The sequence below is a fragment of the Parus major genome, chromosome 2 (assembly GCF_001522545.3).
Source record: "Parus major isolate Abel chromosome 2, Parus_major1.1, whole genome shotgun sequence".
Lineage (NCBI taxonomy): Eukaryota > Metazoa > Chordata > Aves > Passeriformes > Paridae > Parus > Parus major.
In genome coordinates, this window is record NC_031769.1 from 12,247,262 (window position 1) to 12,319,350 (window position 72,089).

Genomic DNA, 72,089 nt, shown 5'->3' on the forward strand with positions numbered 1-72,089 from the left:
GAGGCGATGTGAGGGATGTTAGGGATTAGGAATCCTGATTCTTTTTCAATTAGAGACAACCCTGTCATTGTCTGCACAAGCCCAAACCCCTGCCAGCATCTTTGTCTTTATCCGTCTTTCTCTGGTACTGCCAAGAACATTTCCAATTGTCCCCTAGCTTCTCACAGTGGCTTAAGAAAAGTAATTGGTCTCACACATACATTTGGATGTGGATGTGCTCCCAACAGGATTGCCAGAGCTAGGCAACTGCTCTTCCACGGTATGAACAAGACACATGCCACAACTGAGAGCTCTAGCAGGGAGGAAGGTTTACAGCCTCTTTTACTGGACCTCCTCCTATTTTATCTTTTATTCTGCTCTGAGGTGCTTCACATGAGCTCAGATAGGAAGCTGAGACAAGAAGAGTGGCTAACAGCTGCCACAGAACACTTCACTCAGCTGTTTGGTTTAGCAAGACTCAATGCACAATTTTGCATTTAATTTATATATGGTTGCCATTCCTATGCACAAGTGAGACTATAAATAGCAAAGGCAGGATACAAGGAATGCAGCTTAAATAATCTGAAACTGTTTTAAAGAAGACATCTGGAAGCTATCTGTGAACGATCCATCAGGGTAAGACTTTTTAAAAAGTGTCAGGGAACAGCCTTCCCACTGAAGCAGAAGTTAGGAACCCTAACTGCGTCAGATAAGGACTCAAGTCAACTATCACATTCATGAACTGAAAGTCTAAGTTTCCAGATCAAAGATAAAAACAAAGACTGCCAAACACATAGATTTTAATTAAAATTGATGTGGTACAAGAACTACAAAGAACAAGTGTGTAAAATCTGTGAGACAAGAACCAAAATGGCTCAAAGACAGTAGGAAAAAATGTGAAGACAGAAAATAGAGAGCGTACAGTTTTAAAATGTTAGGTAAAAAGGAGAAAGGACAAGTTTAAAAAGACAAGACTGTGTTCATCATGATCTCATCCAAGGAAGAAAGTACCTCTGCTGACAGCAAATGAGAAGTTCCTCCTAGAGGCATGAGCTGGACAACATGATACCACTGTCATTTAAACAATTTCTTTGAAATTTTCAGGTTTTGGTAGAAATCTGAAAAGAAGAAAATTTACTCTGGATTCTGGTATCAAGCCATAACATCACTTAATACCCAAGGATGGATATTTTCTAATCTTGATGATTTTATGATAATGATTCTTGAAGTGGCCCACTATTATGACATTTACATACAGAGATGTAGAATTTTCTGCCAGCAGAATAGGAAGAAGATCTAGCTGTCTGCAAAATATAGAATCATAAATTTGTTTAGTTTGGAAAACACCTTTTCCAAGGGTGAAGTTGAAATCGTCAAGTCCAACTCTTAACCCAGAATTGCAAAGTCCACCACTAAACCATGTCCCTAAGTGCCACATCTTTTAAATACCTTCAGGGATAGTAACTCAAGCACTTCTCTGGGAAGCCTGTTCCAATGCTTACCAGCCACTCAGGGAAGGTTCTTTTTCCTAATATCCAACCTAAACGTCCCCTTGCACAACATGAGGCCATTTCACCTTGTTCTATCACTTCACAGCTGGAGGAAGAGACAGACCCCACCAGGGTACAGCCTCCTTCCAGGTGGTGCTGGGGGGCAATTGGTGTCCCCTGAGCCTCCTTTCCTGCAGGCTCAGCAGCCCCAGCTCCCTCAGCTGCTCCTCAGAAGACTTGTGCTCCAGACCCTTTCCCAGCTTCATTATCCTTCTCTGGACATGCTCCAGCACCTCAATGTCCTTCTTGTAGTGAGGGGTCCAAAACTGAACATGGACTTTGAAATGTGACCTCAGAAATTATCATAATCCCCTATTTATTTTGTTTAAACACATTATTCTGTGGTTTTAGCAGTCTCTTGAAGATGCTAAAGACCTGAGTAAAAAATAACTATTTACTTTAGGTTGTCTTAAACAGGGCTTTTTTTCATGTGAATATTATTTTTAACTTTCTTTCATGAAGGTATTTCATTGAAAAAATCTTAGAAAGACATTCAATTTCCAGTTAAGTCTCCTTGCATTAATAACTCAGTTTCTTAATAATGGTTTATACTTAGGGACTGATTAAAAATTTTTTGACAAAGCCTTGAAATCTACTAAAGAGTTTACTAATTATTTAAAGAGTAATTTGGCTTAGTTTAGACAAATACTTAGAAATTTTCAGATGATGTTTTTTTCTAGTTACTTATATGTGTCAATAAGAAAGGAAGGGGAAGACAGAAATTGCTGAAATAGGATAAGTAAATATTTTCTAGAGAGGGGGAAATGCAAGTAATTTTTAGCAATTTTATTAGCATACATAATCTCTTATATTTAATAGTTTTGTGCGTGAACTTCACACAAACTCTTGAAATTTAAGATATTAGGAAAGTAAATTAAAAATTTAAATTACAATTTTAAAGTGCAACTTTTAGTATTCACACAAATTGGGAAATGAACAATTTTTGAGACTATATTTAATAAAATATGATGATAAAATAGCAAACAGAATTATTACCATTTACTTATCTTTAATTCACTTTTCAACTGAACAATTTTAGAGACTGTATTTAATAAAATTTGATCACAAAATAGAAAACAGAATTATTACCATTTAGTTATCTTTAATTAGCTCTTCAGCCAGAGCAAGTGGATGATAAGATAGTTTATCTTAAATTCACTCCACAGATTCTGAAAGGGATTTATTTCTGTTTTACATTGTGAGGTTCTCTAGCATCAACCTGTGAGTTGGTCTGTCTGACCAACTTTGTTATTGAATTTATTCAACTGTATTCTGGGCCAGGGAGAAAATAACTTCTTGTTGGTTTATGAGGCAATCACTGACGTAAGAATGTTCTTGTTATTGCTGCATCATCTCAGTCACTGTCACAAATATAGCATTAAACTAAGTTGTGAGAGAAACTTACAGTGACAAATATATTATTAACCTGAGAGAGAGACTGAGGAAAAGCTGTTTTTGCTTTGTTCTCAGATTTAGGAAGATAAAAAACTTTCCTTATCGTATATATGTTTTCTCTATGCTTGTTTTCATTACACACATTTGTATAATTCCCTGCTGAAAGAAACATTCCAAACAGGGAGCTGAATTGTGTTTAACACAGTGGGAGGACACTAATTTGGCCCAGCTGACATTCTGGCACAATGCCATAAATGGTGCAGATGTGACCACCAGGCAAGCAAGTGCCAATAGCATCACACACAAACAATTGTGTTTTCTCCGACTGTGAGGAGCAATTCCTCACTTCGTGTAAATCTTCTCCTGTCCCACTAATCCAGCTGGGTGCTCACAAGGGCTGAATCAACTGTTTACTCATCATAAAGATTAATTTCAGCTGGTACTGCTTTGCTGTCTGCAAAGAAAAAATAAAAAACCAAAACAAAACAGAGTTTTTAAGTGAAAGTGAAGTTTCAACTCTCTTGTTCCATGCAGATGGTGCTGTTTACCAGTTATCTCTCAGAGCAGCAAGGAAACCAAAGCCTAGATGAATTACAGCTGGTTCAAACTAATCCAGGCAAAAGCTAAAGTTAATGAGGAGTAGAAAAGTAATTTGTTGAATTCTGTGATTACCATGATCTCACAGCTAGTCAGGATATAGTCCCACTAATAGTCTACTCAGTATGCAAAATTGACATCTTTGATACACAAATTATAGGGTTGCCAAGAACATTTTCTGCATGAAGTGATTATAGACCAACCTCACTCTAAATTCTGTTTGAAAAAAAAAGACCTCATCTGTCCCACTGAGACTGAGCCTCCCTTTTCTGTCTCTGTAGGACACGATGACTGGCTGGGCTGTTCCACTGCCTGGGTCAGAAGGGAAGGTCACTTAGGATCTGAAGCTAACCTGTGTTATGGACAGCAGCTGCTGAGACAGGGAGGAAACCACACTCCAGGTACTCCATAATTCATCCTAACACAGTGTTCTTCACCTCATCCAGACAGAACTACCCTCTGCTCTGTGCCACAAAGGCATCAGCAAGTGACACTTCTTGGTGCACCTGCAGATGAATGCAAGCAGGAGGTGACAAACATCACCTGCATCAGTCAGGAGGGGTCCAGATAGCTCTGTGTCATGCAAGGTACATGTTTCTTCATCCCATGGCAGCTTGAAGGAGGAATATGGCAATGCTCTGAACTAATCAAGTGTACCTTGCAGTGGATAAATGAATATCAAATGAAAAAGAAATAAAGGAGAAGGAGGAGCAAATGAAAGAAATAAAGGAGAAGGAGGAGCAATGAAAGAAATAAAGGAGAAGGAGGAGCAAATCAAAGAACTATCAGTTGCACACCTATCAGTGGTTTGCGAATGTAAAAGAGTTATTTCTTGAACTTCCATACGCACTTGTTGACTGCCAGCACAGATGTGCTGCAAACTGGAACCACTTCTGTGAAAAAAAGACCTGCTTTTCTAAAGCAGCTTTGCTAGAGATAGCAGACAAATCTCTACATTTTCTACCGTATAACTGAGCTGAGTGTGTATAAAATGGACTGTTATTCTTGGCAGAGTAAATTACTACTCTTTTCTTAGCCACTAAAATATAAATGCTGGTTTTGCATGAAAAAAGACATATGGATATTCATATTCTTATTTTGCTTCAGGTACTCTGTTGTTGTTTATTGATCCACTTGTTTGAATATCCTTTTCTACTATAGACAGAAGTTATAGAGTCCTTAGCATCCACAATATCATTTTAATTTTACTAATGAAGTGAGGATTCATTGTAGTTCCTAAACTTAAATGCCATCACTGGAAGAAGGTAAAAGCCCTATTCACGCTGAAGAAACACATGAAAAATCTCACAGTGATGCAAGGGAGCTTGAGCAAGAAACATAAGTAGTTACCTTCCAGGCAATTGCAAGAGTTAAGAACACACAAAGATTAAAAAAAAAATTCTGGTACCCCTTTCATGGAGACTAAGTTGGAGAAACATCTGTCAGGAATCATTGATCCTGCCTTCAGGCAAAGCAGTGGACAAGATGACCTCCAAAGGTTTATTTCCAGCCCCATTTTCCTGTGATACTGTGATGAGACCTAAATTCTCTTGGGACATCAGGTTGTAGAGCTGCAGCCATTCTGTGGAGTTATCCATCAAGGCTGGGAAGGTTATTTTCATAAATGCCAGTGTAAACAAGTTTTTATTAAGCAGAATTATTATTGCTTTGATTTTTATTTTTTTTTCCACTATGTCTTGTTGCAAGCCTATGCTGGAAACCTTCAGGCAACTCCTCAAGGTTAATATCAGAAATCTTACTGGATCAATGTATCCTTTTATAGAGCTCTCTTCTGCCTGCAGATGAGATCTTATTTTTTAACCCCAGTCATACTGAGTCTGAAGTACAACAACTTCATGAGTCTGAAAGTGATAGGAAGCAAGAATCCAATTTGTAGGGAGACCTGCTCTTTCTTGACTGCAGAGTATCCATATTTCAGTGCAGAATTGCCTGATTTTAATTTCCTATTTCAATAAAAAAACAAAGGATCCAAAGGCATACAGCTATTCATTTATCCAAAAGGATATTGTTGGAAAAAAACCAAACAACACACAGACATACACAATAATGTGAAAATGCATAGTTTCCTGAAAAATGTAATTTTACATCCTTGAGTTGTGTTCCTTCATAAAGAATTAAAACGTTGGCATTTCTTGATAGGCAGGGTGATTATTTGATAAGATTACACAGATAAAGTGACGCTCATCATTTTTCACACATATTTAAATACAACAAAAGTAATATTTTAAATAGATAAGCAAGCCCACAATGGGTAATTATGTGTATGGAGCTTTCTGTGTTACAGTGCAGAGTATTTAATTAGACCTTAAGGGACAGTGCAAATTTACTAATCGTATGTGCAAGTCACAGCCAACGTCTCATACCAAAGTTCCAGACTCCTGTCTACATCTGCATGTAATTTGCTTATTAGTTTAAATGCACAATTTCAACTCTTTAACATTCAGTTTTGATTGGTTTTGTTGTATTAATGGAATAATAACATCATTCATAATCAATGTTCTCCAAATGTAAATTATTTTAATTGTTCACACATAATAGTGTTCTCTATTAAAAACACATACTGATGCCTCGTTGAGAAAATTAATTTGCTGTGTTTGTTACTATAATGAAATAAAAGTTGTTCCAATTTAATGAATTCAGCAGTAGATTTCATAACTTCATTATGAACACAAACTCAATTTTCTGGGGGTAACTTACCATTAGTTCAAATGAAAAGATTCATTCTCTGGAAAATTCAGGAGTCACTGGTTCTATTTCTTGGGGTCATTCCAATTAATAAAATGAGAAATATTTAACAATGCCGTAGAATGAATATTCCAACATGCAATTGAAATAATTCTTCCTGCATCTTGAATTTCAGAGTTTCCCCAGCTGAATTGTTATTTTTAAAAAAGTTTCCCAAGGGAGGAGACAGAAAAAAATAGTGACAGCATCATTTAACTATTTTCATACTAAATCATTTAAGCTCCTTTTGTAGCTTCTCTCATGAACTTGAAATCTATGGCCCTGTTTTTGTTCATCAGGTCAAAAAAACTGCAAAGCTTATCACCATTCAGCTTGAAGAAAATGAATTACTGCATTGTAAAACCAAATACTTTTAATGCACAGATGTGGAAAACATTGAGGATTACTTAATGGATACCATACTTGGTTACTTCACCACTGCTGGGTGTAAAACTGTGGATATTCATACTGAGCCCTTGCTCAGTAGCATGAAAAAGATTATGGTAAACCAAGATAGACAGTAAATTTAATCTGATAACTGAAATCTGACATCTAGCTTTGGGGCCTTCTTTTGCTATGTCTTAAAACCAAGTTACTAATCTTTGGAGCTTAGAGAACAAAACCTTCGGGCTTTCAGGAAAGTAGTTAGAAGGCATGGGTAAATAAGAAATCTTTTCTTGGAATATTCATTCCATGGCATTGTTAAATATTTCTCATTTTATTAATTGGAATGACCCCAAGAAATAGAACCAGTGACTCCTGAATTTTCCAGAGAATGAATCAATGAATCTTTTAATTTGAACAAATGGTAAGTTTCCTCCAGAAAACTGAGTTTGTGTTCAAAATGAAGTTATGAAATCTAATGCTCCAGGTAGCCTTTAGGAATAATTTCTACAGGTTTTAAAATCTGTCCTGGAAAATAAGTTCCAGCGGAATAGAGAAAGTATATCTTAATTACAAAATTGCCCCTTATGTAGGATTTATGGTCTTAGCACTTCTGGTCACAGTCACCATTCCATGCCTTTCTGGGACATAAAATTTTCTTCAGTTTGCAATTCTAGGCACAGATATGAAACAGGTTTTGTAGCAGATCACAATTAATCATGTAATGCTGTCTTCAGGCCTTCACACAAGACTATGACTTTCACCACCACAATTAATTTGTATCTAACTATAAGCATATGGATCTTTCTTATTGAAACCAAGGAATACAAAATTCCATCTCACTAGAATTGCACTGCCACACTCCAAGTTAAAGTCAGTTTACCCTGCTGAGTTACTTCTGTGATTCAAGAAAGGTTTAAACTGTGTTAGATTTAATGAAGAACATTCAATACCAAATTTAGAGGGCTGAGCTATGTAAATGTGGAACAAATTGTTGGGTGCATCAAGGGACAAAAAATATGCCGTAGTTTTCAGCTTTGAATGTAATGTTCATAGATAGATAGATAGTTCACAAGGTACCTCCTTCTCATTCATCTTTCCAAAATCTGTGTCCAGTTTTTAAAAATCATTGACTTAGGATAATTTAAAAAGACATCTTTACATTTTAACATTAAGCCAGAATGAATGGAAGCTTCAGACTTTCTTTATAGTAATGCTTAAGAAAAATTACACACTCTTGGACACCCTCCAATTCTTGCATACTGTTATAGAATTTTTCTATTTATACAAAAATGATACCACTTCAGTAGACTACCATAAATGTATGTGGTATTTTCAGATTACTGCACATAGAAGTCATCTTCAAGTATCTGCCAGTTTTTCATAAAACTCCAGTTTTCCATAGAATCTGTTATTAGCACCAAAGCAATTTATTAGTTAGCTACACATGAATTTTATCACACAATGATCCAACTTAATAGCTACATAATTAAATGAAAATTGATCCTCTCCTGAGCAGAGTCCAAAGGAATAATATTTAGTTACACTTGAATCAAAGAATGGTCTGGGTTGGAAGGGACCTGAAAGATATCTGGTTCTAGTTCCCAGCCATGCACAAAGACACAGAGACCAGGTTGCACAGTGACTCCTCTGACCTGGTCTTGAACACTTCTAGGGATGGGATATCCAGTTCTCTGGGCAACCTGTTTCACTTCCATCACAATAAAGACTTTCTTCCTTATATCTAATCCAAGCCTACCCTCTTTCAGTTTAAATCCATTACCCGTTGTCTTGTCACTACACACCCATGACAAAATTCCCTCTTTGGCCTTCTAGTGAGCCTCCTTTAGAAACTGAAAGGTGTTGTAAATTGTCCCCAGAGCTTTCTCTTCTCCAGGCTGAACAGCCCCAGCTGTCTTATTGAAAGGGGTGCTTCACCCTTCTGAACATCCTTATGGCCTCCACTGGACTTGTTCCAACACATCCTTCTTATGTTGGGAGCCCCAGAGCTGGACATAGCACTGCAGGTGGCATCTCAAAAATCCAGAGTAGAGTGGGGGAATCACTTCTCTTGACCTGCTGGTTGTGCCCCTTAATGAAGCCCAGCACATGTCTGGCTTTCTGTGCTGCACACACTGCTGGGTCATGTTGAGCTTCTCATCAACCAACATTCCCAAGTCCTCTCCCCATTCCTCACCAAGCCTGTATTTTGTGTTTGGGATTTCCCCAGTTCAGGTTCAAGACCTTGCACTTGACCTTGTTGAACTTCATGAGGTTTACATGTGCCCACCTCTCCAGCCTGTCTAGTTCCCTCTGGATGGCATCCCTTGCCCCCAGAGTGTCACCCACACACAGCTTGGTGTCATCAGCAAACCTGCTGAGGGTGCACTGCATCCCACTGTCTGACAAAGCTGTTAAACACCAGTCCCAATACTAATGTCAATTGTCATCAATAACTACATCAAACTTGAATTGATAAGAGCATAAAATAAATCAGCAGACTTTGTGTGTTCCCATGTTCAGTTGAATTTTCTCTTATCTCTTTGCCCAAGGCATAAAGAGAATGTACTTCCACTTGTTATATTATCACCCTTTTCATCCCGCTCCAAATCTCCCCATGAATGGTCCTTTCTCTTTTTCATCACTGCAATTCCATAAACCTGCTTGCTTCTCTCCCTATCCTATAAGAAGAATCCAGAATATGAAAAAATATTGAAAAGAATGGGGTTTATTCATTTTAATTGGAGAATTGTCAGAAGGAAAAGGACCTGCTTAACCAGGCTGCTTGCGGTACAAATTGTATGCAAGTCTAAAAGATGATTTCTGTCAGGATTTTTGTTTTCTTCCCCACGAAACACCCAAAGTTCTAATTCTTAAAAATAGCAAATAGAGACTTGGTGATGACAAGAAAAAGAAAGCTGCTTCTAAAATTTTCCTGTTTGGGTTGCTTGTATACATTCAGCAGATAGGGGTGAGGGTAAGTAAGATCAAAAATGGTGATATAAATAAACAAATAATGAAATGTTAATTCCATAATGATAACTTTAATTAAATCACTGGAGCTTCAGATGAGAGTAGAAATGTATTTTCTTCCCTCTTACAGTAGGATTAGAAAGTAATCTTCTGCATAAGCAAAAGCCACTCTAACATGAGCCTTCCTTTGTAATGCTGCACATTCTGAGATTGATTTACAAACACAGGTAAAAGGAAATTTGTATTTTATGCTCTGTGCTTCTTTGCCTTTTGTCTTTTGGGGAGTGGGAATCATGCTCCAGGCTCCAGTGGATTTTCAGCTAAACTCTACAAAACTTTGTAGTACATTTTAAAAGTAAGTTTTGAGTAGGATCTATAATAAGGCATTTCAGGTCAATTCATTAACCAGTTCTCTTAGGAATGCTTTAATTACAGTACTCTGAAACCAGAGGGAAAAATGGTAAATACCGTAGAGCCAACAGACCAATATTGCTAATTAATATGGATTGCAGGAGAAAGTGTTGACTAAAAACCCTTGGATGAAATCTCAGAGGGATAATGAATTATGATCAAGGGGGATTTATTAAAAATAGACCTGCTAAAAATACTAAAATTTTATGCACTTTCTAACATCTTTAACTAACAAACTTTCTACAAACATTAATTAATTGTCCAAACATTTTACTGGTGTAAGTAACTACTATGATCCCAACTAAATAGTCTGACACTTTTTCAAATTCAGAAACTTGCCCAGAAGGCAACAATATCCATGGCAGACAGACTGGGGAACAGATATTGCCTGCTTTGTTGTGTTTTTCTTAGTCTTAATATGTCAGACCACTTTCCTTTAGGGTGTGATCCAAAACCTAACAAAATCAGCAGCAGCCATCCAGCTGACCTCATGGGGCTGTGAACTGCCCATGGAGAGACACATCAGACTTTTAATCAGGGCTACTGCCAGTAAAAATACGACACTGCAGTGGTAGAAAAGCCGTGGTGCTGTGGGTAAGGACTGATTGCTCCTTCTCCTACTTTAGGGTAGTATTTGGATGGCAAAAGGCAATCTCAGGGGGAAAGTCCATTTTGGCACTGGATCAGTGCCTCAGTGTGGTATGACAGCATGCCATACACTTTTTCATTATTTTTGCATGAAATGGATAAGTAAATTACTATTACTAAATGACAACTTTTGCAAAAGTATTGATGACAACTCCAACTATCCAGCTAAGTTCTAGCTATTTTGGATTTCTTTATAGTACCTCAAAATTTTCAAAATGTTATATTAAGTTATTAATTTTGTCATTCTTTTATGCATATGCCCATCTATATGTCACAAAGGGTTTGGTTTGCTGTTCTCTTTCTGCATACTGTTTAAAACAGGCAATGGTTCACTCCCAAATGTGGACACTGGTTCTAATGAGACCTCCAAACATGAGACACAGTAGGACAAGATTTTCACATATAAGAGAACAATTAACTTTTTCAACTTTTGATGCATAAAAAGCAGGTGATATTTAATGATCTTCTGGTATGGAAATTATCTTATTTATAACATAAATAATACATGACATAAAACATACTATTATTATGGCACAATCTTTGTACTTTGACAAAATTCCTTTTGTGTTAAGGGGTTATATTAGAAAGCTCACTTAATAATTCTTTCCCAAATTTACCTCATGTGATCAGTTCTACATGCTTTGATTACAAGATCAAAATAGAATTGGGTAACCTAGGACAACTCAGATGAAAAACTTTCACATTCATATGAATTTAGTGTACAGATAGACTGCTATCCTCCTTCTGTTTTGGGGTTTTTATCATATTTTAACAAACTATCTGTTTAACCCAAGCTATGACTAGAAAACTTATCAACAGTACTGGTACAGTCTTGATAACCAAAATGTTGCATCCACTCTTGCAAAATGGAGTTCTAAGTGGTCACCAGAGGGCACAAAATGCCTTTGAATCATAGAAGTGGAAGATGTACACCAACATTCTCATACTTGGCCCCTGAAGCTATGTTTAAATAGAAATGTATTGTGTTCAGAGCTAAATAGTACAAATTAATATCAGGTCGTAGCTCTCATTTGAAACTAGACAGCCATTTTTACCTTGGTGAATAATTCCAGGCTTACAAACATGTAAAATCTGGTTCTGTTCCTTTGTTTGGGAACGAATCCTCAAGTTAAAAAGGCATACCTGTAACTTTAAGGTATTCCTGGAAGAATTCACTATATCATTTCAGTCTGTGAAAGTCTATGAAGACTTCATTCACTTCGAAGGTTGTCTCTCTACTTCTAGGGCACAGACCAAAAAGGAATTACTCCTGTTGTTAGTTCCCTTCCTCTGAGGTGCAAAGATCCTTTGTCATGTGCTACTTCCAGAGCAAATCATAAGTGACCCTGGCACAGTCTCCAGCAGTGCTGATATTTCATATTGCTTTTTAGCTACCAAGAAGTTAAGACCAGCAGCATGATGGGCATGCAAGATGCACAGCTTTCCTTACAGCTCTTTGCTCTGGGACCCCTTTGGTCAGCAGTTCTATCCAAGCTCAAGTAAAACACTGGGCCCATAAGTGATAAAATATATTCCCTGACAAGGTCTATGATCAAGACACATGGTAAAATGTTTGAACTTTAGAATATTGCTTATCACCCTCCTTCTGCTACTGCAGCTGCAACTACCTAATCAGACAGAAATCCAGTATGGATGTTGTACAGATTTCCCCTTGTCCATCTAAAATGAACTGCAGTAAAATACAGTGTGGTCAGAGGGTAAGGATTTTAACTATTGTACTGACAGTGAGACCTGGGGGGGAAAAAATGTAGTGGTAGGTAAATAAGTGTATATAAATGCCTTGTTGTGGTCAGATGAAAGCCTGTCTAGGAAAATACCTGGTTAGAAAAATATCCTGAGCCCTTATTCATCAATAAACTCCAGTTTAAAATGCTATAAGCAGAATCATGTTGGTTAAGTGTGAGTGTACAGTACATTACTCCAGTGCTAGTGATTGTTTCACTGTCTGCTTTTGACATCAATGACATTAACAATTATTTCAAAAAGTTTCTCTTCAATATAGCTGAGGCTTTTGCTTGCAGTGCTGAAGATCCAAGGTTCAATCAGCCTATGGCTCTTGCAGAGACACTGCATTCCAACATTTGTACTAATATCAGTACTACTAGGTCAAAGAAAGGAGATCCTGATGAAATATTTTTTAGATTTCAGTATCTAATACTGCAATGTGATACAAGACAATTCCCTAAGGTGTCTAGGAAAGTCTTCCAAATTAAACATGCTGTTAAACTAGATTAAAATGACAAAAACCAGATAAATCAGATTAAAGTCTGATCCTACTCCAACCTTAATTCACACTGCTGTAAAATTACATCATTACAACATGCAGAACAGTGAATTAAATATCAAGTGCCAGCTTTAAATTTAATTTCCTCATATTTGCCAGTTTCAGATTATTTAGTGCGAACAGCATGACTGACACTTCACAGGCATGCCTGAAAATAAATTCCTCTAATCCAGGACCTCTCCTGCCAACATCTCAGTTGTCTCATGGGGTCTGCTGGGTGAGTAGATTGGGAACCTGGTAGAATAGAGGGATGCTGGAATATAACATTAAAACTGAGGATTATTAAGGTAAAAAGAGATTAAAGATGGGGAATTTGACAAACCCAGATTAGATAAGATGTCAGGAAAATGTCCTTTTGCTCCTACTTTAAGTACCACCTCAGGAAGGGCTGCTTGAAAGAAAAGCTGCCTGATTGGGCCAAAAATCTGGGGCTGTACTTGTGCAGCAGGCTCAAAACCATGGTAAGGTATTTCAGCAGACACGGGAAGATCTGTGACTTTCTCTTGCTGCAAACACAGTCACATTCACACACAGAAAAAGGAGAGGAAGCTCAGCTACCACCAAGTGCATGCATTTGAGGCACTGACTGTGTTTATTCCTCTGTGTTTATTACACTGATGTGCCATGATTCATTATTTTTCTTCCTAGACCTCCTATAATATTTCTGAGTCACTCCTTAGGTCAAGCAGGGCTAACTGGACTGCAGTTCCACATTCAGTCAGGCTACAGTGCATGGCTGGTGTGGAGGATGCTAGAAACTTAATTCAAGCTCTATGTTTAGCTGAACTTTTCATTGAAACCCTCAGTCTAAATGTTATAAAGCAGTGTTTTAGTTGTATGTGATGGCTGCTTGTGTATGATGCAAGAGATTTTTTAGCCTGTGGGAGAATTATATAAATTAAAAATACTGAGCAAATAAAGTAACCAGAAACCATGTAAGCTGTAAATCAAACCAAGTCTTGTAGTCTACAGGAGATTGCAGATCAGCTTGGGGATAGGTTTTTGAAAGAGCAATACTCATGGTCATCTTTCTATTCTAGTCATCACACCTCATACACATTCTTTACTCAGGATATTGCCCTTTTGTTATTACTTTAGACTGTCCTATCTCGGTTATTAGATTGGTAAAGTGAAAACAGAATTTTAGCCTGAACTACCCAAGGCTAAAATAATCAAAAAGAAAAGGCAACTATTCCTTCCAATGGAAAATGTTCTTTCCAAAAGAAGGAATATATTGAATTTGTCTAATCAGTAGACATCTGAACTTTTGCTATTAAATTTCTGAAACCAGGGTCAGATTGTTGGAAGGATTTATTCATTTTCTTCACTTTATTTGTATGAGCAATGTTCCCAATTCAAGATTTAGTCAATAGTGGAAGACTAAGAATATACACCTTTTAAAGCAGATGATTCTAGAAAAAAAGGTGCAATTTAATTTGCATGCTACTGGGGTGAGCACTTTATTTTCTTACTCTTAATAATCTTGTTATTTAGCCTAACCCATGTTACCCACAGAGTGAATGAAGATAATTAATGTCTAAGACAGTGGTAAAACCAGCCTGCTGAGCTACCTGAAGTAGCCAACAGGCTGAGGAGAAACGAGAGGCTGAGTGTCCTCAAGCAGATTAAGAACAAACTAAATCAGAGGGTGCACTTTGGGTGTAGCAGACCCAAAAGGATGTGCTTTAGGCCTCATTACCTTCTCAGGCTCTCCCTGTTGCAGCCAAACTGGGCTCCACAGAAATGAGATTGCTTAAAAGGCAAATAGCATTCAAATAACATAGAAAAAAAAACAACAAAATACACACATTTTCCAGCATTTCAGTATAAAATTCAAAGTGCTTTCAAGTTTTGTTCTTTGCTGTAGCTGCTTGAATGTAAACATACCAACTCTGATACAGAAAACAGAAACACATTCATTAGGAGAAACATTGGTAGAATCAAAACAAAAACTGGAAAGTGCCATTTCCCCACGTTTTTCTGGTGTTAAACTCCTTGCTTCTTTGAAAGATGGGCTTTTGATGGAAGTGAGTGGGGAAGGGGAGAGGATTTGAAAAGTCCCTGCAGCCGTGTGCGAGATCAGTTGCTACCTCCCTAGAACAATACGACCAGTGTCCTTATTTATCTTTTTCCTGAACAGAGAACAAGGAAAGCCAATAGTACTTAAGTAAAATTGTAATTGGACCCTACAGTAGTTCCAAAAACAATGGGAACTAGAAAGGAAACATAATGATTCATTTTGGCTACTCTGTCATATCATTTGTTCTTCCTTAGCCCTATAAACTGGTACATAACGACTTTTAGAAACACAGGAAAGTTAGAAACAGAAACCAGATGCTCAGAGCTCACAACACCTTTTCCTTATTTCCTCTGAGTTCAAAAAACAAAACCATCAGCATTTGTGAAAGTAACCTTTTAATATAAAAATGAAATCATGTGTTCTAGTAGCTGATTGTGACAGTAACACTTCATTTCCCCCTTTCTGCTCTCAAGTGGCAAATTGATGTGACACAATGCAGAAACATTTTCAAACACACACTGAAAAGCTTAAAGTGTATCTGTAACACATTAGTTTCTGAAAACTTAGATGTCTATATAGTGTGTCCATATCTGTAAATTTCTGCAAGAAAACTAATCCAAGCAGATTTGAGTTAACATCTGTCTACAATATCAGCTACTTAAGTTAATGTGTTGGTCAGGACTGTTTCTAGGGGACAAATTGAAATAGATGTGAAATCAAAATGAAAAACAGTTATAGTAATTCATATAGAAATTTTTTTGTTGTTCTTTAAAAGTCAAGTAAAATTTTTGCTTCTATTACTTCTTTCCGTTCCACATCTTTATTTCGTGATAAGTTATAACAAAAAGAAAGGATGAACAATTTTGTTTTGTAGAGATATAAAATATGTTAAATTATGTCTTTGTGAATAAATTGCACAAATACTGTTTAGACTAAAAATTTAACAATTTACTACCCAGGTTGGTGTTACAAAAAATGGAGAATTTTTATTTTTACTGGATTAGGGTAAAAATGCAACATAGATTTTTAGACACAGCAGGATGTGAGATTTTTAGACACAGCACCAGGATGTATCCTACCAGAAACTCATAAGAAACATCATTTCATACACCAAAAATAAATCTTAAAAAAATAAAAAAAATCCTTAATATAGATAAGTGAAGCTGATTTGGCTGCTGTACCATACAAATCAACCTGTCATGTTTGTCCAGGTGTTAATATGTTCCATTTCCACATAACTTATTCTACAAGTGGCTCAAACACAAACAAAATGTGCCAATGGCCCAAGGATGAAAAATAAAAAATCATTTACAGTTGGTAACATTTGGTGCTATGAACTGTAATGGCCTATGCTGGATATGTAATACCAAGCTCAGATATTCACAGTTTATGGAAATAGCCTTTATTTCAATTGCATTAAATTTATATGTATTACAAAACAAACAAAAAGACAGATACAATCCAGTTCTGACTAGAGCTTCTCTGCTTAGAGTGGCCCACACTAATTCATAGGTGCTACAGCATCTATAAACCCCAATGAGCACTGGTCACCACTTAATGGGTGAAACTACCCCAAAACATCTTTCTTTCCTACCTCCACCTGAAACTTCTCTTTTGTTTTTGGGACTTCACATGAGAAACAGAGCATCAATATCATGTCTTTAAAAAATTACCTACTGCTAGATGAACAATTTTAAGCTGACTTACTTCTTATCAAAATTATTTAATTCCTGAAAGTATTTTCATCTTTTCTTAAAAATGTGAAGGCATAAAGTAAAGGGGTTTTGGGGATGGGAAAATAATATTTAAGTGGAAGAAATAAATCTATTAATGGATTTCTGTTTGGAAATTTTCTAAACTTTCAAGTTCCTTACTCTCTAAAGAAAGATTATTTGCAATCAAATTTCACTTTAAATTCTTCCACTATCCCTCCTATGCTATTTCATGGGGTTTTTTTCCAAGTGTTTTATACTAGCTGAGGCCTACTTCTGATACTCAGAGAGGTGAGGTAAATATTAATCTGACACAAGAAGAGAGATGTCACTCTCATTCTCCTACTGGAAACTGATTTTCACAGAACAGATTTCAGTACTTATATTTGAAGGGGAACATCTGACTCTCCCTTGCCCAGAGAGGGAAAGGCATCTTCATGGAGAAGAAACTCTCCAAGTTTTTCAGTCACCTCTGAAAATCCCATGGGAGAACCTTCTCTATTCTGCATGCTCCTAAATGATCAGATGAAGAAGGATAATTGGGCTTGGGAACAAAGCCTGCATCCACTGGGAATTTCAACAGCATTTTTCATCATCTGACTTTATTTCTGGTTCACTCCAGTAACTCCCACTGCCACGCAAGCTCCTGTGACTTCAGGGGAAACTTTTATGAATGATAATAAATATTTATTAAACAGGAGACATTTGGATATTGATTATAAGGAAGAAGGAATGGAGAGGAAAAATAGAGAGAAATTTTAGATCAAATTAAGATAAATATAGTTTAGCAAGGATTACCTTATTTTGCAACTTTCAGAATTTTAAGTATTTAAAGAGATCAAGTTTCAGATCTATTAAAGATGAAACAGTATCACAAATTATTTTAAGCTGCCTTATAAAATAACCACTCTGGAGTCTGGCTTCACTATGTGTTTCTTGGAGTTTTCTGGTGTAGATGTGAAATGCTGCTGATATGCTGTGGTATGGTTTGAGTGCATTTTGGAATGTCACAGTGTTATTATGCAAGATTCAAAGTAAATCAGAAATAGAACATCTGAATAACAAAGACAGAACTTATATCCAAGAATAAGGTTATATGTATATCTTGAAGAATTATTTTGAATTCAGATGGTAATAAAATTATCAAATTATTGATATTTTTCCCTTTTTTTCCTTAAGAAAATAAAAGAATTTTCAGTAAGTGCAAGCAGACATTCTTGTCATGTTCAGTCTTCAGGCCCCTGAAGCAACAAGCTCTTTCAGTGTGTAATTCAGTAGCTATAAAACATGGACTATTGACACAGCAGACCACATTGTCTCTTGCAGAACCATTATGGTCTTCCTTGTCAGCGAGAGTTTGCTTATTTAAAAAATAATGTTCTGTGTGTGAGAGATATGATCCAATAGGTGAGCAAAATAAAAACAGATGGATTAACTGTGGTGTATTTCATTCCAAGGAAGACTTTGCAGTTAAAAAGTCATGTACTCTATATATTTAACAAGAATTTGCCAAGTTTTATGGAATATAAAATTGTCTACATGATATATAATGGATTGTAATGTCAGTGAATATAAATTTATCTCTCTATCAAATTCATGTTGATTCATATCACAAGGATTTTGGAAGAATTACATAAATGCACAAAGGACTCTTTCAATAAATTCAAGCCTCTATCCAAATATTGATGCTTCATTTTGAATTTGCTACTACTAAAAATACATAATTGAGCAGGTAAATAAATAACATTTCATTTATTTATGATATTGGCCCTATCTTTTGTGTTGTAATTAAAACAAGGAGAGACTCCCTGTTATCCTGGCCAAAAATAAAGTGATTATTTTCCTGCAGACCTAAAGAGAAGATAGGGTGTCCTGGGGTGACTAAGGCAGGACATATGTCAAGCTGTTCTCTTACAATGGGAGATCCTAAAGGTATCCTCCAAAATTCAAAGCACTGAAGAAAATTAATGGGAAGGGTTACTCTCTTCATACATTGCAGACAGTTTCAGTTAGTTTATTCTTACTGATAAATCTTATAGCTGTTAGAGGGGAAAGTTTGTTTTAAACAGCATTTAAGGCAATTTCTAAATATATGTTTCTTAAAAAGCCAAAAGCTGCTTAGGAACAGAGGCTTCTTCAGAAATTCTATTGGTGGACTGATGCTCTCTGAAAAATTATACAAGATTTTTCAGTAATGTCAGAATGTTCAGGAGAGGACAGAATGTGAGGCAAACATTTGTCTAGCTGATGTTTTATCAGAGTTCAGAGGTCTGACACACCATCTAGATTGTATATTCTATTAGGATATGAAACCTTACAGCAAGATTTGTATCAGTGGTACTTTTATGATAATTCAACACTGATAAATTTCTCTGTGAGTTAAGTATTTTTAAGTTTAAGAAATAACATTGAAGAAAATAGCACACGTGGAAATTATTACAGCATTGTTTCACCTACAGTGGAGTGTTGGTTCTACTTCAGCTCAGGCAACACTTAGAAACAGAAATTAACTACGCTATGATTAAATACAAAACCTATTGTCAGTACAGAAAAGAAAATCAGCATTCTTCAAATCCTCAATCCCATTTTACAGGTGGAACACTAGTGTTGTCCACATGGTATTTCCCAGACTTCCAAAAAACAAAGTATGAAAACTACATGAAAAGCAAATCATGTATCTATATTTAAGAGACAAATAGAATATATAGTATAAAAGACATAGGTAAAAGACATATATATAGTATAAAAGACATAGGTAAATTTATCTTCTAATTCACCTCAGTGAAAAATGCATCTGTGCTTTTGTATGGAAAGTATGAGTCCTACATTTTACTTTCTCTCACCAGTGCTGTCATTTATGCTTTGTCATCTTCATATATATGCACATATATTCATGCCAGTTAATCACAGCATTTTTACCAGAGGAAAAAAAAGATACTACATACTAAAAGAGAAAAAAAAATTAGATGTTCTCTCAGGAAAAATGATGCATCATGCCATTACTAGGCCATCAAACAGCAAATAGTAGTCAAAAAAAATATAACAAAATATATTATGATTCCCTTTATTTAAACAAGCTTCAGGGGAAAAAGTCCAACATGTATGGGAGGTTATTAATAATACACTCAATGCAAAATGAAATGTCATGTTAAGATATACAACCAATAGATCAACGTCACATTTTATTTTAAAAAATCTTTTAAGAATAAGTATCATGTTTAACAGTTTATTCATGAAGATTCGCTAATAATTTAAATTTAGCAGAAATGCTCAAATTTAATGGCTGCAATTCCTGAATGAGAAAAAATGAAATGAAAGCAAATTTGTAATTGCAGCTGGTGGAAAACAGCAGNATGAATAAAATGGCTGATACAAATAACCACATACTTATACACAAGCATTCAAAGGTGAAGACTGACATCGTTTTAAATGAGACTTTTACATAGTTGAGCAGTGTCATTTTTATTCTATCTGATCATTTGAAGCTAAAATTAGATAAGACAACATTTGTCTTTATGGCCAAATTACCATGAAAAGCCCAAACTGTGTTTTACCACCTTAAGCACATGACAACAGCGCCTCTTTCTCAAGTGCCAGTTTTATTTGATTGTCTAAATATGTCTGCAGTATAAAAAATTCTCTTGTCATTCAAGTGATAATATTTGTTTTGCTTGTCCTTTCCTACCTGGTATATGTGCAGCTATGAGAAAAACACTAACTCTTTTTCTTTCTTTTGCAAAATCCAGAACAGATATTCCTCTCTGTTCACGTTGATAAGACATCATGAATATCTTTAGAAGAAATATACAAATGAACAGCACTGTTAAATTCTAGATCCCTTGCATATAATCTTGTTGATGTTGTGTGTCCTTTCCATGCACTGTCATAGGAAACAGAGGGAAGATGCAGGAATTAAACATCCTGCTGGGTTTTCCAGTATTAGTTAAAGATTCGTTCCAGCCCAGCTAAGCAAAACTGTGTAGTTTGAAGGGAGACCTTAAAAAGGAACATAAAAATACCACTGCAGCCATCCAGTCTCTCAAAATATCATTGCTGTAATTGCCAGAATTATAGCTTGTGGTTACCTGCCACATTCTTTGGTGCTCAACTCATGGTTATTGTGCTACCACAGTTTAAAGCATTGGCTCAGAGCTGTTTTGCAATCCACATAATGCTATATCTACTACACACAGTGCAGTATCAAACAACACACAGGCCTTGAGACCAAGTGCGTTGAAACATGTCCACATAACAAATAACATTTTAGATGAGTAGAAAACACTGCATACTTGATGTTGTTCCAAAGGACGTGTCTTAGCTTTTGGTTCTCAACCAGAGTGCAGTGATCATATAAATAAACAATACTTCACATCTTTCAACTTCTGAGAGCATCAAAAAGACAAGAGAATGGCCCATTTCTCATGACTTTTTCCCCAGATCTTTTTGCCACAGATAATGAAGGCAACTTAATAAAAGTCATGATAGGGATCATATCATATTCATATATAGGGCAAATTTGTCATACTTTTAACCTCATTAAATGGCTTGGTTATGGCAAGATTATTAAATTTATTAAATGCTTCCTGGTAAGAAATTGAGTTCTGATCCATTTTGTAAATTTCCTTTTTTACTTACAAACGATCAAAGTGGGGGGAAACACAAATCACGATCCTGTAGGATTTTAAATTAAACTTTTGCTAGTATGCACAGAATTAAGTTAGACCACTCAGAAAACAGAAAATAGCTTTCTTCTACCTGTTTCAGAGCATATTTTGAAGAAACCTGCCCAAAGGAAGAGATTATTTTCCTTTACCAAATGCCTTCCAGAAGACAAGACTGATGTTTTAAAGCCCTAGGTTGATTAACTTGTTTGGAACTTTGATTATCTAAATTATGACCTTTTTTATGCTAATGCTAATGTCTTTCAACGTGGTGGTCTTCATTTGTCCAAGTCTGAGAGTTTCCCGAGGGAGGAGAAAGTGCTGTCACATTTTTCTGAGTCCCAAATTATTGTGTATTGACAGAGAAGAGTTATTTAATTTTAAAACATCATGCAAACTTTATGAATGACTTACCAGCAGACTCAGCTTGGAAATGTCAGAGAGGAGACTGTTACAGGTGTATGTAAAAATTTTGTCTCTTAATGCCTGTGCAGCCTCGTTGCTGTTAGCTGCTAAATGATTTGGTGAATCTCTGGGTCCCCAGACACCACAAGCACTATCTTCTCACCTAACCTCTAATCTTAGTCAGGTTCATAACTGTCATGAAGAATGTCCATCAGAGCATGAAAGAATGTGAAAATAATACATCCATTTCTATTTGCAGTCACGTGAATCTTGTCTGGTATCAGCCTGACTAATTAAAGTAAACGTTCTACATCTGCCATGATGTACACAACTGCCTTGGGTTTGCTTTTTGTTCAGGAGTGTGTTGATCTCATGGAAACAGAAGGAAAGCATTACTTCCCTAGTGGTTCACCTAATGTTTGAATCCCACTCACTCTTTTCGTAACACCGGTCTGCTTTTTATTGACTATTAGGTCATAAATGAATCTTAACTGATCTTAACTGAAGTTCCAAAATTATTTGAGTCATTAAAAGTTTTGATGATGATTTAGCCAAATCATAGATTGGTTCATTCTTTTCTGGAGACAGGAGTAGCTAAAAGAATAGAAGAGTTTATTTTCATGTTTCATGTAGAGTAGGAAACTGAAGTTGTACGCTACCAGTACAGCTGAAGGAATAATTATTTTATTTAGATGGTTTAGACGTTTACAGTAATATACAAAAATAAGAGGAAAACAAGAAATTCTGGGCATATCAAAGCAGCACCTACTGTCACAGAAGTTAATACAAGAAATACACCCTTCAGTTCCTTTTTTAAATATTGGACTTTTACTAAATTCTGTGGCATGACTTAGGATCAGTTCAACTCTTACATAATGGCGATTTCAAGATGGACCAAGCAGTGTGATGCTGCAAGGCCATTTATTGACAAAAGGCACAGATATTTATAATGGTTTTGCTTTTGCATAACAATTTGCAATTGTTCTGCTTACGTGTGATTTTGGTGCATAGCAGGCCATAATGCATATATATATATATTTTTTTTTTTAATTACTTATCACTACTTATTACTTATCACTACTCTCTTCTTTGGGAGAGGGACACAATTTTTGCAGTTCCTGCTGTGTGTATCTTTGTCAGCTTCTGCTGTTCTTCACAAATTTTTCTCACAGCTCTTGCTGTACAATTCAAGTGTACTGTTCATGTCATACAACTCATTCTGCTCTGCAACGCTTCTCCCTTTCTGTTTTATGTATAAGACGCATTGAACTTCATTATTAACCATTTTTTACATACATTGCAATAAGCAAGACACAATCATGAAAAGGCACAAAAATATTCTCAATTCAGACATTCTTAATTGCAATAACCTTTCAGTCCATCCAGAAATGTTCAAAATCTAGAACAACTGACCTAGCCCACTTTGTCATCCCACTGCAATTTCTTAACACCTTCTTCCAACTTCTGAATACTAGCATGTATAGATTGAGAGTGACCAGATAAATTCACACAACACATTCTTTCAAAATCTGGAAATCAAATCCATGACCATGGGTTAAGAGCAATCTAAAAATCAACAATTTTTATAATAACAGCAATCATCAAAAAAATCTATGGGAGCATGATTTTGCAAAGTAGCAGGGCATACAGAATCAACATCTGTCAAAAGAATAGAAAAGCAGGGAAAGTTGCAACAGTTTGTTGAGTTAGCCAAGCTTATAAAAGCCAAGCTTTTTTAAGGTATTAAAGAGTTTCAGCTGCTGCAACTCTTGGAGAAAAAATTTAAGCAACCCTAGCAAGTGGAAGATTCCAAAACTGTAAATTTGGGTCCCAGTCTTTGGTAAATTCACGAAGTGCATGCTTCTCTAAGTCCTGATCTGCCTTATGTGTACGATCTACACATACAGTATGATCTATAATCATGGTTAAATTAGGAGTTAACATTGTGAGGCAGCCAGTAGTGCAAGGTCTGCCAATCTCTCACAAAGACAAAGCAGGCCAGGCACCATCACCACAAATCAAAAATATCCCTCGAGGCAATTTTCATGGCAAGGAATCTGAGGGTGCATAACATACAGAGACTTTGAATGTTACGGTTTGATTGTACCACAAGGAACTCTTGTGGAAAAGTAACTGACTTGGGGCACCCTCCTGAGTCATCCTGTAGTCTGGGTCACTCTTTCTGTCATACTTTTCTAATTTGCTGTCATTTATATATATGCAGACATCTGTCTTAATCAATCCCAGAATTTCAGGTTCCTGTGGTTCTGATGAAGTAGGGGGTCAATGATATTCTCAAGTATCGAAATTATCTATGGATGATACCATGGAGGTATTGCAGAATATGCAAGGTAACATACCCCAGGCTTCTGTCACAATTGCCTGCAGGTACAATCCTCAGCAATTCAAACATACTGTTCATGCAGCTTAACTCATTCTGCTCTGCAACACTTACAGTGGCCACTAATGACTTTTCTTGACAACATTGTGGTCATTCTGTCACTTCACACTGCAATATTCCTATCCCAACACTTTAATTTGTACAAACAAGGTATGAGCATGTTTGTGCAAGGATACCTGAATTGATTTATAACTATTCAGGCTGGATGTCATCTTAGCCAAGACAACACAGAAATCCCACCAGGTAATGGTTGTGAAAGATTCTGTATTGTGTAATAAATGGACAAAAGTAAATAAATTATGACAGGTGGTGTGTTTTTAAGAGGCAGGCTTCATTTGGAGAATAATGAAGAAGGCTGGAAATTTCTTTACTGTAGAGAGAGGGCATTTCACAGCAAAGATGGTAAAGTGTAAGCATATTTATACTTACAGAACATCCATTTTGTTATTTAACCAGAGAAAAGAAAAGGAACTAAAACCTAGAGAAAGGCAGAAAAAATCTACTAATCCAAGAAAGACACATCTAAGACCATAGTGAAGGGTGACATTAAGCTATTTTGTGTGAATATTGATAAAAAAGCAATGTATTCCTCAAACAAGAGTGCCAAAGTACAGGATGTGACAGAACTGAAAGAAACACTATAAACTTATGCAAATCAGGACTAAAGTCGAATTTGAAAGACTTCCAAATATGTTAAGATTGAAAGACAGTCAAAACAACATAAGCTCTGCTGTTTTACAAGGTAATGACCCCATGAAATAACCATGAAACCATGAATGATGGATGTTAATGTTTGAAATCCCAGATTCAGTTGACCTATTTTTTTAATCCTGTTTGATTTTTTTCTTCCTTTTTTTTTTTCATTCAAAGTATTTTAACAAAGTAGAACCTTGAAACTCAGAAATTAATCTTATGTTCCACCATACAATTTGTATTGTTTATTTAGGCTTCAGCCATAATGACAGATATGTGTACTTTTAGATTTATATCAAATCCAGCCACTCTTGCATTTTTTCTGGGGATTTGTGTTTAAAGATAAAGGTTTGCTAAAATGAAATCTTGAGGAAAAATGTCGGCAAGAGGAATAACAGAAAAATCCTCCAGATACTAATGAGATTCATTAATTGTTCAAGTCTAGATGCTTAAAATATTAAAATACATTTGTTTCTTTTTACAATGCTAAAATTAGGAGAGTTTCAATTTTCTTTTGAGACAATGGTATCTCACTGTACCCTCTTAGCAGAAACACAAAGATAAGAACCGGCAATAACAGAGCTTTAATTAAAATCATTTGCACTAAGATTTTACTTCTTAAATTAAAACATGATTTGAAGGAGATTCCCCCCAAACACACACAACCCCTTCCAAATAGAAGTGTGATTTAAGAAGTTTGCACATGCAGGATTCCACAGAATCATAAAATCAAAGAATCTGCTGAGTTGAGGGGACGTGTTGGGATCACCAGGTCCAGCTCCTGGCCCTGTGCAGGGCAGCACAAGATTCGTGTGCCTGAGAGCACCATCCCATCTATGGAGGGTGGAATCATTTAATCAAAACTCTGCCTCTGCTGAAGCTCCACACACTGCTGGAAGTACTCAGGAGCCGATCCTGCCATCCCTCATCATACAAGTGACCCAGCTCCCCAGCACAGAAACTTCCAGCCTCCTTCATTGTTCAGCAGATGAAGCCTCCCTCCTGAAAACACAGACATCTCTCAAAATTTGTTCAGCTTTGCCCATTTATTACAAAGCATCCTTCGGAGATAAAATCTTCCCTGCTCCAGGTACAAGCTTACCTTATTGTATACATTCAGCACAATTTAGGAACACCATGAAACTGTTACAGAATATGTTGCTGAAAGAGTTATGGTTTTTCTTCTACATAAAGCAATATATCCCTGAATATTTAACAACATAGGTTTTCTAGTAAGGTTTAGAAGGTTCTAGAAATTTACAGTAAAAGACTATTTTCAAATAATACCTTAAGCCAAGTATACACATAGTCAAATGTATTTAGAATATATGTTACATCTCCAAATAATGGATGTCTTTCTGACAATAGAAAATTATTCTTTCCACCAAAAAGGAAGGCTTTGTCTTAACCAAGATACTGCAAAATTACATTTTTGTTCCATTATGAGAGGAAATCATGCACTCCTCTTGTACTTGGATAACTGGTTCTGATGAAGGATTAACAAAAATCACTGAATTAACTGCTGAGTCTGTCGTTTATCTCCATAAACCAACATCAGGATTTTCCCACCTAAGATGATATGAATACCTGGGATTTTGGAAACATTCAAATCTACCATCTGATAAGCAGCTGAATTAACCTTCTACCATTTATAAAGATTCATCCAACTGGAAGATGTAATCATTTATTAGAGAATTCCTGGGAGAATCCCAAAGAAATTTTGTCACATATAGAGATTCTGGTATCAGTGGTGAGTCATATGCTTTTCATATTTGTCTAAGCCACAGCTCCCAAAAACAAACAAACAAACAAACAACAATAACAAACTTTGGAGGCCAATATATACCAAAGAAAATTCTGCTAAATGTTATTGGAAAGCTTCTTTACACTCAGCAGCTAGCAACATTGACAGCAGGATAAACATAAACATAAAACAAGGACTACTTAATGAGATCAGGTCCTTCAGTTTTCTTGAAAAATGACTAGACAGATGACACCTAGACAAAATGACTGATGTTATGAGTGTGTGTAGAAGCACCAAATCTGCACTGGGAGCCTTTTGTGTACTTTGGAATGCCTCAGAGACAGAGAAACTAGACAGAAAACTGCAGGATTTATGTCCCCAAGCCTTGTTACACGTTGGCTTTGTGCTGATGCCTAGGGTATGCCAGCAGAAGAGTGCAGCTTTCCTATCATCCCACACACCTGAAGAAGAGAACATGATGAGTTCTTCAAGCTCCTCTAAAAATAAAGTCTCTCTCATATTTAAGTATGACAACAGTTTCTTTCAAAATTAATTGGTTGAAATAAAGGGTTTGAGTACACAAGGAAGAAGGATAGAAACTGTTTTGTTTACAACAGCAATAATAATCAGACAAAGTTGAACCACCTGTAAAAACTGAATGCAATGTATATTTTTATGACCATACTCTTAGTAAAAATAGTCTTAAAATCTTTAAAGAAAATATTTTCAAAGATATTTAAAGCTCTTTCTGTCTCCTGTTAATCTGTTCAGCTTCTTAGATTGAGGAGGTACTTGGCAAAATTGTTTTTTCTTGGAGTCCTCAAAAAAACCAATGCACAGGAAAAACCTATGGAAACTGCCCACAGGAAGCTTATATCAGATAAACATAGGAAGTAATTATTCAGCAGGAAAGTTTGGAGGAAATGGGTTGTTTTTCTGTCAGTTCTGGTGTTCCACAAATTTCAGGACATCAGCAGTAATGAAGGAAATAGATTAGCAATTGCAGGGCAGCTATTGTTTATACAGTGTTGACACTAAATGTCACTCTCTTAGAATTTACCTTGTGAAAATAATTTAATATTGGGGAAAAGCAAAGCAAAGAAGGATTTCTTTTATTCTACCAATATCACAGCAGTTAGTCTTTACATCTCTGCAATTAGAAGGTTTGAGGAGAAAATAATTCACCTGATAAAGTAGTAAAATAAAAGAAAAATACATTTGAAATATTCAAGTATTTATTATGAATTCTTTGTTTCTTGCTTTTGAAGATGATAAAACCTTATTTTGGAATAAATAAGTAGCATAGGAGCACCACACATTCAACCTAAGAAAATACAAGATTTTAAGCTGTTGCTTTAACTTAATTTAATTCTTCACTGGAATGAAAACACCCTCAGCTGAAGTAAGTCATGAAGTACTAGGAATTCTCACTCCTGAATCATCTGATTAATGTAAGACAAAGATATAAATAAAAATTCTCTTTCAATCAATCCAGCTGAACATCAAGTTCTATCAAACCACAACTGCTTTTTTTAAAAACTTCCTAACAAAACTTTCACTGAGATAAATATTCATCTCTATAAAAGCCTTGAGGTTTGACAAATCAATACCTTCCCTGTGAAAACATATCATGGGAAAAACATATGCAGTGTCCTGAAGTTAAAAATTCCCCCAAAGTGGAGAAAGGTGTGTGGAAGACAAATGCAGCTGTGAAAGGTGCTGTGCTTTGTGCAGGCAACAAAGAGATGAACAGAAGTAACCCACTTTATACCCTGGTGATGCACTTCTTAGCAAACTGGAGAGAAAAAAAGGACAGGACAAGAAACAGCACAAATCTTCAGAAGCAGCCAATCTAAATACCATATTTTCATTCTTCTATGCACAAATGTCTGCTCAGGACTGCAGGATTTCAGTGATGCTTCCCTCCCTTGGCCCCCACATCAGGATTACAGACTTTATCAGCAGATAATGTCTGTAATCAGACAGGGCTCCAGCAGAACCAAACCAGCTGCTCCTCAGTAGCTCTCCTGGTGCTACCAGAAAAGACAGAAACAGAGAAACTCCATATGGCTTCTTGGATGCACACTTGTTCCAGCTGTCATCAGTCCTGTACAGTTCTATGTTTTACTGGTTTACTGTGGTTTTAATTTGCTTGTACTTCTCTCCCTTCCATATGATTTAGTCAATGATTACAGTAACTATTTCATTTAATGCCTGAAAATACAATAAGGAATATTTCAGTTCAAATTACTTAGAATATTCTCACAAGATTTTAATGTCTTATCTTGTTTTAGCCATTCATGATCATAATACTGTATTGTAAAGAGCTTATCTGGACATGTAACTGGCTGCACTCTTAACAAAGTGTCATAAATAATCTTGAAAAATATTAAATATGTCTTCAAATTTTATCAGTTGATAAATTAGCTAGAGCTGACCCATTTTTGCAAAGAATATTAGCTGCAATAAAAGAGCATTTCTTACACATGAAAAATTGAAATAGCTATGCAAAATTGTTCAATAAATAATTCTTGACATGTTCTGATTAATTTTGTTTATGAAAATTGAAGTACCTACTTCAGGCAATAATATATTGTATCAGATATCCAAATAAATAGATTTTTTACTACTGATTTGAATTGTTTCCTATGTGTACTTATTTTCACAACTTAACTTTGACCAAAAAAAATACATTTTGGTACTTTCAATATTGCATATGCTCATCTGTCATCTAAATAACCTTTAGCTTCTGATCTTCAAATAGAGTTTCTTGAATAGATCAGTTTCCTGCATCAAAACATTGATAAGTTTGAACTTATAAGGACAGAAGGTTTCAAACTGACTCTAAAAAAAACAAGGCTAGAAAATTCAACCCTGCCATTATTACTCAGAAAATTTACTTCAGTAATTCAATAAAATTCAGTAAGTGACCTGAAAAAACTCCAGATAGAGTTAGAATGGCCTGGTAGATTAGTCCAAATCCAGAGTAAAAACTTTCCACTGGGAGAGCAGGCAAGGCTGAGACAGATCCCTGCTTGGAGCAGAACAGTGCCAGCTCTGAGCTCTGACAAAGGCAACAGGAAGATAGTTCAGATCTGAAGATTCTTGGGAAACGTTCACAAAGGCAAATGGGAAAGCAAGCTATAGGGCAGAGGTAGTTGCTGCAATTGTTTTGCCAGCTTTCCTCCAAATGCCTGTCTGTCTGTCCACCTTTTCCTGAGTATTTCTAGTGGGAGGGCTGAAGCACTGACCATTCATTTCATCAGGCATCACAAAAAGGTGTTAACCAGATGTTAAATCCTATCTTCCTTTTTCCTATGACTTTCTTAATGAGATTGTGACCCATTCAAACTCTCTAAATCCATGTTATAAAAATGACCAGTAAGGTATTTTGATCACAAATTAATTTCTTATTTTTGTAGAAGAAGCAGCAAATTCATGGTCTTCAAGGGACTTACCTTTGTCATATTATTCAGTTCACAAAAATCACAATCTGAACCAGACTTGTAAATGCACCATCATTTGAGGGAAAGACAGAAAAGACAGTGATGATCCAGCTCACTGGCACAAAAAAACCCCACATTTTTCCAATGTTTTGAAATTGGAGTCTCTGGAACAATCATATTACAAGGAATTAACACTAAGAACAAGACAGAATAAATTCAATTTGGGGATTTGTGGGGGAGGGTTCAGCCTCAGGTTTGGTGTTTTTTTGTGGAGTACATTTCTATCCCCTAAACATTTATTTGTCAGGCTAGAGATTTTGGTTATCAGATTCCAGAGCTTCAGTTCTTGCCTCCAGCTACCTTTTAAAGATTCTACAGACCTCTCGCCTCTGGGTGTTCTGTGTTTGTTTCTGACTTTCAGAAAGTTTTCTTTAAGAAGATCTGTTTGCTCTTATTGAAAATCAGAGTGATAGCTTATTAAGAAAGAGGGCTGAATAAGCAACTCAAATCTCCTTTTGAACTGGTAGGAGAAAGTAACTGAAAATAAACAATGTGACCCAAAATTACTTTTAGTCTTCAACATCTGATTTTCTCTCAAAAGGATTTTCATGTAACAAACAATATGGTTTAATCAGTTCTTTGATTTATCCTGTGATCCCTTGGAAAATTAATTATATTTGTAATCATGTGCTGAGAAATTACTGTAAGAAGCAACCTTTTCAGGGTAAAAAGCATTTGTTTCACTTCTTTTTGTTCAAAATTTAGGGCATAAAGTCCCCTGGTGCAGTTTCTTTTCAGGAAGCAGCTTCCATTTATAGCATTTATTGAAGTGGGAAGTATCACTGACAGTGTTAGAGACGAGGACAATGTGTGCATTGAATAAAAAGTAACCAGGACATTTAAGTTAAAATAAACAATACAGAATGATTTTATAATGATTCATTTATGAGAATCAGGGTTTTGCATCTCCACAGGCCCCCTGGAAAGCCTGGATTAAGTGTGTTTTCCAACTTTTTCCATTATACTGCTTCCTATAAATTACCTATAGTGATACATCTACCTATAGCTAACTGTTGTAAGTTCTGGGTCTCCTTACAGTCACTTCAGACTCTCTATAAAATTTGGTTTGGCTTTTGTTGACTGAGAAATGTAGGTGAAAAGAATCCATGAGCAAAAGAGGCAGATAGAATCAGCTGCACCTCTGCCACAAGCCATGAATGGCTGACATGGTCCTAAAGAATGACTGAGACCTGGTTTTACAGATTGATTACTCTTGGAACTCTGTAATTGTAGATTGTGGCTATCACTTCTATTAAGAAGGGGAAAGTTAGATCAGCACAGAGCTAATTCTGGTTTAAGCAAATCTGAGAATCTCTGATTAGAGAAATATAAATTTGTGTGACATAGCCACTGATCTGGAGTTTGTTTTAGCTTTCTTTATCACATCTTTCTTCTCTCAGAAACATGTTTTTTTTCATTATCCATTGGGCTAGTTGTCAGCCCCTATACATGTGACATGCTATTTAATATCAGAGGGAATAAATGGATCAGTGAGACCAAACCCAAGCAGTTTTATGGTAGTTTTCACCCAACCACATTTACATGGAGATGCTATGTGGACAAGCTGGACATAGCCATATCATGTAGAGGCATCACTCAGCTTTCAGTCACCCTAGATTATAGAAGCTTTTCTAATTTATATCTTCAAAACTGAAATTCATTTGCTGGTAAATTAAAACAGAAAGAAAGCTCTGATAATGCTTATTTTAAAAGAATTGATCCAAATTTAGAGACTTCTAGACTAAGCTGTTTAATTCTTTTGAAAATATTTCTTTTCTATACGGAATTTTAGAATTGAGATCCTAAGCTTTAAATTCTTCCTTTGCTTTTTGTAAGTACTATTTTTGACTCCTGAGTCAAAATCACTACCTACAGCTGTTCAGAAATATCTATCAGACTTCCTCTTGATATGCTAACACTGATTTTAAAAATATTGTTTGGACCTTAAATAAAGAGGTATGTCAAATGCCCTTATAGGCTCTCTTTTCCAATCTGGCTAGGATAATAATAACCCTTCTCAAATCTTGGTACTGTAAAGGAATCAAACACTTTCAATGCAGAACCATCACAATTTAGACTGATATTTCAGTAGTTCTATTTTAATATTTTGGACAATTCTGCTTGGGAGGAAACAGTTTCATGTAATGAAATAAATAAATGAGCATTAGTATTAATATTTTGCTCTTGTTTTGGGGGTTTTTTAAGAAAAAATACAAACTTCTGAAATATGGGGTTTTCTTTTATTTTGATGATTTAGAAATGTTGCTGGAGTGACAACATAAATTTCTCTTTATACTGTTGTAAGCATTTCAAATCTGCATAAGTTGCTGGCATTTGATTACCATCACAATCACCCCCTGAACACAATTCTGCTGAAAAAAATCACAGTTCTGTGACCTGTGCAGTAGTGAAACAAGCTAAAGTCATGAAGAGGAATCACATTCATATGTCATTGCCCATGTGAAAATGTCACATCTATTTCTAGCAATAACGAGCTGCCATTTCATTCACTGAAACAACAGATGCCCTCTTCCATCCACCACCAAAAGGGACAGATCATCAAAGGTTAAAAATATCAACCTCTTCACATAAAAAATAAGTCATTATTGAGGACAATGCAGGAATGCAAAGGAACAATCAAAGGGCAAAAGTGAAAAAGCAAGGAATCAAAGGGTTTCCTACTACTCAGGTAGGGCACAGCCAGCAGTGGACACACCAACAACACTGAAGGCTCCTTGAAGGTGCCTGGGAAACTGAAGGTGCTGGCCAGTTATGGAGGTGGGCTAGGACCAGGGAGCCAAAGGCATTCCCACAGTTCCCAGAATTCCCAACAATGTCCCAGATTTCTGTCCAACTTTTCCAGAGGTACTTCTGCCTTTCAACCCCAAACCACTAAGATCCACAGATGGAGTTTCCTATCCTCTCAGAGAAGGTTCAGTCCCCGTGTGTCAGGCATCAGTGTCAGCCTCATGTTCCTATAGGCACCACTTAACTGAATTTATTCCTGCTTTAAATCCCTCTTCTGCTGATCCGTATTGGAGACTGAAATAATTGTTGAAGTGAACTCTTAATTTGACCTAATGCAAGCATTGATTTATTCATATGAGTGAGAGTGCTGAACCACTCCAAGAAGGGATTTGTTATTCTCCACTGAAAGTCTGAGCAGATTGGATTTACATACCTATCCTTTCACTCATGTTAATCAGTCTTATGTCTTCTTGTCACATTGGCTTGTTATGCTGTCATTAGGCATGGGGAACTGTTGAGCAGGAGTTAAAGGACATGAGCAGCACCACTGATTTATTAAACCTTGAAGCTGATCGGGCAGCCTGAGCCGTGCCCAGGAAGATGAAACATCACATCCTGCTCATGCATCAGTGCAACCACAGCATGCTCAGCCCTTGAGGCAAGCACAGAAACATGTAACCAGCAAGCATTAGGGGGAACATCTTATCACAGCTCTGAAAAGTATAAATGTAAGTGCTTGAAACCAATAAATGTCTTTGCATTAACACTGCAGAGACCATGCCTTATTCTGCTGGCAGAAAACACTGAATGACTATGAAATATATATATATGACTTCTTTATGCATTTTAATTTTCTGAGTCCCTTGCTGTCTTATTTGATTAAAACAATGTGCTTTCATATTTACAGTCTCACTAATCAATAAATCTGTTTCCCAGGGTAGTATATTAATCAATATAAGCAGAAATCCATACTCCTGAATAATGATCTTTTTATTTACTTACTCTAATATGATTACATTATTTTCTTCTGTTTGCTACCAGAAAATATCAGCCTACTTGATTTCCTAGAACATATTCCTCAAGAAAGTAAGAGTACTCAAGTCAGAAAAGAAACTAAAAATTTAGCAATATCTACCTATATATAATATTCATTGATAAAGAAGACCAAGGGAGTTGAAAGGGTTTCAGTGGTTGCCTGAATTTTATAATGACTGAGTTTATCACCTGATCTTGAAGCCTCACAATTTACAAACATGTGCTGTGAGTCCTAAGGCCGTCATAATCAAGTTGAATATGTCAAGAGCATGCTCCCATTGCCAGTTCCATCAGCTTTGGTCAAGGGACTATACACATAAAAGTAATTCTGGTTTTTGGGCCTCTATTTTCTACTGTTTTACTTCTTTTTAATTCAGAGTTACTTTTTAAAAGGCACTGAGTTCAAGGTCTACCACAGCTGTAGAAAAATACCAGATTAAGACTTATGACTGCTCTGAAGGAATATTCCACATATTAAATGATGAGCTTCAGTGATTTGTTTCTTTCTTTGTTTCTAATTGAGCATGTGCAACCAGAGTAGAGCCAATGAATCAGATTAGACATGAAAACCAGTAACTGTCAAGATTTATTCAAATCAAAAATAATCCTGGTGATTCACGCAGCAGAATTTGATTCTTTTTAGCAGTGACAGGATTAGGCATCCTAAATTACAAACTGTGGTGCAAAAAGGCATAATTTCTCAAACCAGAGGTAATAATTGTGCAAACATGATGGAGCAGTGAGGAGGAGAAAAGTTGCCCCCCTAATGGAAGACATATCAGCAGTAAAAAAGACTGATAGAAGTTTTATTAATCCCAAGAATGATTACTGCCAGTCACCAGAAAACTTTAAAGGAAAGGAATGTTTAAAAAAAAAAGAAATAGCAGAAGCTCTCCTATGAACTCAAGTGTATGACTTGGCTCACTAGGAAGGAAAAACTGTCTTTTCATATTAATTTTTAAAATTTACCTGGAATGAATGTTCTTTTCCCAAAAATTCCAGGAAATGTGTTCAGTTAGAACCACATACTAACCTCAGCTCTGTATTACCTGTGCTGTCTGAATATCTGAGTAAGTGCTTTTGTCTTGGTTCCAGGCTTCTATTGTGGTTACAGATTTGGTGGTCCTTTGGTTGTTACTTGTCTGAAAAGTCTGCTTGGCTGCAAGTTTTGTATAGTATTGATGATATATTTTGCTGGTGCTCTTAGCATCTGAGAACTCAGAATTTCTAACTTGCTTTGTGACCTGTCACAGTTAATAACAGCAATAATAACTTAGTTTCGTGTGTGAAAATGACCATGAAATAAAATATATGTTGATATTAAATAACCTGATTTTATTAAACAATGCTGATGTGGAGCTCAGGTTCTCAGTCATTTGTGATACCTGCTGAAATACACCTAGTTCTGATGTAAAACAATTAGTTCTAGTTAATAGATTTCATCCTTGGAGCTCATAACAAGATGCACACAATACAATGTGCTGCCTAAACAGAAAAGATTTAAGACTGTATACAATTTTTAACAATGAGGAAGAAGGCATGGAACTCAAAATACGGTGATCAGCCAAGCTGGTTGTGTAGAAAAGAGCAAAGAAGAAACTGGTGTATTATTGGAAGCCTGGACAATGAACAAAACTCGACTGGATGTACACAAGCCCATGAGGAGTTGGACAATGCCATTGAGTAACCCCTCTCATTAATTTACAGGCAGAAATTCATGCCCAGGAAGTTCCATCAGGGTATGAGGAAGAACTTCTGTACTGTGTGATTGATTGCACTGGAACAGATTGCCCAGAGAGGGTGAGGAATCTCCCTCACTGGAGATATCCAAGGGCCCATTCTGTGCCACGTTCTCTAGGATGACCCTGCTTCAGCAGTGGGGTTGGACCACACAGCCCACTGGGGCTCCTTCAAATCTTACCCATTCCATAGTTCTGTGAATTACATCTGAAAGATCACAATGGTTTGGGGAGATTCCTGAGGACTGGAGGAAAGAAACGTAACTATTTACTGCAGGAAGGGAAAAAAAGAAGAATCTAGAGACCTGTGGGCTGATTAACTTCACCTCTGTCCAGGGGAAGGGATGGAACACATAGCTCTGAAAACTCTTTCCAAATTTATAAAGTACATGAGTGACACGGTGCCAGCTCCCAGCACCGAGCCAAGAGTGGGCTGCTCCTGGAAAGCCGGGCAGCTTAGGGCTGATGCTCTACGGCACTGGCTGTCCAGCATCGAGGGCAGCAACAAGGACGAGGGAGAGGTGTTCCATGTGGCTTCCAAAAGGGATTTATTCTCTTGAAAGCTCCAGGGAAAAAAGACAAAGGATACAGGGGGTATAACAGCTTGTGTATGGGGGAGGAGCAAGAGGAGTGTACAAATAATAACCCAATAGGGAAGACTTAGGGGAAGAGCACAAGGCGGGGTTACACAATACATAAACCAATGGGGAACACAAGGGGAGGAGAGGGGGGCACACGGTCCAATGGGGCTCGGAGGAATAGGGGAATTCCAAAGGGGGCGGTCCAGGCAGGGGTTGGCACAAGGGAGGATTGACAACATAATGGGAGGGGAACAAGGAACATTCGGGAACAAGGGGCAGGTATTACGGTGGATTGGCAACTGGGGTAGGAGGGCGCAGCTGGGACCAAGGTATTAACATGGGAGGGGTACAACTTTACAATAAAGAATGTAATTGAATCAAATATAATGAACAGCAATGCACTGCAACACATGAGTGTTATTTGAAACACTTAACGTGGATTTAGAAGCTGGAAGTCATGCCTGATCAATATCATAGCCTTTGGGGACAAAATTACTAACTTGGTAGATGCATGCAGAGCACTGGATGTCATTTGCCGTGACTTTGATAAGGGTTTCAGTTTTCAGCACTGTCTGGCACAACATTTTCATTGACAAGCTGATGAAGTGTGGGCTGGATATGAGGATGGTGGGGTGGGTTGAAAACTGGCTGGACTGCTGAGCTGAAAGGGTTGTGATCAGTGGCACAAAGACCAGCTGGAGGCCAATCAATAGTTCAGCAACCTGTCTGAAGCACAAGTTCTGCTGGAGGAACTTCAGTGACCAGTAGTGTTCAAAAGTTCATAGCAAAATTTAGTTTCTTGGTGGTTGGTATACACTGTCAACATTACAAATCTTTATTGGCATTGTTCCATTGAGCTTTCTAAAGTTCCTTTTTTAAGAGTTTGAATGTTCACATGCTCAGAGGTTAGAAGGTATACATTGTCACAGTATCTCTGTCAAAAGGGAGAAATGATCATGTTTTTGATTTAGGCTGTAGAGACTCATAGGACAGACAAAGAAAGAAATTAGAATAATAAACCAAGGAAATGAAAAGTGATAAAGCAATTAAGTACTTCCTAAAAAGCTATATTTTGGAAAAAAACTGTTTTTAGTAAAAAACTTTAGATGAAGATTCCTAAGATTCATGGACTCCTTGTTCCTTGTATATTTGTGTGCAAGCAAAATTTTAAAAAATGGTTTAAAGAAAAAAAGTTTGAGAGAAATGGTGGATGGGTCACTATTCCATTTCTTGATTTCTTAACTCTTCAGGCTACAAGACCAGAGTAGTTTGTATTACCCATGTTAGTCACACACCAAAGAAAGTGAGTCTAAATAAATTAGCCAATGTGCTACACAAGACTTGTTAGTTATTGCATTGTTTTGCATTTCCAGTGTATTAATTACTGTTACTGAGGCTAAAGTGTTTTTCTACACAGCTTTATTCTGCCTATTGCTAATTTATTGTGACACTAGAGCAAAGATTATAAAAGCAGAAAGAAAAGGTAAAAAAATCCAGAAGGTTTTTATTCTTAGGTCTCTATTTCTCTGTCCTGTGTGAAATATCTGATTCAGCAGTTACTGTCATAAACTGTGAAAAATCTAACATGCAAAATTTTCAACATTCTTGTTAGGGTAAAGAACACATCTTTACTGTCATAGGTGAGGAAAGAGCAGAATAACTATGGGAAAATCAATATGACCAAATTTGTTACTGCCATGGAGAATATTAATAGAATTACAATAAAGGTGAGTTAATGTTCCTCCATTTTATGCTACAGGATAGTTTAATAAGTCTATTTCAATACCTGCTCTGTGAATTCATGGGTAGCTTAAAGGAAGAATTTAATATACCATTTTTTTAAAAGTCCTGTCTTCCTGGTGGTCAGGAAATTAAAATATGCAACTTTTTGATTTCAAAAAACATAAAGAACACTAATGACACTAAATTACTCCCACCCCTTTTTTCCTTGGTCTACTCAAGCAACTTTGCCAGCTTAAGAACAGCTGACAGCAGAATGGTAGTAAATCTGACAACATAATTTTTCAACATTTAGCCATTTGTAATCAACATCCCCAACATTCTTTTTTTTTTAAGCATACATTCATCTGAAAACTCAGGTTGAAAATACAGTTACTTAATGCATGGAGACAAAGAAATTACACAAACTGCCTGGGGACCAGCATAGGAAACGTCAAATTTCCATCAAATGGTGGCTTTTTATTTCTGCTAAGCTTAATTTATATGCCACAAGTTTTTACACTTGAAAATGTTGGCATGAGATCTCACAGGTACAAATAAAGCAAGATTAATGCTTCCTTGTTTTCTAGTGAATAGTAAAGCATGCACTACCAGCTTGCATTTCAAATGAATTGCCAATGAGGTAGATTGGGAATTGCAATTAGTTACTTAATGTGAGTAGGTAGTTAAAATATCTTTAGGAGAACTGAAGTGTAAATGAAGCTGTGTGCCATTCAGCTAACCTGTGCTTTCATTCATTTCATTAGTGTGCCATTTCAAAATCCTAGTATAGAACTAGGTGATTTAAAAACTCACCATCATCATTCAACATGTGCAAAATGCAGCTTTTCCCATTTTTATGCAAGGGGTTTGGGCTTCAAGATCCAATTGTGCTTTAGATTCAGGTGGTAGTTTTAATATCTTTCAGTAAAATGTCAGAGTGGTTTTGTACAATAGATGGGAGAGTTTATGTATAGGCCAGCATAGGTTTCCCTTTCAGGGTGATCTGAATAACTCCACCAGCCCAGTGACTGTATTGACTAGAGCTTCCCTGATAGTAACAGGAGTTTGGAAACCTTCTTGGATACCTTAATAGATATCTTAGACACCTTGCTGACATACAAGTGCCTGAATTCTGATGCCTGCCAGCAAGGTGGGGGTCAGACTTTTCTCCCAGGCAGCTTGCAGCAGGATAAGAGGAAATGACCTAAAGCTGCACCAAGGGAGGTTCATGTTGGACACCAGGAAGAATTTTTTCACTAAAAGTGTGGTTAAGCATTGGAATGGGCTGCCCAGGAGGCAGCAGAGTCATCATCCCTGGAAGTGTTTGAGAAATGACTGGCTGTGTCAGTTGGTGTTACAATCTACTTGTACATGGTGGGATTTGGTCAAATGTTTGACTTGATTATCTTGGAGATCTTTTCCAAGCTCAGTGATTCTATGAGGCTATGAAACCCCACCCTCAATTTCTCTCTTTGTTAAATGGCAAGATCCTTGGAGACTTGTAAGTACAGTGTTCCAGGAAGTAATAAGGATTAATTATGGTCAGACTTCAGCTTAGTTCTGACTTGATTTGAAATACATTGAAGAGCTGTATTACAGGATGTGGCAGCATATACCATTTTTTCACTAGAATTGAGAAAAAGTAGAGACCTTTCATCCTTTTATCTTCTCTTTTATTTTAGGAATACTCTGACTGATATATGTCACACTGCATGAAAATAACTGAGAATTTTTTTGGCCTCTAAGTCTAAAGCATACCCATTATCAACTCCTTAAATAGTATAAAAAATCAATGAAGAAAATATAATTAATACCTATCTGGAATTCTCCACCCATAATGTTTGGTTTTTTTTGCATTACTGTGCAAACACTTCTCTGCATCACCAGCTGAAGGAAATGTCATGGCACAGGGAGTGAAGAAAAGGATTTTCTTTGGTGTAACTTGATGACCTTGGTACTCACTGCTGAATACTGGACAATGAGGTTTGCAACTTATAAAATGTTGAAGCTGTGGGTATTCTTGCTTTTAACAGGGCCGTATTAGAGTTGAACAGATAGTTTTAGAAGTTTCTAATAGATGCCATGCATTCACTGCAGCTTGGAATCTCTGTCCTTGATGTGATACATAACAGTTCACAGAGGCTTATTTTCCCCCTAGAAATGAAAAATGACCTGATGGAAAAGGCCTCTGCACCATAGGTATTTAACATAAGGTAAGAAAAAAACCTACTTTTTAGATTATATGACAGATCTTACTTTGTATTGTGTTATATTTATGCAACTGTTTTCTTAAACAAAACTACGACAAGAGAATCTTAACACTTAGCTATAACCAACACAGTAGAGGTATGTTTGGGAAAGATATACATCATTTTATCACAGAGCTGTGACCTCTATGAAGCATAACCAACAGACTTAATCGATGGATGTGTGGTTATACCAGAGGTCCTGGAGACCAAATAAATCCATACAGTATTTGTGTGTTAAAGACTCTTCCCTCCCTGCATATGAAGAAAATATTGAAGTGAAAAGTAGTAAACAGGTATCTTGAGAGAACAAAAAGATATCTGATAATGCTTCTTTTTGTCTCTTTAAACCTGATAGATAGCAGATCAGATTTTCATAAGATCTTTGTTTACCTGTGATTAACATCTATAGTTGAAAGGAAAAGCTCTTCTCACACTCTTTTAATATCCTCACTGAGATTCTAAGCAATTTGTTTGTGTCTCCATTTGAATAAAGAAAGGTAATCCTGAGGTTTAAGGTAACAGTCCAGGACTGTTACTTACAAATGACTGCCCATTACTCACACAAAAGAAGTTATTTTTAACTTGGTCTCTATTAGAATACAGAGAATTACAACCTGTTTATTCTAGGCTCAGGTAAATTGCCCTTAGGTTGATAAGCTGATAATTATATGTTTCTTTCTTCACCTGTTGTCTCAGGGGACAGACTTAATATTAGTTATTTGCTTTTACAATTAGGAAATTGTTCAATTTGTGCTCTAATTGACTAAATTACACCTGCAGAAGTCTAAAGAATTTCATTATCACCTGTGTGAAAGCAGTATATTTCCCCTGTTATCTGTGTCTATTTTTTTTTTCTATTTTAACCCCATCATTATCGATGCTGTGCATATGATCACAATGAAATTGCAATAATTTCCAGGCTTTATATATATTTTTTTCTTTGAATATATGTTAACAACTACAATACACAATGAGTCCACTGTATGCTGTTTTATTCTGCTTTCCTCTTAGAGTTTCAGTTCCAAAAGGTGCACAAACATAATTTAATACCAGCAGACAAACCCTAGAAGTAGCAGCAAAATAAAAACGTTTTCTTAGAAAGTCATAAAATACAAATTAATTTCCTTAAACAAGATTTAAAACTTCTAATTTTTAGGGGACAGACATAATACCAAGTGTGTTATATCTAGGAAAAAATTAGACCTCTTCAAGTTATATCATGACATGTGCTTAATGGTAATATCTGTCAGGTCAATTTATATATATTTTTAGGACAAGCATCTTTCACATTGGAATAAGAAATTATCTTCTGGATTTTCCCTTGGGTGTTAAAATAATAAACAAAGCCATAACTAAAATATATTAATCTGGCTCAAAACATACTTTTTATCTCTCTCTAGTCATTTCTGGATAAGTCTACCAGCTGGATATCCCTGGACTGCTAAAAATATTTCTCTTGGCATGGTTTTTTAACGGAGTAAGGAACACTAAATTACTGTCCATTTAAAATGGGATTATTTTTTGTGTTTGTTCCATCCAAAACTGGTAAAGAAAAAGTATTCAAACGAATTGAACATTTTTTATCTGCTCTTTGTTTTAATCCAAAATATAACACAAAATTCTCACGTATGAAAGGCAAGAAAGTACCACTACCATAAAAAATTTCACAGTTTGCCATCATTTTCAGCTGACTCAATCATTTCCTCTGCTCATGACCACATCCACTAAGGCCACACTACACTGGTAACTCACACAGTGGTGCCTGGACCCTTTTTGGGAGTTCCTGAAGATATCAGAACAGTGTCATTGGTCTAAAAGGACAGGGATTCAGGAGCCTACACAGCCAATGTCTTGGCTACATATTCCAGTGGATGCATTGTGTGTTCTGCCTCTTCCTGCTACCACTGTGAGTGGTTTTTTCAGTTGTGCAGATTGAGAAAGGAGAATGATAGTCAGCCATAAGCAGCAAAAGAATAATAAAACATCAACCAGTTGTCACTGCTGCCTTTTGGAGCCATTTCTAAGGAACATACTGTTCCCCTACCTGCCTCATGATCATGTAAAATTACAATTTGCTCTTTTCATGTCTGAAACCTATAAGCTCCTCAAACATACATTTTCCAAATCTATAGACAACTGGGAACTTTGTTTCCCACAGTATTTAACTGACCATCTTAATTTTTGGTACATTATCACTGATTTTTGTAAGAATTCTGCTGGAGGACCTGCAGATTAACTGTTTAAATATAGTAAGAATGACCTAATTTTCCGTGAAATACAAGATAAAGAAAATTAAATCTGTAAGCAATTTTTAAACTTACTGAAAGTACATGTCAGCAAAAAGCTTTTTAGTAGATTTAGCTATTAGAAAGTATGGATAATAGCTTAGAACCAGTAACAATGGTGTGTTTATTGGTACTACATTCTGTAATGGTGAAATGCCTCTTTCACTTGTGTCCTAATCTTACACTGTGGTTTGTATTTGCATATGCTAAAAGATGCTGAGCATAATGTCTGCTTCACAATGATCTTTCGGTTCCCAGTCATGATCTTTAAGTATTGCAGCAACGACCATGACTTGACATAGAGGTGCACTGTTCAGAAAACTATCAGGAAAACAAGTCATTCCAAAGATTGTGTTGAATTAAGTTGATTTTCTTAGTAACTCTGCCACCTGCAACACTAAAGAACAAATGTCTTCGTGATGGACAGGTCAAACATAGTTTTTTCATAAGGTGCCCACAGCTGTTCTTTCTTTTCCTAGTGAATTAACCACTTCATTGCTGTTCACTCATGCATGTGTCATTGTAGTTTTAAGGAGAATGTGAATGGAAAATGTAGCTTGAAGGTCTAGTCTTACTGAATCAGCCTCATTATCCTGAACATACTGATATGTCTTTTAGTCCTAAAGAAACTATTTGTGTCTTTCACTACACATATATGCAAGAACACATAGCATTACTTAGGAGTAAAAAAAAAAATTGAATTTTGAATAATCAGGGCTGGCAAAATCATGAAGAAAAGGTAACAATGTGAGTTGTTTTGTAACAAAGCCATATGGCCTATAAGATTAAATAAAGAAAAAAAGTTAAAGAAAATGTTAGGTAATGAAAATGAGTACAAACTTTTTTGCTCCAGTTTCAAGTGAACAAAACTAAGAACACATATTAAAGTAATGAAGTAATCTAAAACTAAATATAATTTGTGCTACAGAAAATATAAGTTAGTAGCTCTTAGCACTTTGTGGGTTATAAAATACAGTTCTCTGTATCACCTAGAGCAGATGGATATTCATCTATAATTCAAGTTCCCCATAGCCATACTAATACAAGAAATTATCTGTTATATTACAGCATGTTTGAACATCAGCTGAGCCCAGTTGTAGAGTTCTAGACATAATATGGCAAAAAAAAAAAAAAAAATTTAAACCCTTAAGGAATGAAAAAGGACTAATTCAGCGTTCCAAGTGCTATCCAGCTGTTCCTCTGCTCTGTCCTGAAGATCTTATGTTAATTTCAGGATGCTTGTCATGAATAGTAGAGCCAGAGCAAATGGTTGCAATCTTTTTTATTAATTAATTCTAGCCTTTACAATTCAGCCTATTTTACTTGTTCACTGTCAAATTAAATTTCAAAATATTTTGGAAAATTCATTGAGGTTTTGGGAGGTTCAGTTTTCAAAATTTATTATCCATTTTTAATCATCTAAATTCTTCCCTTTACTGGCAATTCCAAAATATAGATAAAATTTTACAAGATCATAAACACTTCAAGGAACACAAGTAATGATTATTCAGAAATTACTCTGATTTTTCATGTATAATAGGGGACACAACATCTCTCTTATGACAAAATACTTGGTTGCAAAATTTTGTTCAGTTTCTTCAAAAGTAAATCATCCACTAGGCTTCAAAAGTGAAAGAAATTATTCTTGGAGAGTCTTCAGTTCTCACTTTGCTGCTTAAAAGAGAGTTCAAGAAGTCCTCAATAACAGGGTTTTTCTGAAAGTTTTCCTACTGTACCAAGTAGAAGTTTCCATGGAATTTGTATGAACTGCCTCAATTAAGGAAGGAAAAAAAAATAAATATATCCACTTACATAACCTAGCCAAGTATATGTGGAATAATATTAATCTCTTCCTCTTAAACCAGGCTTTTACTGCAGTTATCCTGAAGTCCCAGTCTCTAATGAACCTTGTCATAGGCCTGCTGGTCATTCCACATCTTCTTTACAATGCCAGCAGTGAGGGGTCACGAGTCCAGCTGCTGACAAAATCCTGATAAAAACTGATTGAACACATCATTTTCAAAGTCTATAGCCAGGCTCCTCCCCACAGGCATTGTGTCCTGTACGAGGACCCAGTGCTGGGTGATGGGAATCACTACAAAACTAGCAGAGAGTTCAATGAGAGCAGTACCAGATCCAAACTACAGAATAAATTAAAACTGAACAACCCCAAGTAATATTTTTGGTGTGTGATATTAGCTGAATCACCAGGGTGTTTCTTCAATACCCAAACTGATGGATTTACAGAGTAAATAGTGTGCATTGTCTCTGACTGCACTTTGTGCTTAGAGAGAAGGACTTTTTCAGGTAATTCACAAATTTTGCATTTGCATTTAAGCAATGAATTTTTTGCAGTGTATCTCAAGGAAGAAGTGACTTGAGGTCAAGCTGTAATTAAAATGTTTCTTTAATCATCTTTGGCATAACCCACAGTGAATCTGAAGAAACAGCAAGCCTGTTAAATAAGATAAAATATAGTAACTTACACTTTTTCTTTTGCAACAAATATATTTCAAATTTTCATAATCTCACATAAATAAACCCAGAAATCTGTGTCAAAGCTTGTGGACTCTCTAAAGGAATGTAAAACCTTCCAGCAGGAGTAAGCAAGCATGGAAAGATAACTAACATTTATTGCTGTCTTTGTTGCAAATTGCCAAGTAAGAATAAAGAAGAAATTATTCCAGGTAACTCATTCATGGAGAGATCAAGAACTGTTGTCCTGTTGACTGTGTTTGCATTTAGCCAAGCTGAATATCTTTATCTGCATATAGAAAAAGGGCAGGCAACTGAAGAAAGCAATTTATTCCATAGACTCTATTTTAGCAACAGCCCAAGAACAGAGATTTCAGGTTGATAAATTTAGTTATAAAAGGAACACATTTAATTATCTTGCATATGTTACATTTTCCAAGAACATGATAAATCATTGTTTTACACCTTTTTATGCACACTAACATAAAAAGTTGAGTAGTTTTTGGCAAACATTGGGCCACACTCAGCTTTTCTCAAAACATTTTTGATTAATTTCAGAGGATATTATCCACAGTTTTATAGACTAAGAAAAATCACATTTATTACAGGATATTGAATTAGCTTCTCTGATTTGTTTATGTTGACTAATTCCTGGTTACTCCAGAAAAGGATATGAAACCTCTCCACTTTAGGACTGACCACAAGGAGCCTGCTGAAACTCAACCCACATTTATTTATCTGTACAAAGTTCTACTTAAAATTATTGTTGACAAAAATGCACTAGCTGACTTAAAACCCAGTTGCTTGGGCTTTGGTTTCTTGTTCATTCTTACATTGACTAGTTCTGAGTAATCACTGGTATTTTTTTACCATTCCTCATTGCCCAGCACAGTGAGAGTAGTCAGTTTAGTCCAGCTTTTCCCTTACTGATATCACTTGTGTTTCAGGGTAAGTAATTTGGTAAGTAATTTGACCCTTTTAAAGTGTCTAATCCAATGCATACAATCTAATGGAGAGTTAAAACTGAATATCTTTACAGGAAGAACTTGTTTGCATGGAATAAACATTTACAATATTTTGTCCACTTATGTTCACAAATGGGGACGGTTCTTCCATGAAGAGATAAAACTTTCAATACATTAGGGGTAAAATTACTTCTAGATTGATTTTTTTTTTCCAATTAACACAATACTCAATGGCAATAGAATATAAATATATTCAATGTAAGGCAATGTTGTTGTTGCAATTATTATTATTATTACTATTATTATTATTATTATTACTTCCAATCTTCCAGCATATCTAAATAACCTTAATTTTCATTCATTTATTTTTAAGGGTGAAGCTACTTAGCAGCTTTTCAGGTTGGGCTGAAACACATTTTAATTTGTTCAAACTATAAATAGATCAATTACTCTGAAAATGTTCCATTATTCTGCTTTCTCTTTTTTCTTTTTTTTTTTTTTTTTTTTTTTTTTTGGAAAGCAGGTCATAAACTCATAAAATTTAAAGGTGTGACTGACTCCTAACATTTCCAGATGTCTGTACCTGTCAGTCCTGGATGTTGTATTGCCTGAGGGATTTCTGTGGGTTTGGCTCTTCCATTTCTATTCTTCTCAACACTTGGCAGACAGTGTTACTGTGGTTCTGCTCTGTTGTGTAATTGGACAGAGTGGCTACAGCAAGCCTGGTAACCAACATGTTGAAAGGTTAACAAAACACACACAGCTCTCTCTGCTGTCTTTCCTGAAGCTCCTGTGAATCAAGGTTTCTTTAATTTGTCACAGTCTTTGTGAGAAAATGCATTACTTTAAAAGACATCTGTCAAAGCAGCATTCTGGAGCTCCATGAAGTTCTGAGTTTGTGTCAGGGAAGTCTCCTCAGATAGGATAAACCTTTCTCCTCAGGCAGGATAAACCTTTCTCCTCAGGCAGGATAAACCTTCCAAGTTACCTCTTTCCATGGCTGATTCAAGAAATGGTGGAAGTTGAGATATTGAAGGTTCATATCTTGGGAAAACTCCTGTGGGCACAGGAAGCTCACAAAGAGGTATTTTCTCTATCCTTGTCCTTTATCTCTTGCCTTTCAACAAAATGAAGGTCTCAATCAGCTGTTGCCTAAAAAATTACTAAGATCTGCTCTTGGCTGGGTAAAAATGTGAACTTCTGTATTACCTCTGCTGTGTACAAGATTCATTGTTTGACTGATCCTTCAAAGTTGTTCCTGTTTTAAGGAAAATATAATCATGTTTTTGGTATTGTGGTAACTTTCATAACTCTTTTTATTCTTGCTAGTAAACCCTGCTTGTCCTTTGACAGTTTTCCCTCCCAAGGAGCCAATGTGATGAACACTCAAAGGGCAGAGAAGCACACCAAACTTCATCACAGTTTCCCTCCTTGTCATTTCCCATTTCCCAAGGAGATGAACTTCCCTAAAAGAGAATTTCTGTTTAGCTCAATTTTGGGTAAAATAAATGGTCTCTCCAGTTTAGCCTGTGTGAAAATTCAGACGATTGCCAACATTTAACAGGACTCCTAGCAGTTAACATTACCAATACCCCAAGCTACTGGCTAATATTAAATTCTGTACTAGACTGATTTTTATATTACCAAGAGGCCAGAACTTGATCAGCCATTCCAGCTCTGATATTGTTATTTTATTCAGTAATAGTTAGCTTAAATACATTCAACGTGTTTTTTCAACCTTGCTCAGATCTTGTGCTTATCTGATGATTTCATAATGAAAATAGATATGCTGTACATTCGATACAAAATGTGTAATAAACCACAATTCTCTCTTTCCAGAAATTAAAAAAAAAAATAAAAAATCTGCTTCCAATTAATGTCAGTACATTTGATGGATTTGGCACCACTACCTTATGTTGATCCTGGCAAAATTTAGTCACAAAAAAATGGGTTTATAAACTGCAATCAATTAACTTTTCCTTGTACTGTTTATTTACACTATGGTAGTGTCTAGAAACTCTAATCAAGACCAGATTTGTATTAAAAGAGAATTATAAGCAGATTTGTATTAAAAAACAGATTTATATGAAATATTTCAGTTAAGTGATTTTGTGTACTGAGTCAATAGTTAAGTGCAAGATTGAAAAGGAAAAAAGGAAGTAAATTTGGGAAGTGAAGTCACACAGGAAACCTGTGGCCAAAAAAAGAAAGCTCTCTGTCTGAAAGTTTGATGTAGTGTTTTATCAACAGGGCTGTGCTCTTAAATCAGTAGGGTATCAGTTAATGTTATGTACAACCTGCAGTGAAAATGCCCTAATTTCATCACTGTGCACATCATTTCCTATCAGGCCTGCCCAGGATGGAGCTTTCCTGGTTGGGTGCAGTGTCCTTGTTCTGCACAGGGTGCTCAGACACCTCTTTTCCTGCTCGGGTGACCTGCACACAGGAGCCCTCACCCATGAACAACAGGAGAAATGAGATAAATGCTCCTGTCACAGGTGAGGGACTCGTCTAGAGACCTGGCATCACTGTTACAGATAATCAAGGGTTTTAATGACCAGGAGTTGGGAATTTTTTTTGCTACAATAGGTACTTACATAAGCATAGAAGAACTCTGAGTAGGTGGGTTCATAAAGTGGCCTGGCTTCATGCTGGATAGAAATGAAAGGTATCTTAATATCACTACTTTCATTTATTATACTTGCCCAGTAAATGTGGTTTTTTTTATTTTTGTCTACCTTATGCTTACTAATTTCCTGCACAAACTTGATACTTGAATAAACAAAATAACATAATAATAGCAACAACACTAATAAAGCCAAAGATAAATGGCACCTTTCACCCTGGATGTACTGTAAATTTTCCTTGGAGACCGAAATCATAAGCCCTTCAGATTTTCATTTGAAGAGATCTGGATACAGAAAATGTTCTAATATACAAAGGGGAAAAAATAGAAGCATTTCTGCACACAAAATTTTCTCTTAGAAATGCACAATTAAAAGATCAGTTTGTTTAGTAGGAATGTAAAATAAAATAAAAAATAAAATAATAAAAGAAAATTATCTAATAAACATAATAAAATATATTTAATTAATTAAACTATTGAGTAAAAATGTTAAAAATTATTTCTTAAAAGCCTGTTTTTTTAACAATTTTTTACTTAATATTTTTAAACAACTTCTTCTTAAAATGCATAAGTACAGTTGCACAGACAGTTGCAGCAAGGTGTAAATCAGCAAAGAACTGGGGCTTGAGTTTCACCTAAGAGTCTCCATATTCCCATGTGTAACTTTGAGGAGTGTGGAAGCAGCAGATCCATATCTTCACAAAATTATTCCTAATTCAGCAAACTTAAATAACAAGGTACTGAGTGCCTGGGCACACACACGAGTACCTTATTTCTGACTGGGTTGTCCCTGATACGGACATGCAAACTGTAATTGCTTCTTTTACAGCAGCACACACAGGGGTGGATTAACATTTGATACTCCAGTCAGCAGGAGAAGTATTCTTCACCAGCCATCTCAGATCACTTTTTATTTCTGAGGTGATGTATACTGAGCAAATGAAAGAGTGGTTAGTACTGTAAGACATTCAGAACCTGTGTACAGAGGAGAGGAGTAATGTATCACAATTAGCAGCCGATACTGAGCCTCTCACTCCCCTCCAGACCTTGAGAGATTGTGCTTCATGGTTTTGTTGTCCCTAAAGGAAGGGCTGGAATACATCACATCAACTGGATTGAGCTTCTGTCATGTCTTATATGGTTCTGTGTCAAGCAGAAAATGTTGAAAAATAGCCTAAATTACTGTCCTAAAGTACTGGTTGTTTGCATTAACTTTATAAACAGATGTGTTGCTCCTGGTGTTCCTTTTATTTTTGTCACATTTTTGTTTACACAAACTGATACTTAACTGGGATTCATGCTGGGCATCCATTAATATCTTTCCATATAATCCCAAACTGTAACAGATGTTATTAATCTTCAAAAAGGATTTGAGAATTTTTCTCACCATAGACAAAAATATTACACTAGTCTGGGAAACAATCCCATAAAGAAACCAAAGTGAACCATACAGCCATGATAAACTGAGGGAAAGAGACACAGTTATTGACTTGTTATACATGCATATATAAAATATATACCATAAAGATGACCTACATGTTTTACAGAAAAGTATTTCATTGTGGTTTTACCATTCCTTCACCTGATGAGAAATAATGTTCTAACATCTGCTGTGCAAACAGAGAAATCCTTCTGTCACCTGTTCACTACAGTATTTGTCACAATGTGTAGTTATTAGGAATAGATGGAAGAAATCACATCCCTTGACTTTAGGAGCTTGACCTCAGTGATTCAGCTCCCTACAATCTGTGAAGAAGGGTGGATATTTTCAAGGGGCTATTCAGAACACCTGAACTAGGCAGCAATTAGGATTCCCAGTTCTCTGAATCACCTGTGAGAGCAACTGGTGTGTTACCAACACCTTTCTAGCTGCCAGTGCAAAGCACAGCGCTGTGAACTCCATCTCACCCAGACCCAGTGCAGGAACATTCTATTCTCTCTTAACTCTGAAAGTGCTCACCCCTGGCTGTGTAAATATCCCTCTTCCTCTGCTGCACTCTTTCAGTGGGGCTGAAGGGAACTATCTAAAAATTAATCTTTTTAATCTCATGCATGTGGTTTATAGATGCTAAATAACGCTCTGACAGTTTAAGAAACTGTCTGTTGGTCTGATTTATTTCCTGCATATGTCTGCAACCTTTATTATTCTGATTTCTCTGATTTGCCATTCGTGTCCTTTACAGACTTATTATCTATGTAATGGAAATGCAAGATGTATTGGATTTGTAAACCCATTTTGCTAAGGCCACTACTGAACATGAGAATCATTTCACCTCTTTGAGTCAGTGCTAACACTCTGCAATCTTACCAAAAGAATTCACTAAATGTTTATCTGGTTATCTGTAACACATAGAAATGTTGTTACAAAGACATTCATTTTTGCATTTGTTCATAACAAAAAATACATATTTCTGGGCAATGAATGAATGAATGAAGAATTTTAATGTCTAAGTTTAAAAATTCACATTAAAATATCATTTTAAGAGTGTCTGTGTGTAAATCTAAGTACAATCAAACTGTATGTTAAAAGTATATGTCCAGTCAAAATGAACACTTCTTTATTCTGACTATTGAAGTAGCAGCAAAATCCTCACAATCTCCAGCATCTGCTGAATGAATTCTGGAAAATCAAACAAATTGTGTGCTTCAACAAAATGTCAGCAAATTCAGTATGCATGTTAAATTACTCACAACTCCATACACGTTTTCTAAATGGTATTTCACAAGCAAGAGAGAGAACTGCTGAAGGTGTTGAGGTTACTGATCAAGCTGAACTGAACTCTGTAATAAAAGTGCTCAGTCTGAAAATAAATATTTGACTCCTGTTGAATGCAATGAGAATTGATGCAAACCTAGAGTCCCCAATATGTCCAGTACTGTAGGGTTTCAAAGACACTAACCAGGTCAAAAAAGCTATGAAATATTCAGTATTAAGGCTTATGGAATTACTGTAGGAAAAATGGTTTATCTATTTTAGGACTTGGAATAAGCTGTACAAGAATTTTCCCCCCTCTAAGCCAGCAAACCAGGACCATCTAACACCAAATGTAATTAGTAACAAATTGCCTGTTGCAAGTTAATTAAACTTCCTTGCGTCTCTGCTGCTTAAGCAACATGTAGATTCTTTTATGCACTTGCCAATTAGTGCATGGGGATTCTGCTTTCTAATTGGATAAAAAAGTAATAAACTGAGCAGTGTGCTGTTGATATCCAGAATGACTTTGTTAAAAAAATAGTGGAGACAGGTTTAATGCTTCAAATATTTATCTCAATTGAAATTGATTAAAACAATTTGAGGTTCCATTAGATATAGATACAATCCTTTTGTTAACAAAGTCCATCTGGTCTTAGAAAGAAAATTAAGATTCGCTAATTGAAATTTGGAAGCTTTTTTCCAAACATGCATAATTCATACTGACAGAAAACAGAAGCTGCAATTCACCACAAACTGTCAAGTAGATGAATGTTTCATTTAGATGGAATTTAAGATTTCACCCAGCAAGAATCTACAAATGCTTATATTAAGTCACAGCCTGAGAAAAGAAAATCTGTTCTCTTTTTACTGGCTCAGTATTAAAATGTCTTTTTCACTGTGAAGCCGTTTTAACCTTTAATGGCACCACTTTTGGCCTTTCTCATTGCCAGCACTGGAAGGACATTTCTAGATCATGAGCGTTATTCAGCTGTGCAATCTTGCAACTTCACTCGCAAGCAACTCTGCTTTTTTAACTTGTCACATACTTACAGAATTCTGCTTCTGTGTCAGCATGCAATTCCATTTTATAACAGGGTTAAATTTAATTATTTCTCTCACTGGTTATTTTTCTTTCCTCCTGCCCTGTACTTTGTCCCCCAAAAAGCAGTCTCAGGTCAGATCATTTATCCAGTCTACAAGGGGGTGCCACAGCTGCAGGAGCTGAGCAAACTGCAATGAAGGCTGGGGCCAAGTAGCTGCAGGGAAGAGAGGCCAGGAAATTTCAGATCTTTGTGGTCAGCACACACTTTTCATGGACAACAGCAAGAGTGAAATCCTCTCTTTTTCACCCTGGGACAGACACTGACTATCTTCTTTTCTACCATGTATGACATTTACATTTATTTGTCATTTCTGAGCTGCTACTTTGCTGTCTTGACATGTTTGAAACACGAATGAAACTGTCACTTTTTACTGAAGGGTGGGAAGTATCAACCATTATGTTCAACTCAAACCATGCTTAGCTTTTGATGGATCTTGGCTTCACAAATATCCACAAAAAAATGGAAGTTCAGCTTTCATAGACAACGTTGGAATTTGATTCCCTGGTATTCCTGGCTTTGTTGGTGTTGTGTTTTGCTACCCATACCAAATTCACTCCTCATGAAAAAAATTAGACCTGAAACATGGTGATTGTCAAATGGTGATGGAGAGAAAAAAATGGTGAAGGATGTGCAATAACTGGAATTTATCCATCTGCTTTGCAGTATGCTCTGGATGAATTTTGTATCAATAGAGAGCTTTGCTGAGCCAAGATAAATAATCACTCAAGTCAATGTACTCAGGCAAGAAAAATCAAAGGCATAGCATTCTGAAAGAATCACAGGTGTTTTCTGTTCTTGCTCACATGCTCACATACAGTAAAGGTAGCAGAAATGAGGTCTAGTTTGATGATAAATCAAATATGGAAAAGAAATTATTAGGAAATCAAGTATAAATAAGGGATGTGAGACTTCAATGAAGTCATATAATAGAAGGGAAAATAATCCTCATTCAGTCTATACAACTATAGAGACTTAAACACTCAAAATAAAAAATATAATGACTCTAAAGGTGCTAAAGAGGAAGATATCAGCCAGAAATGATGGGGAAGGTGTTTGACCTAATTCAAGTTTCTGTTGCAGCAGCCCAGCTGTATCCACAAAGAATTCCATAGTGGCTAATTTAGCCTGTCCTCAGGAGCCTCGTCCTGTCTAGAAAAACTTATTGTACACATCCAGGATATGAGAGAGTTGAATCTTTTTTTTTGTTTTCCTCCCCTCCACTGCACCCAGAAGATGGATCTTTTCAGAAACAATAAAACTAAATCACTGGCAGTGATTTGTCACACACATGCACAAATGGAAGAAGTTTACCTTATTTATGAAATATTTGTGATTATTAATAATTTTTTACTAAAAAGGGTAGAATTAATTTTCAATAAATATCCTGCTCAATGAGTAGCACTTCATTCAGGACTGAGGTACATTCATAGAGCCCTGAAGAGAAAGCTGGAAGATTGTTCAAAGCAAACCTACTTCAGCAAATGCAACAATTTTTCTCCTATCTCATCTTGCAATTTTCTCTAAGCGCTAGAATCCTCTATTAAATAATACATTCAGGGCCAAATTCAGAAACATATCATCTGAGATATATTTTAAATTTCTGTATTATGACTATTTAAACACTGTAGCTGGTAGTTAGAAAAAAGAACATATTTGGTACATTCCACAGATCAGCAGAACAGAGCCTGTGTTAATGTGAACCCCCACATTTCCAAAGGAGAGATAAGAGTTCCTCACTCAAAACAGCATTATTGTTCTAATTTTATGTGTATTTATACAGCACCAAGTAGGGAGGGAAGAATAAGACTTAATCCTATGATGCAAGACTTTGGGATTTAAAGTGGGAAAATACTGTGTTTATCTATTAATTTAATATTAGATTATATAAAATTCTTCATGTTTTCCAGCTGTATTTTTGCATTCGTGGAAGGATGGTCTGCATGACCTAAAAGCCAGTTACACTCTTCTACTTCTCTGAATAGAAGGATGTTTCCAAGGGAACCACTTGCAGTCCTGTCATCTGGGCTGTAGCCATTTAGCCACTGCTACCTTGAATATATTTGAATATATTTCCTCACTCCTTGCAGATTCTCAGAAAGGTTTCTTTCCTTTGTGCCCTCAGACTCACTCACTACCCACCCACCCACCCTCCTGCTCTTTTTTTAACAATTTCTTGCTAATGTGAACTCTATAACAAAAAGCAAATACAGGCTTTTTCCACCACGAGCGTGTTTTAATTGCCCCAGTGCTGTCAGGCTATGGAAAACCATAACTGTATTCCTACTGCAGCCTTAATGAAGTGACAAATGGCTGAGAGTTAAACTGACATCATGATTAACACCAAGTGGTATTATTAATGGAATATACAAATCCAGTTTTCCCACCTTAACGCATAACTGTAGGACTGAGGTTAATCACCAGTTTTTCTCATTTATGTCTTCATGCACTGGCCTATTTCTAGCTAATAGCTGGAGCCTTAGCACCTACACTTTGCAGTAAAAAGAAAATAAACCAAATGTTTAAGAATTAAACAGCTAAACAGGTTTACTGAACAGACACATTCCATTTTTGACATTCCACTTGAGGTGCCAATTCCAATACTTTATTAAATATACGTCCTCCATCTCCAGCAGTTGCAGAGACCTGGTAGATGGCCAGGAGGAATGCTTTATGATGGAGCAGTCTTTCCCAAAATAAGTCTTCCCTCTGCTACTTACACCAGCAGCTGTCAACAGGGACGGATTTCATGTAGTAAGCTACAGTCTAAAAGTACCTGGAGAAGAACAGTGAATTAGTCAATACACATAATACCAGTGCTGACTATGCTTAAAACACAGTCTGAACCTTCAGAGCCAATTAAATTCATCTGTTCACCTCAGAGCTTTGGATCAGACCACAGATTTGACCCTGAAAGTGTGTAAGCATCTCACTAAACCTAATGAATGGTCAGTGTTCAAGGTGTGACAGAGCTCTGCTGGATCAGGGCTGCCATCAGTGCTCCTGCTCCCAGGCAGGGCTCCTACAGGCTTGCTGTGTGCTCCTGCATGCATCCCTACAGGCAAGGTCCATCCCACAGCTCCTACACCCCACAACAAGCAATGCCTCAGGTCATTTCTCAGCAATAACACTGGTTATAAGAAATAGGCCAAAATGCTTCTCAGTTCCCTCAGAAGTCATTCCTTAATGTCAGCTAAATATATGACAGGATAAATTTCAACATGGTCTCATCCTCAAGAATTGATAAAGTTCAAGCGTTTTTTCTTGGTAACTGCAGAATAAGGTAACACAGAATGAATTGCATTTAATAAAATCTTACTGTAGTATTTTCCCTGAGAGCTATTCAATGCTTATAGAAAACTATATAAACTATATAAACTATTATATATATAAACTATATGAACTATATACTATATATAAACTATATTTAAACTATATAAACTATTCAAAGTTTATAGAAAATACCTCAGCTATAAAAGTGGTATGGCTACTAACCAATTGTCTTATTTTAAAATTAAAATCTCAATTTTCCTAAAACCAGTTTCAAATGACACTACTATTAATTAATTTATACTTATACGTGGGTGATTAATTGGAATATAGTAAATAGTTTGTAAATAATTTATTGGATGCAAAAACTAAAGCAACTTAAGTAAGTTAGGAATTTGAGTCCCTGTGAAAAGTTAGACTTGCTTGGCTGAATCTGTTCACAGCTTAAGGACATCCCCCCTCCCTTCAGTGATATCACTTTCATAAATCATTCTAGCTAAGGCTTATTACCTGATTTTCTTACATAGTTGTCCCATTCAATTTCTTTTGTCTTTTTTTTTTACTTGTGGGACATTTTTGTCAATATTTGCCTTATTATATTAAAATTACAATTATATTTCTGCTTATTGGGGGAATTATTATTTCTAATCGTTTCTAAATTGCTAACAGAATGCCTGATACAGTACAGGACAAAAAACAGATTTTACACCAAAAGTGAACACTTGAAAGAGTTACTAAGAACAAAAAAATATTGAAGAAATGTTCAATAATAATTTGGTTTGGTTTGGTTTGGGTTTTTTTGAGGCATAAGTGAAACACTTATGAATTTCCTTCATAATTTTTGGCTGTGAACTGGAGCCCTATCTTACTGTGACTCTCTCTCTACCTTAAATATAAAATATGCAAATCTGTATGCAACCCTCAGTGAAGCCAAATTCCAGGTCAGATCATACTGGATATTACTGTTGTGCTTCATACACTGAGGAATCTGTAGAAACACTTGTATACACTTCATTTAGGAGCTGTGGTTATATGAAGTTCCCACATTCTTTCAGGGTGTTGTGATTCTTGTTATGGATTTTTAAAACTGAAATATAAAGTTAGCACTGTGGACTGTGCTGTGTAGAGTACAAAGCTGTCATGGTTCAGCACATGATGGGTCTGTAGCTCACAAAGCAAATGAAGTTTAAGGCTGCTTTCTGGATTGCAAGATCAGGTCTTGCAGAAGGCACTGTATAAATGGATTATTAACCCTAAATAGTTACCTATATTAATACCTGTTCCCACTCTTTTATCAGGGATCAGGCTGTCAACAGATTAAGTCTTAATTCTTAGCAGGGGACCTGTGAGTTCAGTTGTCAAGTGCTTTAGTATTTACAAAGCTGTAGTGAACTGACATATAATAACCAGAACCCCTAGATTTGGCCAACCTCAAGCATTTATTGCTTTGGCTTAAGATGGGAAAAATTAGAAGAATAGAATTATTACAAGAGTATGAGACACAGCTGACTGCAACACTATTGTTTGTACAAAGACTCTGAAAGAAGTGTTGGGGTAGAAGAAAGAATAGCCCTCCCTGTGCTGGTGTGAGTGACATCCATTGGAATCTGTGAAATCACTTAAGTCTAGGTCAGCACGTGCAAGAATGCCAACCTAACAGAGCCACATATTGCTGCTAATTGGAGTCCTTGAGTTTTGAAGGCTGTTAGTGTCAGCAAATACAAAGCAGGAGCAGAAAAAGTCCTCTCCTGGACTAGATCAAGTTATATGACATTTTCCTTGTAAGTAATGATACTGATATACAAATATATATATATAAAAATTGTCCACAAGACCCTTGGTCCTCTTCAGTCTAAGTTCTGACAAGCTGTGATAAATCATCACTAAATATAGTATAATGTTAGTTCAAAAACTTCTGAAAAATATTCAGATGTAGTCAGTTTGAGCACTTGTTTTTCTCCTTTGAATGTGGTCATTTCAACAATGTTAGACAAACTGGCCTCATCAAAGGGATGTGAAGATCATCAATAATTTCTTTCTATGTGGCAACAAAGTAAAGTTGGTAAATGAAAAAGTCATCACTTACTTGTTAGTGAATGAATGGGACAAGTATTTCCTGGATTCCAGACTGCATCATTAAACCAGATTAAAAAAGAAAAAATGACAAAAACAGACCAAAGACAATGTGAATATTTACTCTCACAAAATTTTAGCTTTATTCTTTATCTGTCATAGTGAATGTGTCTTATTTCCCATTTAAAATCCAGGAGAATAAAACTTTTCAGCTGCTTATTTTGCTTTCTTGCATTTCTAAATAAGAATGGATCTTCACATAGAGAAATTGGGAAAGTCCCAAGCCCTGATTCAATTCTCTCAAAGCTTTATTGTTGAAATGTAGCTGGGTATATTACAAGACGAAACATTCATGGAGATTATATAGGGTTTTTTTGCCTGGACTGAAAATATCACATGTATTTGTAATATTTCTTTCTTCAGCTTGAGCCAAGTACAGAAGCACAAGAATATTCCTCTAATGTGGACAATTTTAATCAGTTTAATGAAAGGATGAGGCTTATCTATGTTCCAGATTCAGAGTTCTTAGAAATGTTGTGTGGTCTTGGGTTTTCCTGCCTTGCAAACCTAAGCAGAGATGACTGCTGTCATTCCTCTGGACTGCTGTAGGACCAGCTCATCTCCAAATGTATTACACACCCCTTTTGCTGAACACAGCAGCCCCACAGACTTTTTCCTGCATATCTGAGCACAGCTTTCTGAAGGTGTTGAATAACTGGCACTGTGCATTCTGGCAGAGATCCTGCTTGAAGGGCCAAAATTGGAGCTGAGCAGCAGGCATTTGCCTTATTGAAATAATGGCATGTATTCTCACTTTAAAACAAAATAAAACATGTTCTTTTTACCCAACAAGAGAGGCATCTGTGCTCAGTAAAGACACACAGATTTTTTTGTCATAGTCACTGCAGTGCTGTGAAACATTTATTCAGCTGCCATTGCTCCACCATCGCTCCATAAAATTCCTCTATTTAGCTGCTGACCAGTAACCGCAGTAACAATTAAGCATGTTCCTTTCAGCTGGATAATTAAATGCCAAAAAAACTCACCACTCAATATGTAATTCACTCAACATCTTGTTGTTTGAAGGGACCAGTGTTCACAGATAGGATGGATTGAATTCCTAACAACATCTGGCATGAGCAATGGACTTGGCTGTCTCAGTAATAGCATTACATTCATGGTAGGAATGACAGCTAAATGTAGAGAGATGGATGGGCCTTTTCTCTGAAGTGGCAGATTTGTGGTTGCAGCCTAATGAATCAGTATGTTGTAACCCCTGGCCATGCACATTCTGGCCTGTTGGTAGTGACAAGCTGCATCAGGAGCTCCACAGCAAATTGTAGTTGTCAGATCTAATGGAGAAAGATGCTGGCTTACAAGTTACTGGGAAAGCTGAGTACAGTTTCCATTCCAATAATCTGGATCAAAACACTTCCTGATCGCCTTGGTCAATTTATTTTGTCACTTAATTAAACAAAAAGCATTACAAATCTCCACAGTAAAAGCAAAGGACAAAAGGAGACTCTTTAACCTTGGGGAAAAAAAAAAAATCTAGATGTTAGGTCCCAAGTAAAGTTTCTTTTTTCATAGAATCTGAGTTTGTAGAAAGATTTAGAACAACTATGCAGTTTTTTGTTCCTGGATGTCCTAATTTTGTAAAGTGTTTTCTACTTGAAACAGTTGCTTTCAACAGCATCTTTCAGACACACAAAACACTTAAAAACAAGAATTCTTTGAGCATCTAAATGGATTAGATGATGCTCCAACTCCTGAAGAAACAATTCTGCAATTAATAGATTAACAATAGTATGTCCTAGTTCTCTAAATGCTTCTGATAGACTGAGGGGGAGGGGAAGGGAACACAGATAAAACAACAGCAAAAGAGAAGAGAGGTTTTAATATTTTTGTTGTGTGTTCTGCTTAGCAATTAACTATAAGTGATTGCTGGACTTGGGTTTTTTTCAGGCCTCCAAGGACACAGAAGACAAATAATAGATGTTTTGAATGTACACTATTGACACTTATCAATATGATCCTTTCCACCTTTTCTTAAATTGCACTACATTAATTAGACAAAGTCTAGAAGGAATGATGCCTGAGTGTGCTGGGCTCAATAGACTTGTCCCTTGAGAAATTAATTCAGTATATATGTGTCCATCATTAGCATTTTCCTGCCTCAATGGTATATATTGTGCTGTACTGTAAAATACCTAAAGCAGAAGCCACTGTTCTGCTGACCATAATGTATTCTGCAAAGCTCCAAAGAGTGCATTTTAACCAGTCTTCTGTTTGCACAATATTTTTTGCACAATTTTAATGTGTGGTGATTCAACTCTACCCATTTGTTTCTCTGCCTATGAGCACTCTTAAAAAGATGGTGATTTGGCTCATGAGAACTCATTTTGTGATTGCATTTGTTTATTTATTTAGGAAAAGCACATAAGCTCTTGAGGCCTACAGAAGCTGTTTTCAAGAGGAATCTCAAATTAAGATAAATTAAATAACAACAGTATTTTTTTTGACAGAAACTGTATTCTCATAAAATGCAGACTTGTGTTTTAGGTTTGACAGTGCTGTAGAAGACAATTGTGTAACAGCCTTTAATTTGTAAACTGTTAAATTGTGAGTAAATGTGTCTGTCCATAGGGAAATGTTGTTTTTACTTACAAGATGACCTTGTACATTGCAAGTCTCATGAAACTGGCAGAGGTATTAATTACACATGTGCACACAAATTTGTATTGATTGCTCTTTTTCTACGACTGTTAGATTGCTCTCTGCAGCTATTTATTTCAACAATATTAAATCATCCAAAGAAAGGGGATTATTGTGTTTTGACACTACATTCTGAGAGCCATACAGTAGGATAATTGGAAACTTTTAACTCTTTGAAGTTAAAATGGATTGTGAGATACCTGTACATGGTCTTAGAGAGACTTGTCTTCTCACAGTGCCTGAATCAAGACGTCTGTTAATTGTTGAGGAAAACCAAAAGTAAATAATAAATATAAATCAATAATCTATGTAATAATGGAAAACACAGGTAAAGATCAAATTTGAGGTCATGACAGCTGGTCTAAGAAAGAATTTTCCATGTATTGGAGATAAAAAAATAATTTTTTTAACAAGAAAGGTAACCTTTATAAAGAAACAGCATATATGTCTATCACCAGCTTTTATCTGATGAAAGTGGTTTATTGTGAAAATATTTTTTGCATATAACACATTTCTGAAGGAAAAAGCTGTTTCCAAGTAAAAATAGCAATTATCTTTCTAGTTGGTCCAAGAATTTTTATTTCTACTCTCTTTTGTTAAACTGATGAAAATATTTTGTAAAAATACAAAATAATTTGACAAATTTGTCCTATAAAAGCCTTTGACAAATATACACTGTGTATTTCCACCTATTACATGTGCAGTGATGAGTGAATTCATTTGGCTATCACTGATTTCTAATGGGAACTGAAGGAAGCAAAGGCACCCTGGCAGGGTCCGTGAGATTGTAAAGGTCCCACTGATTTTATAATGAGCATTATCACAGTGAAGCTTTTCTCACTCTTTCTTTGACACTTTGCAGAGTTGATGCTTTTTAACTCTCCCAAGGTCTGGGTAGATGTTGAAACAGGTTTGTCACAGAGAGCTCTCAAACTGGAGTTAGATATAGGATTCCCTTCTCAGTGTGGCTGGTCAGGAGACAGACTGAAAACATACTTAAAATATTCTTTAAAAACATGCTTTCTGATCTATTTGTTCTCACAGATTTTTGTAAGGAGAAGGATGGAGGTAAGACACTGACCCACAAAATTAACTTGAAAGGACCAGTGGAAGTTCAGGATTGTTGGCAGGTCCAGCCTGCAACTTTCAAAGTTGCCTGCAGATCTAATTTGCTAAACTCTGTATTTTCATAAAGGATCTTTAGATCTATCATCAAGTATCTGTGTTTAGAAGTTTGATGCTCAGTAGTTAGAGGTAAGATGTGGAAAAAAAATAATACTGATAGAAAAATGCAAGACCCATCCCAGCACAGAAAGGTCTGTTCACCATAGTAATGAATGAAGATTAAAAAAATGGATCTGCAAAGCACACAGGCCTTGACTGGGAGGGATGGCAGCAGCAAAAAGGAATAGACAAACATCCATGGGAGGAGGAAAAAGAAAAGCTGTGATTCTAAATAGAATATTATTGAAATATATTTGTTATTTATTAAAGTGAGATAGTTAATGAGGCACATTTTGCCCTGGCTTTAAGATGGGACAGTATTTAATACTGGCTAGTGGTGGGAAAGTGGGGGACGAGGAGACCCTACAGGATTTAATGTTCAAAGCCTGCTCTATCAAATAATTTAGACTGAATAAATACTGCTTCATGATTATAATTTTAGAAGTGTAGCACATACAGTTTGAAGAATACATATGCAGGTCTCAAAATGCTTAGGACAGCATTTATATATTTACCTATTAATTAAAGTGGTATTAATATGGAAAGAGGTGAAATAGATCACCATTTACAAACTACAGAGAAAATAATGATTTAACATTTTTTAAAGTCAATGTGAGTTCACCAGTTTATTTTCTTTTGCCAAACCTTGCAGCTGATTGTCAAAGTGTAATAAGTAGTGGCATCTTGGATTATGTTAATTAAGATTTTTTAGTTTATTGAAAGTGTCACTTCATAGAAACAAAACAGATTAGAGTCCAGGAGCACAGTGAACTTCTGAGGAGCTTAAACCAGGTGCAAGAAGGAAATAACATCTGGAACAGAGGGATTGTGAAGGAAAGACTGAGTTCCAGGTGGAAAGCTTAGATGGATGTTTGTTGTACATTTATTAAATTAGCAGCTAAATGGGTTCTAGGAACAGAAGACATCCTGAGATGGTATATCCAAACCATTTTCCTTCTGCAGCAAGATGGAGATTGTCTTTTCTTACATCTAAATAGTTTTTCTTATGCATAGTTGTTTTTATTATTGGTGGTGGTAGTAGTAGTAGTAGTAGTAGTAGTAGTAGTAGTAGTATAGTAGTACCCTTCTGTATCATCAATTAACTTTCTGGCATGTTTTAGGAAATCATGGAAGTTTTTGATGATATTGATGACTGTTCTGCATTTGATCAGACCCTCAAGAAATTTGGAGGCTGCTTTCTGAGTTCTTATGAGAAAAAGCATTTTCTACTGATGTGTTGACAAAATGTTATGAAATAATTTCTGTGTTTATCTTTCCTTTTTACTTCACTTTAGACCCTTACATCATCTACTAATGTAAAAGGACATCTTCTGGCCTGCTAAAATTTCTGGATGAGAATAGTAATTTCTCCTATTTCCTGAAGTAACACAATTTCTGTTAAAAATTTAGGGTGTCCTGACTGAAGAAAAAATGTTTTGTTTATTCCTCTTTTTAATTCCTTTATTTTCAAAAGAAAACATTTAGATGTGAAAGTTTATGTGTTGATTTTAGACTAGATAAAACCTACCTTAATTCTGTATTTTGCTCTTTGATTTGGTATCAGTTACCAAAGAACCTTCTCTATTTATTCTACAGGCTGGGGAACATGTAAGTTTTTCTTAAAATAGCAATACTTGTTGTTCATTTTGCAGATTTAAATTTTGACAGTGATTTTGTGCCATTCATTCACAGATGCCTAAAGGACACAAATTATTTGCTTTATTATTTTTTTGTGAAATCTAGGTCATTTCACCAAAGCTGAATATAGCCAAGAATGTTCAGATCTGCTTAAATGTAATGTCAAACAACTTGACTTTTTAATTAAGGGTAAGAAAAATTGTAGCTATTTCAGAAAATGTATTCTTGGAAATCTATTTGATATGAACCAGAATTCTTTCATTTATTTGCTACTTATACTTGTGTCTTCTTTCTAATATTTGTCACCCCAAGATGTTTTAATATCTGCTTGGCATAACCATTTTTCCATGCAGAATTACATGTTCCAATTTAATTAGGAGTGGTAGCTCTTATTGCAATGCCAGCAACAATTTTAAACAAATACCATCTCCTGCAGACTTTTGTGTGCAATTAACTCAAAGCTACAGAAAGAGACCTCATATCCCATGGTGTTCTCAGAGGAAACACGGTCCCATTAAAGGTTGCATTCAATTGTTTTCTCTGTCACTGGGAGAGCCTTATTCTAACTGAAAAAGTAGTTAATACAAATTTCTATTCTAATAACGGCTGGGTTTGAATCTGGAACAAGTCATTGTTAACAGATGCCACAAGGCAAGGCTCTATGTGAGCAGCAGAACACTTTAAATCCTATTTGCTCTACAAGCCTCTCATCTTCAAAGGAAAAAAATTGACAAGTACTTCGCTGAATTAACTTTTTTAACATTCCATTGCTTGTCACAGTCTTTTGAGGGCTTCATCACAACATGGCTTATTTTTAGTGCTCATCATGCCTCCTTAGTCTCCTTTTGTTTTCTTTTGTTCTCTCTTCACAAAATGAGAAATATCACTGGTTTTCACTTTTTCCTTTGGGTACCACCTTTATCAAGATATCAGCCAGTTTCTGGGAATTCTTTTGCTCTAGCTGCTTCATTTTGCTCAGTTTTTGCAGCAGCACATGTGACACACTTCAGGGTACATGGGTAGGGCTCATTGTTTTTAAATGACTACTTCAAAAGTATAGATTTTATATCATATCTTGAACCCTGAGTATCTTCCAAATCTCCTCTTAAAAATTTTTGGAAAGTCAGAATAGTTAATTGAAAGCATTGATTATTCATTTAAGAAAATTTTCTGTTTAGGGTGAATCCATGTTGGAAAATCAATGAAAGTACTTGTGTACATTGCTAAATGCCACTATGAACACTGATGTGTTGAGGGGATTAAAAAAAAAGGATCCAAAAAGTCTCTAGCATGTTGTATATATTAAACTTTGGATGAAAATATTTCTATAGACACAGATACAGTATAGAAGAAAAAAGGCCTTTTCTTATCAACTATTTTGGGGGGGAGGGAATGAATTTTAAATATCTTGGATAAATTAATAGTAGAAAACTGAGAACCTTGTATTCCAGGGTTAGGTCTACTTCAGGGACATGGTAATGCAAACATTCGTGTTGATGACATCATATTTAACCCATTTCTATGGGTTCTAATTTCTATAAACCAATACTGCTATAAACCAAACTCAAACTGGAATGCAAGAGGACACTCAAATACCCTCTCATGCTAACATGTTTCATGGAGGAATTCTCCACTTGTCTTTCATACTCTAGTAGTGAAATCAGGAAGCTCACAACAGAATAATGGTGTCACCTTGCCAAGCCTGTAACAATTCCTGCTCTTTTTGCAGGATATGCAGGATATTTTCTGCAGATATGCAGCTCTTTTAGACATGGCTGGGATATCACAGGCACAAACCCAGGGCTGGCAGATACAATGTAAGATTGTGGGGCAGATGTGCACCCTTCTGGCTTGGCAAGTGGTGAATTCCACCTGTAGCAAACGAGCCATAGATATCATTACCAAAGCTGGGGGAGAAGGTTGTTTATCTTCCTTCTTTCATAATGTTTCCTCATAGTACATGTGGGGTTTGCCATCAAGTTACTCTGATTCATAATAAAAGAGGTAGGAGTCTGCACCCACATGCATTTATCCTGTGCTATCCTACTCAGACATGGCACACAAAGATATATGCAAGATCAAGATCAACACCTATTTATATGCTAAAGCCTTCATATACAAATATCAAGTGATTTAACCCACTTTAAATCTTCAGCCTTTTTTTTTTCCACCAAGCCCTGTTATTCCATCTTCTAAAATGTCTATAGCTAATCATAATTATTCCACTAGCAACCTTTTCCCAATAATTTCCCATCAAAGGAGAGATGCAGTTTGCTGTGCCTGACTGTTGCTTGCATATGCAACTTTCTTTTCCATGCAGGTCACTAATTAAAATTACTTTCATGATTGGTTGATTCCATGTCCTATGAGGTTATGGGCTCAAATTTCAATGTCATCCACAGAAAGTTTCATCAGGGAAGTGCTGAGTGCATGATCTCAACAAATGCAGCAGTCCATTGCAGTCCTCCTCCTTAATGGAGGCTCTTTTGTCTTTTTTCCCTTACTTTGGCAAGGGTGCAAATATGAGAATCTCCTAAGCAGTGAATTTTGCAGGATGATCATATATCAGTAATGTTCATAAGGATTCTTTATTTACTTACAGACCAAATTCTCATCTTGCAAAAGTAACACTGTGAGAGAGCAATGTCCCCGTGCTGTCTCTAATTTCATGTGGCTCCTATCTGAGCAAAATCTAATTGTCAGCTCTGATTTCAGTGAGTGAATGGAATAGTAGCTTAATGCCTTAGCAGATATTGCTTGATATTTTTTGGCCTGGTATGTTTTTCTTTAGCCAGGAATTTCTAATCACTCCTTAAAAAATAACCATAATGAAATTTTAATGAAGTTTTAATGAAGTTTGAAACTCATTAGTCAATAGTAAACAAAGGTTTCCTCTTAGAAATACATGTTTTTCACAACAATTACTTCTAATCCAAGTAAATTGATTTTCCAGCCTTTAATCCATTCTGGAATCTTGAAATTCATTTTTTCTTTAATATAATGTCAAATTGGCTTTTTCCTTTCTAACTCCCCAGACAGCCAAATTATCAGTGAACATGGTCTTACATGATAATTTATCATATTAGTCTTGGTGATAGGGGAATCATTCAGCACCCCTCTTCCATAGAGCAAAAGGCACAAAAGTGTGCCAAAAGACAGACTGCTGCAGAGGTGCTGACATCTATAAACACACAAAAGGCAAAAAAAAAATTAGAAATTAAGTGAGCAAAGAATCTTTGGGGAAGTTATGTGTGGTAGCTTAATTTAACAAAGGTTTAATTATAGGAATGCAGAGGGAAAATAAACACAAGACAGGTATTGTGGAAATAAAAGTGCCTGGGCTGAGGAGACATGGAAAAGAACAACAGCAGCAAGGAATTGTAGAAAAAGGTGTGGAAGAAGGAATTATCTGGTTTCTTATCTGGTTTTTTAACCTGTGCAGTAATTTACAAAGAAAGAAGTTGATTTCCTTCTGCACTTTTCTAGTTTTTTAAATATGTACAGGTAAGGTCAAGTGGCCATAAAACAAAGTGTCCTTGCCCTGCTGTGACCACTCCAGCTGAGCAAACCCAGCCTGGCTCAGCACCTGAGGGGGTCATACAGAGGAGGGAGCTGGATTCATCTGATACAATCTACACCAGAATTCTGGGCCTTTGAGAGAATGGGAGACTGTAGGGAACTGAAACTGGAATTAAATAATCCTAAACTAAATATGACTTTAAACTGGGGAAAACAAAAGCCAGTATTAGGATATCCTGCCACTTTCATTTCAGTTGTTTTTAAGATTCCCTGTGACAAAACACAGGCACAAAGAAAGCTTCTGTTGTGAAGAGCATTTTTGCTGTATGACAATAGAAAGCCTTAATATAGGATAATGTAAAAGTTTTGAACATTATAAAACTCAAACTCAACATGAGCTATTTCAGCTCCATAGGAGAAATGAGAACAGTTTAGGAAGCTTTTCACTGCATTGAAACATATTTTGCAGGCACACTTTCATAAAAGAATGACAAAAGAAAACATCAAGAACAACAAACAAGGAAATGACTAAACAATACCATCACAACAGACTTATTTAAAGGTAGGAAGCAAAAGCTGGGAATGAATGGCTATTTTCTGCCTTTGAAGTGAAAGGCCACAATCACTTTGCTACTGACCATATTTCTGAGAGTTCTGAAGTTCTGGAAAAATGAGGAAAACTGCCATTTGTTGAAAACACCAAGTAGGTACTACGGATAGTAAGAGTGAGGGCAGACTAGAAGAAATTCAGTGACTGGGCATTTACATTAAAGATGAAGTGCAATTCAGATAAACAGGAAATAATGCACATAAAAAATAAAAATTGTAGCTGATAAAATTATTTCTGAGCAGATCATTAAAATGTAGAAGTAAAACCTGTCTGTATGACAGATCAACCCACAAAAATATAAATGCATTACTGAAAAGAAAATATTAGAAAATGTTTTAAAAGAGATAGAGAACTAAAGAGAAGGTCATGTGTTTGCTCACATCTTGAATCTGATATACATCTTAAAGAAACATTTATTAGTCTAAAAAAGCTCCAAATAAGGACAAAAAGGGTGTTAAGTGGTAAAACACTTGTTAAGTATTAAATATCTGGGGCAGAGATTTTTTGTCACTGTCAGCACAGTCTGTGTATAGGCTGTTTAGTTATACATTGATAAACTTATTTTTAGCTCCTTTCCAGCTGCTGCTGCAATTGCCAAAATTTTGCTTTTGTTGTTTATTTTTTTTGGCAGACGAAAATAAGTTGCTTGTTCTAGGAAGTGTTGTACTTTGATACCAGGAAGACCAAACCAATATGCAAAAAAACATTTAAATTATTCTTGTTCAAAGGACAGAATTGACATAAGTATTGAGATCCTATAGGATCTTAGATATAGCCAAAGGTAGATATGTGTATAGGATTAATAGTGATGATGACAGGCAATTTATCATCAGAAAATGACTGCATCAATAGTAATAATAATTGATCGGGGGTGTTCCCAAATTTGATGAAGATTTAGGCAAAAGTTATTTTGCTGGTTTTATCCCTAAGGTCCAGGCTCAGAGCACATACCAAGACCTCAGTACCCCTCTATGAATTTCTAATTAGGAATCCTTTGGACCAAAGCAGTATTTTGGCTTTACACAGAACACACCTACATGGTTCCATGTAGATGTCCTGACCATACACACAAAGAAAGCAAATATAAGCAAAATAACATTTTGTTTCCCCAAAACCAGCATTGCAATTTATTTTTCTAAACATTGTAAAAAATATTATTTTTCAAGAAAATTAATCTATCTTCTTTTCTTTAAAAAAATTTCTTGATGTTCATATATTGTAAAATACATTATAGAAACCCTCAATAAGCACCCCTTACAACAAGAATTGTGGTGACCAGCACACCAAAAGCCCTACACATTTTTCAAAGCACAGCATTTAAAGAAAGACCTACTTCTGGCAGATCATCCTCAACTGTAAATTTTAAGGGGAATTTTTGAGGGCAGGCAAAGTAGGCTACCATGAGGAAATGCAAGATATGACCATAAAAAATATATGTCACAGAATAGTTTGGGTTGGAAGGGACCTTTAAAGGTCAGTTTGTCCAGTTCCCTCTGCAATGACCACAGGCAACTTCAGGATCTGTTGCTCAGATCCCAGTCCAACCTGACCTTGAAGGTTTCCAGGGATGGGGCATCCACCAGCTCTCCAGACAACTTGTTTCAGTGTTTCAGCACATATAAAAATTCCATTTGCTGCAATTAGAGCTTAGAGGCAAGAAATATTTTCTCATTAAAACTGTCAAATTTGCAACAGGGATGAGTCTAATTTTCTTAATATTTTATTTGAAAGCGATAGAAAGGGGAGCAGAAAAAATTTTTCTAACCCTAAAAATTATGCAGCAAAGTCAATTTGTAATATATATGAAGCCAAAAGTAGGACAAGATATTATTCAACCTATGAAGGAGGGCTTTATTTTCAAAATTAATGTATTTTTTCCCTAACCTCGTCTTCAAAACTGCTGTAATGCCATCAAATTAATTTTCCATTCCAGCATTCTTCCTCATGTTCTAATCTTCTTTGGCATCTGAAACATTATCAAAAAATTGACTTTTCTTTCTCTCTGTAGTCCTGTGAAAATATTTAATAATCCCAGTCTATGTAATTTGAATTATGCTGGACAAGGTTTGCTTATTAAAACAAGGAAGGAATAGGAAGCAGAACAATTTAATAAAGTGCCAGAACTCACTATTTTTGCTTATGAGTGCAGTGCTCAGCAGCTCTGTTAGATTTGTCAGGCAGAAAAAATAAATTTCTTAATCTGGATCTTTCCTAATAAGATCAGAGTACAAATTGTTAGTAAAGAATCTCTCAGATTCATGAAAATATCTGAACACATTTCTTGAATTGGCTTAAAAAAACTATCAAAAAAATAAATTCTTATAACCTGGCTGTGTTCTAGCCTCTGCTAATTCTGGGTTTTGCACTGCAAAACTCAGCTTTTGTTTGTAGAAGAATGAATTTCTGCCCTTTTCCACAAAGTAGAGAGAATGGTGATTTTTGCAGTGAATGTGAATTTGTGTGGAGCACAGCCCAGTGTGTAACTTCATGCCAGTTTGCCTGACAGTTGACAGCAAAGATAACACCATACAAATGTTTGATTTTAAACTTGGGGTTTGTACTAAAATCAAGTCCAACTGTTTGAATTTTGTCACATTGAAAGTTAAATGGCATTCAGAATTCAAAATCAGAGATACTCAGCAGAAAGATTGCAGGAATAAGAAGAAACACTTCTGTGGTGAAGGCCTATGCATAAAAATCATCTTTCTCCTTTTTCAGTGGACTTGAATAAGTCGAAATCTACAACCTTTAGTACTTCAAAAAATTATTTTCTCATTTTCAGTGACAGGAAAAAAACCTGAAATGTAGCTCTACCTGTTTTTGGGTAAGAGAATCTAAAGGGTAGCTGTACAAGAGTAAAGCAAGTCATTTAATGCATGTAGCATTTACACTGTGGTAGCACATATAAAGTAACAAGCTGAAGACTTCTTGAGTGTGTGTGTTGCATATGACCAAAAGAACAGTTTGTAGTTTGTTATTTATTTATGCAGCATTTGAGAGGAAGAAATTTACTAGGGGAAGAGAGCATGGGAAAACAAAATTGCAATTTGCTGAAAACTGGAATGATCTTAGAATAAAAACATTCCATATTGAAAATGTACCTTTTTTAAAAAAATTATTTATTTATAACTTCATTCCTAATTTACAGAAAAATGGTTTAGTGATTAGATAGCCCTTTTATTACTTTTCCAGAGTCACATTGCAGCATTTATTTTGGCCTTTCTTCATAACTTCACATATATCAGATATTATAATACAAGGTCTAATTTTCAGACAAAAATGTGAAACCTATTTTGCCTGTACACCTAAGATAAATTTTTGCTGGATTAAAATTTAGATTTGTATAACATCAATGTATTATAATAAAACAAATGATACACAGGGACACCTATTTAACTCCTTCAGTCTCAACAGCTTCTCTTACTCTTTATTATTGGCTGCATTTATAAATAAGTTAATGTATATCCAGTTTACATGATCCACCTTGATCTGAAGAGCATCAAAATCCTGGGTTAATAAAATAGGAAAAAATACCAGCTCTATTAGTAACAAGACAGCAATACATGGTGAACTATGCTGATTAAATGTACAGATGCTATACATATATTAAAATCAGAAATGAAGAAGCAGTAGGAAAAGAGAAGGTTCTCCATTTCATAGAACAAAATTAAACACTTACAGGAGGTAATGGTATAATATGGAAAATCCTTTATAGACTTACTACTCTCTTCAATACAGAATCACTTTGTTCATAAATTGGATTTGAGTAAGTGCCCTCCCCTCTCCATTTGTTGATCTGTATTGTTGATTATATCTTTTTTTATCACTTTGGCAAACTTTCCCACCATTTACCACTTGTGAAATAATGACACATTATTGTGCATTTCTACTTTCCAAAACTACAGGTCACACTGAGTGTGTATCATATGACCTCAGAAACTCAGACATATTTTCTACAGCTAACACAATAAAATAGTCTTCCAGGTTCTGTTTTAAAGTATCAAAAGTTAATAAAATATTAATTAAACATCAGTGTTCAATGCAAATTGAAATTATGCCAATAATTACATTGCTTTGGGAGTACATTCAGAATGGAAATTATTATTGCAGATTTGTTTGAGAAATAAACTCTGAGCCAGAAGCTGCAGACTTCATTTCAGAAGTATATGAAAGTGGGATTTTATTTTTCCCCTTCCCACCCTCCTAGGAGTTCTCACTATGCAGATCTTCAGGATGTTTTTAACACAATATTATATTAACATGACAAAGTAACTTGTGTTGCAGAGAGATAGAATAGCAACCCAGCACATGAAGAAAGATAATAAAATACAAAAAATAAACCAGCTTCTATCTTAGAAAAATTCAAGTGGCCGGTCGTGTATGGGTTTGCAGAAAAGTACAACTGTGTACATTTTGCTTATATGTAATTTTGTCTTCTGCACTCTATATTAGAATAGCCCTTTACAAACTTCATTTCAAGGCTATAAGGAAATTTCAAGAGGTGGAAAGGATATACTGTGCAATGCATTCAACAACAGTAGGGCAAGAGCAAGGTATGCAGTCTTGTAAGAAATGGCTTTGAGTGGTAAGCTTTAGATTTTAAACACCTCTCCATATGTTTTTTATACAGAAATGTTCTATTAGATAGTTAGTGCAGAAAAAAATCCCCACCATAAACTCAAATAATCCCA

At 35.9% G+C, this 72,089-nt stretch overlaps 1 long non-coding RNA gene across 1 annotated transcript; it reads left to right on the forward strand.

Annotated features, from left to right (window-relative positions):
• Positions 1–37,848: 37,848 nt before the first annotated feature.
• LOC107214055 lies at positions 37,849–48,389 on the forward strand. Its single transcript, XR_004500467.1, has 4 exons — positions 37,849–37,959; positions 40,113–40,167; positions 46,894–47,012; positions 47,282–48,389. It is a non-coding gene; the product is annotated as an uncharacterized LOC107214055 (long non-coding RNA).
• Positions 48,390–72,089: the final 23,700 nt, after the last annotated feature.